Source organism: Panulirus ornatus, chromosome 29 (assembly GCF_036320965.1).
Source record: "Panulirus ornatus isolate Po-2019 chromosome 29, ASM3632096v1, whole genome shotgun sequence".
Classification (NCBI taxonomy): domain Eukaryota; kingdom Metazoa; phylum Arthropoda; class Malacostraca; order Decapoda; family Palinuridae; genus Panulirus; species Panulirus ornatus.
In genome coordinates this window covers 9,406,185-9,478,273 of record NC_092252.1, presented here as the reverse complement: position 1 = coordinate 9,478,273, position 72,089 = coordinate 9,406,185, and the positions used below count along the sequence as shown (strand labels likewise).

The 72,089-nt window shown below is 45.4% G+C and overlaps 1 protein-coding gene across 1 annotated transcript; it reads right to left on the bottom strand.

Moving 5' to 3' along the window:
* Positions 1-32,755: 32,755 nt before the first annotated feature.
* On the bottom strand, positions 32,756-50,843 carry Delta (neurogenic locus protein delta). Its single transcript, XM_071679145.1, is given in 9 exon segments — positions 32,756-35,286; positions 35,475-35,862; positions 35,865-36,991; positions 37,966-38,026; positions 38,733-38,990; positions 43,455-43,518; positions 44,792-45,088; positions 45,277-45,512; positions 50,820-50,843. Coding segments are annotated over 8 exon segments (2,442 nt in total). The 5' UTR covers positions 45,346-45,512; positions 50,820-50,843; the 3' UTR covers positions 32,756-35,108.
* Positions 50,844-72,089: the final 21,246 nt, after the last annotated feature.

The window sequence follows — 72,089 nt, the reverse complement described above, 5'->3', positions numbered from 1 at the left end:
CGCCTAATGCGCATATTATGTTAAGATCTCTCTCGTATTACGAGCTAACGACACACTATAGTCTGCTGAGCTGTCCTGATGATGGCTATGCATCTTGGAGTCGGTGTCTCTCGGGGGGAGGTGCTGTTTTGAGCCAATAGCACAGCATTGTCTCATGTGTGTCTGCCAGTGGGTTGTACGTCTTCACACCTGTGTTGTGTTTTGAGCTAATGGGTACATCATTCTTTGACGTGTTTCCTAATGGTTGTACTGTTCTGATCTTTGTGGTCTCTATATATTTTTTTTCGTAGGTCTTTGCCCGGTGTTTTGTACGTGTCCTGACCTTTGATGAGGCTTTTGTGTTCTGAAAGTACATATGATAGAAAGTGGTATGTTGGTATCGTTAAATACTGTTTTTTTTTAGTTTTTTTTTTTCCAGTGAGAGGGAGTACCTGCCCGACCATCAACCTTAGTCCGTTTCTTCCTCCACGAGATTATCCGAGGAGATTTTGCCAGAATGGCAGAGCAAGCGCGCATCGCTCAGCGCAGAGGGAGAGAGAGAGAGAGGAGAGAGAGAGAGAGAGAGAGAGAGAGAGAGAGAGAGAGAGAGAGAGAGAGAGAGAGGTGGGGGAGGGGGGTGGAGGATAACAGAAAACCGGATGGCACTGAAAACTTACCCCGGTTAGATATATTTCGAGATAAAATCCTATACGGGGTATAAGAAGGGTCATATATGGGTGAATCAGGGTGGGCCAGAGTGGAGATGGTATAGGGTGGAGGTGAGTGTGCGTCAGAGTGATTTAACAGATATGGACAGAATAGGTTCAGAAGAGAGAGGGTTGAAGGTGGTTAGAAGAGAAGGATTAGTGTGGGTGGGGCTTTGAGGCGAGGGATAGAGGAAAGATGGTGCGGGAGTCGAACTGGAACGGAAGAGGAGGAAGTAAGAGAGGAGTTCTTATTGAAGGTAGTCGTTGGTTCGTATTTTACCTGGGGAGAGAGAGAGAGAGAGAGAGAGAGAGAGAGAGAGAGAGAGAGAGAGAGAGAGAGAGAGAGAGAGAGAGAGAGAGCCTGGTTGTCCGTGACATGCGAGTGAGAGGCATTACATGTCTGATGGCACTGTCGTATTCATGGCCAGTCCGTCGACTCAATTCCATTCACTCATAGCCAGTCGATAAAACAGATTGAAGTCGTTCCTTCGGTCACGCACAGTCAGTAAAACAGTTCGTGGTTGGTCCTGCGATTGTCAGTCAGTTGAGTTAACTCGACAGTTAACCTTCGTCTTGAACCAGTGTGGGTGAGCCAGTCTGTGCTGCATCCCAAGCCAATGTGACAGTTGGTGGTCAAGGATAATTTCGTCACACAGTAATGGAGGACAACTTTATGTTAGATTACCATTTACCCTTCAATCAACCCCTTGAGCACGACGGTACGACCCTTGAGCACGACGGTACGACACCCTTGAGCACGACGGTACGACACCCTTGAGCAAGACTGTACCTCTCTTGGGCATAACGACTTAAAAGTCATTTTCATCCCCCCGACCGTCGTGTTCAAGGGGTAGAACTGACGTCAGTAAGGGTCGAACCATCGTCCTACACATCCTAAATCATAGGGGTCGATTCCCAACGGACCAGTACTCCTGTCTTCCGTCAAAACCAGTTAACCACGCATAGTCACTCTTGTCTTGTTAGGCCATGATCCACCTCGTTCCACCTCCTTCCCCCCCACGGTTGGGTGCAGGGGTGGGGGAGGGGGGGTGTCAGTGACAGTAGGGGCTTCAAAACAGTAACATAAGTCGCTACTTGCGAGACACTCTCACTCCTTCCATAATGAAGATACACGAACGGTAACCACGCCCTCTGTTGTGAAGTACAAGGATGGTTTCATACGTTGCCCCACGGCTGGCATTACTGGGCACAGGGGTATGTGATTTGCTCTGGGAGCGCGTGAATGGGAATGGACAAGGTGCATATACCTTTTTTTTTTTTTTTTTTGTAATGCTGTCCGGGGGAAGATGAAGTCGTCATTGTCACCATCACAGTTTGGCGGTAGATAACTTAAGGTAAACATGCTCTGTGAACACACACACACACACACACACACACACACACACACACACACACACACACACACACACACACAGACGTAAGCTTATTATTGACCGAGTTAACTTCGATTCCGTAGATAAGAATATACCATATTATCCCCAGTGTCTTAACAGTTTTCCATTAAACAGACTTACTTATCATCTTAGCCACACGGAACCAGATGGATGGGTTGTATCTCGACGATGGCTGACTCTTGTTGTCGTCTGTGGACTAAACCGGTCATATTGGGCTTTATTTCTGCGTGTGTGTGTGTGTGTGTGTGTGTGTGTGTGTAGAGGTGACAGTAAAGATTTCACAGAATAGGTATAATGGTCCTTCATTGTGCATTTTAAAAAAGTTCATTGTCTTCGAAACTGATCAGGAAAAGCAATTAAATCTTTGTTCCAGATAGAAAGAAGAAATGAATGGATTTGTTCTCTTGTTAAAGGCTTCGCACAGGAGTATGTTACCTCATCCCCCAAATAGGGAATTCTAACTCGTTTGTGATTATATTCAAAAAAGAAAAAAAAGACTGTGGTCTCGTGATTCCATGTCGAGTTCGACGGAGTTTGAATCAGGGCAGCGAAGTTGAGAGGAGGAGGAGGAGGAGGAGGTGGTAGAGAAGGCAAGGTCGGCTAGCAGGCCGACTGGGTGGCTGGATGTTGAGGGCAGTTTTTTTTTCTACCGAGCTCAGTAGCACCTGGGTCATGAAGCAACATTCTTGTCATTCGCACCACAGTAGACGATCTTCTTTGTTTACTAACGCGAGCCTCCAGGACGACTGGCTGTCCCTGGATGTTCTTCGGAAACTATAAACTGGTTGAGAACAGGAGAGTAGATAAGGGACTAGAATAACTAACAGTCGTGTTATTGTTGGAGCATTGAACTTTGGGTTTCAGTGTACTTGGGTTGGACGTTCAGTGTTCAACCTCCTTACGAACGTACTGCTTCTCCCTCCCACCTCGTAACACACATGTATATATTGCTATATGTTTGTAGAAGCTGTATCCCCCTCCCCCAGGGTTAGAAGTGTGGATTGTGGGGGGTATAATAAGTTGTGGTCAGTATCTACTGGATTTAGTGACGCTTCTGATGATAGTGGTAGTGGCGGTGATGTTAAAGATGCTACTACTACTACTACTACTACTTCTGCTGGTGGTTGTGGTGACGCAAAAGAGGATGTGTGGTGGTGGTGGTGGTGGTGGTGGTGGTAATACTACTGCTGCTGCACTGCCGGACGTAGGGTATCATGATGATACTCGTAACCTTGATCTTCTTCTGAGTTCACAAAAACTGAATTATGTTTTTTTTTCGCCTACTCTGGTACTTGCTGTTTGCCGAATAGGATTCAACTTCGTCCATATTGATGCAGGACCCATTAGCGTTCGTGATTTAGCGGTTAGCGTTACTGACATCGAGTCACCACGGTTCGTCCGAGGTCGGGCCCTCTTGAAGTCCGAATCCTGGGCGCGGCAGTCGGACCACACATCAACCCAGCTGTTCATCTCTTCCGGGGGGCTGGTTGATAAATAGTTACTTGGTTTAGGCTGGCGTGTGTGTGTGTGTGTGTGTGTGTGTGTGTGTGTGTGTGACATGGTATCTTAAGGTTAATGGTAAAAGACGGGGCAATACGAATGTAAAACTCTCTCCTCGTAACACACAATTAGTAATCACGCACACACACGCACACGAGATGGCGCCCCACGAGTGAAGAACTCCCTCCTCGTACTACACCCGTAATTAATCACAAAAAGTTCATTACGCGTGATGAAATTGTGAATGTTGACAAGGTACAGAACTTTAAAAACAATTAATATCAAAGAAAGTTCAAAAGATGGGGTCCCACCGGTATAGAACTTCCTCCCACGGGTGTGAAACTTCCTCCCACGGGTGTGGAACTTCCTCCCACGGGTGTGGAACTTCCTCCCACGGGTGTAGAACTCCCTCCTCGTCGTGTACAAGTACGTAATTAAACACACATGACGAAGAAGACCTCCCCCAAGACCTTCTGAGGTCACGAGACTGGAGCGTTGCATGTGAACGACTGATCTAAAACCACACGTAGTAGTAGTTACTGTTGCTCGTTTACCAAGTTGTGCAGAGGAGGAGGGAAATGATAAACATCGCTCTTTTCCCTCGGTAATAGACTTCAGGCGAGAGGAAATGTATAATTATTTTGGAAATAAAAGAATGATTGGAGAGTGTGACTCGGCCACTTGGGTATAATTTGCAGCATGGTAATGCATGCTCCGTGGACGAGGTGGATATGCTAAGATTCGAAGGAAAAGGACGATTATTTTCGGGTCGGATTGGTGCAAGGTCGGGGGCTGGTTCCGATTCTGTTTCGAGTACGTGAAAAAAAAACTTGTGTTGTATGTAGCCAGAAAATCTTGAGATGTACATACATTGGAGTAATAGAATCTGTACAATGAAGAACATTGTGAGATAGATACCTTACCTTCAGAGGGAAGGACGTATATGGAAGGACCTTAGAAAATGGGATGAAACTCGAAAATAGAATTTCCAGATTTTTTTTATTTTATAATTTTGATAAAGTATAAAGTCACAATGATCCTAATTTTATGATTAAAAACAAGAGTCACAAATATCGTAAACTATAATTCTCAGCTTCATGGGACTCGGAGCTCATTTCCACCAGCTGGATGCTAGTTATCAGTCGTTGGTTCTAGTAGACGAAGCCACAAGCTGTGTATGATCACTCCTCACGTACGGGTAGCGCAACAAGCTGTGTTGATCTCGCTGCTGCAGTCAGAGAAAAGGTATGTTCGCTCAGTACGCAAGATAAAGCTGACACTAATTTTGGCGGTGGACAAAATTCATTCTCACGGGGAAACGCTTTCTTCCGTTTGTAACCATCTAAGGAACGAAAATGAGGCACTTTTCGCTCATTAGATTACCAGGTGAAGCGCAGACCTTCGCTCAGACCCTGATCACTACCAGGTGGCGTTTGCCGATGAGCGCGGTTGAGCGAAAGGGTTGAAAAACTTAACGGAAGACAGAGAAACGGCGAGTGCGAGTTCCCTCCCCAGCCCCGATGCCCCGGAGCATCACCTCTGGTGACCCCTGGCAACTCAAGCCCCAGGCAAGCCCTCGGCGTTACACCAATCATCGGCCAAGTTTCCCAGTGTAATCACTCCCGAAAATATCGCTAGAAATGTTGTTTGGAGGGGCTTTGTACTGTTGTTCAGTCGGCTGACTGGTATTTTGGCAACGTCTTGACGTACGACGGGCGCGTTTTAAGGTGGAACAAACGACCGCACGAATATATATGATCGGATGCCTCGCTTTATGTAGCGGATACTGCTTACGTCCGCGGAAACCAATTGGTTGAGGTAGCAGCTTGTGGTGTCTGGTATTTTGCCATTAGCGTACACAATAATACAATGGAAGAAAAAAACGGAAAGCACTTGTATTCCCCTGTGGTCGTTGGGATTGTCCCCGAAGTCATTCGGTGTTCAGATAATGTTTACCTTAGAGTCAGTTCACCTCATCTTCACCCGAGTGTTAACTTGGTTAATGTTTACCTGGAGAGTTAGTTCACCTCATCTTCACCTGAGTGTCACCTGATCCTCTTTTTCTTTCACACACCTTTTGATCTTGTTCGTGTGGTTGTATAGATCTAAGTTACCTTTTTCATATATTATTCATCTCTGCTTTTTATCTGATGTTTAATCAATGTCTTCGTCGACTCTCTCTCTCTCTCTCTCTCTCTCTCTCTCTCTCTCTCTCTCTCTCTCTCTCTCTCTCTCTCTCTCTCTCTCTCTGTTAACAACATGTCTAGTGGAGTTTTTAGGTATTTTTCTTGCCGTTCTTACCCTTTCAGGATAACGAAGCATTTTGAGTGACGATGTTTCCTGAAAGGCAAGATGCAGCAGTTTGATTACATTTCATATAGTTTCTTTTATGTGTGTCTGTTTGTCCTGTGTGTTTTGTGTTGTTTTCATCCCGTACAATAATTGTTAACTGTGTTGTATAATTTCATAAAACAAACATGAATACCATCAGGACCAACCACTTTATTCTGTCTCTTACTGTTGATACATGATTTACAAACTGTCTCCAGTATGTGTTGTTAACGCCTCAGTATTTGAATGATTCATTAGAGTTACAACTTTGATTGCGCTTGATACGACGGTTTGGCATGAGCTAGTCACAAACCTGTATCCAGCAATACTTGTCCTACGGTGTTAAATCGGGTTCCCATGCACGATTCCGTCGAGGTTCATGTTCCTCCTCTCCTCCTCCTTCTTACGCTTCTCGCACACCTGTAGTGGTATATGACGGGCTTCACTGAGAAGTCCTGAGGTGATCACACAGATACTCCTCCGCCCGGAATCCAGTTTTATGCAAATTTATCTTAATCCTACCTGAGCCCTGGAAAGGATACACCGCGGAGATTCGACGATTAATGAGAGCTATGCATCCCACCCGGTTTACAGTTACGCCCAATCTGGAGTATCTCGTGGATTAATTAGGTGATTGGATTGTTATCTTCACCTGAGGGAGGGGGCGGGTCGCCTCTTGAGAACAGTCGAGGGGAAGAGGTTTGCCGTGGGCCTACGGCCTGGTGGGTCTTCGATCTGGGCCTTAAATCTGAGCCTTTGGGTCCGACCCTGAGGTCTGAGGTCTGTGGTGCAGACTAAGGATTCAGGTCTTGGATGAGGGACCTCAGGTCTTGGTTTGGGGTTAGAAACCTGGGATCTGGTTCTTGGGACTGGTTCTCAGAAAAACCTGAGACCAGCTTTTAGGGAGGGTCATGGTGCTCGAACTTGAATGGGGGCTGGGGGTATTGGAGCAGGGGTTTAGTCTGGGGTGTGTACCAAAGAACGCATCCCCAGAACGTGCCCTACATTTAGGGCCTAGGGCCTGGGTCTAGGCTCTTAGCAATATTAGCCTTGGCTATGATAGCCTGGCCGTGGGGTTAGGTCAAAGGCCAGGCCATTACAGAATCATTTACCTGAAGTGGTTGCTCAGATGTTTGAACCGTTGGAAGGAAACATCAAATGAAAAATGATCTTGTATTTCATGACGACCCAGCGTCATGTTCTGAATGTATAACTATAAAGGTTCTGGTGTGGAAATCATTCTTCACTTGACGCTTGACATACAGTATGGAGAGACTGTATGATCTTGGGTCCAACCCACACAGATGGTTGGGTAATTAACGATAATAGGTAGACAGATGGCTGAAGTGTTTCAATTTCGCCTTTTTTTTTTTTAGATTATTCTGTATCAAACTTTAACTTGTCTCCTTTTGTTTCAAGTGTTTATCATGTCTTGCAGTATTGACTTTTTCATTAACACACTTTTCCTTTCATCATTCTTGTATGCTTTAGTAGGTTATAGTATGTGTCTTAACTTGTGATTTCATTAGTTCATTCAGACTTAGTATAACCCTTGCTCATATCTATGTCTTCATTTTTGAGTGAACTGTTCTTTTTGATTTACATTTTTCCCTAATGGAAATGAGTTGATGGTAACCTGAAGTCATAAGACGTTGTTGGTTTGCTGATCTAGAGGAGTCTGGACGGTGGAGAACCTCAGTAGGGCTCCGTGGGTCTTCTTCCTGTAGGTGACGGTTGGTCCTGGAGGAGCCCCTCAAGAGGGAGGGAGGAGGGAGTGGGGGAAAAGAAAGGAGAGAAGCAGACAAGGGGAGAGGTAGAGAGATGAGCGTAAGGAGGTGGAGAAGGAGAGATATAAAGGGACCGAGAAAAGGAGTTTAGAGAGGAGAGAAGGGGAGAGAGGGAGATAGAAGGAAGAAAAGAAAGAAAGAGGAGGGTCTTAGGGAAGCCAGAAGGAGGAGAGGATGGAATGATGTCAGACGGTACCTTGGAATCACCAGAAGGGAGTGTCAAGTCAGGAGGGAAAATCTGCCAAGTCAGGGAAGTTGATGATGCTAGAAGGGAGGTCTAGGATTTAAGAGTCTGGATGCCATGAATTCAAGAGCTTTTCTAAAGTCGGTGGAGGAGGAGGTGAAGGTGAGGGGAGAGAGAGGGAGAATCTACAGGAGAGGCCTAAGGTGTGAGAGAGAGAGAGAGAGAGAGAGAGAGAGAGAGAGAGAGAGAGAGAGAGAGAGAGAGAGAGAGAGAGAGAGAGAGAGAGAGACTGACTGAGGGAGGTGGGTGTGGCAGACCTGAGGATAAGAACACTCCTCCGAGTGATGCGGTATTCCGGCTGAGGTAAGGTTCTCTCTGGTCGTCTGGAGATTTGAGGATGTGAACGCTACCATCCGAGAAGAGTGGGAACCACAAGCATCACCCCATCCACCAGTACAGTGTCAGTGTGATGACAGACACGTTTATATGATCATCCCGATGTATAAGCTGAGGTTGAACGTATTGAGGTTTCTGTGGCTGAAGGCTCGAAGAAATTCGTCTTGTGCCAGAGGGTGGAAAAGTTATTAACCTGTGCTGATATATATATATATATATATATATATTTAAAAAAAATTTCCCTCGCATTTTTCTTCTCTTAAGCGCAGTTCTAATATACATAATGTCATACATTTGGATTCGATGTGTGACCAGCGGGATCTAAATGTGAAGAGAATACACTAAGATGCAGACACATATGAATAGATACAAGACCCTCTCTATTCATTAACTCTGCAGCTGTGATCCGTAGCCTTAATGGCTGGTGATTTAAACTGGCTCGTAGAACGTTAGCCTGGTCTGGGAACGTGATGGAATGATCAGGTGTGAGGTGACACACCCTCCTGCACACGAATATGTAACCAGTGATGAAAGAATGCAAGCAGCAACAGACCACTAGGTCGCCTCGAGGCTGCTGGCGATATAGTGGAAGAGATGGGACGCATAGATGTCAGCAAAGCAAGAGTAACAAAAGCAGAGAGATGACTTAAGGAGAAATACTTACAGGCTTTATTTATAACTAAGTAAGGAGGAGGCGTGAATGAGGTCAGACGTGGATTTGAAACCTGGTATTTATCAAGCTTGTTCATGACCGTATATCTGCGGTCTTTATTGAAGTAGTTACGTGTTTGATGGCTACAGCATCGAGCTCACCTAGGAGATGGTAAGCCCCGATCCCCACAACTACCACTATAGCCACCTGGGGCTGGCTTGGATGGACAGACATCTTCGGAACTGCACCCGGCACCAGGAAAATCATTGGCCAGAGAAGCAGGAGTTGGGTCGGTGGCAGAAGGAGCGGCCTTGTGTTCTCGGACCTTGAGCTGAGGTAGGCTGAGTCAACAGTGAGCCGTCATAGCCACCACCCAACCCCACCCTACCCCTGCGAGAAGTGTGGTTCCTTCGGCAAACAACACGACACTCGCAGAACCCGCCAATTGTTTCTGTTACCGCTTTAACCCGACTGACCACGGCTGAGCACGACCTTTGCAACACGGTGACGGTTCGATCCTTGGGCACGGCGGCGGTACGACCTTTGGATATGATGGCATGACTGCTGAGTATGATGCACCGGACCAGTATCTCTAAATAGTTATACCGGCGTGCTCAAGGGTCGTGCCTCTGGGCCCAAGGGTTTTACCGTCGTGTTATGAAGGTCTTATCGCCGTGCTCAAGGGTCGTGCCGTCGTGCTCAAGGGCTTATTACGTAAGCGACAGCAAAGTTTGTGTTAGTTGATAACTCGTGCCTCTGGCTTTTATATAAATCATTTGGGATAGTATTGATGTATAGATGATATATGATTTATACATAATTTTTACCCCCTAGCACTGTCATATCACTTACCCTACTATACTTATTCCATACACGAACAGTCAAGTTGTTTGTCCAGAGTTGTGAAGGTTTCGACGTGACCGTTGCCAAGCTATGGTTATTACTTGCAAAACACCCTTAAAGAACGGGGAGGAAGTTTAGTGACCGACTCGACAGGGATAAAGAAGGGGGAGGTGAAGTTGAGAATGACAGGCTAGGAAGGGAAGGGTGGAATCGTGAAAGAGAATGACTCACCAGGGTGAAGGGGGAAGGGGGTATAGAATTACCAGGAAAAGGGAAGGGGGGGGGGGATTGGAGACTGACTTCAGATGGGTGCAAGAGAGCAGTTGGTATTATTAAGTACGAACTCTGGGATCGGGGAGTCAAAACGAAGTGATGCAAGTGTGTGTGTGTAGGTCATATAGAAAGGGAGGAGTACTAGAACGGATGATTTTCACTTACACACACACACACACACACACACACACACACACACACACACACACACACATACGTTTCGACGATGCAGATGAAATAGCCTCGATCCACACGGTCATTGAGGGCACCAGGACAAAGATTTCTAAAGGGGTTCCGGTCATTAGCCAGAATGTGCCCTTGCGTAGCACTGTTATCCCCTCCCCCCCTAGATTATCGTCCGCATTTGTAAGAAATAATGGCCGGCATTTACATGGGCAGCGAATCACTCGCTATGCTTCCCAGTCACAGGAGAGCATTAACAGTATTCCTATTCGTAGCAGCGACTGTGTGGGTAGACATACCTGAAGCAGATGCTGGTCGGACTCCAACATTGGCAATTAGCGACGGCATGTACATCTGCAGCAGATTCATTTTGCTCCTTACATTCTCGTCATATCGATGTCCACTTTAACTTCTGCGACCCGTCGACGTCAGGATCCTCTTGGTTCAAATGCATTCCCGGAAAAAGAGGAGCATAGTCGAATTGCAACGTCACTCCAGTAGACTTTGATGGAAAGTTCCCTCGTTGCAGAAATCTTAAAAATCACTTTAAGTCTTGTCGCATGGCTGATTCACGGAGCTTAGACCCTTATGAATTCTCAATCGGATTTTATTAGGAGAGTAGACTGTTCGGTTCAGGGTATTCACCAGGTTAGGGGTGTAAAGAGACCTTTGAAAGACAGCCCCAACATCGTTTTGTGGAGTGCTAGGCATTGAACAGCGAGTGAATTACGGGGTATATCAGAGCCCATGATAAGCTATCCTGTTCTAAGCTGGCGGGCGGGTGAACGTCTGGCCGTGGTGGTAACCCAGCCTCTGTCGTACGGCTTCGCGAGGAGGTAGGGGACAACAACACCCCCCTCAACCCTCCGCCTCCCAAACTTCCCACGCGTCCACCCGCAAGATGAACCCTGCAGGAGAGTACACTCATTTTTTTTTCCCATCTTATTTTTTTTTTCCTTATACCGTCTGTGCGAAGTCTGAAAAGTGAGGGGTGGCGAGAGAGGGAAGACATAATGAAGATGCTACGGAAAAAGATTGATATTTTGATAAGGGATGAGAGATATAACGAAGATATGGAAGGAATAGATTTGATTTCTAAACAAGGGAAAGAAGAAATAAGGAAGGTACTACAGGATCATGTTTGACTTGAGGGACATCTCATTCGCGTGGGGGAGCAGTGAGAAGTCGTCGGAAGATGGGGTTGGGTGTACTGTATTGCATGTCGTCTCTAGATCAGCGTCGGCCTACGAGAGAAGTAGCGCAGAATCGTCTTCGTGAAGGCCATTATTGACAGGTTCTTTTGGAGCTCTCGAATTGAGGGATAGGGATTGTAGGAGCTAAGGTTTTCTTTATTTGAGAGAGAGAGAGAGAGAGAGAGAGAGAGAGAGAGAGAGAGAGAGAGAGAGAGAGAGAGAGAGAGAGAGAGAGGATGGTAAGTAGGCCCCCCCTCTCCCCCCTCTTCAGTATCCCCAGTGTTACGCACGGATCCTGATGGTCGTCCATTGAACTCTATGTTTTCTCTCCTCCCACATGAGGCCTGAGCACCAGCAGGGTGGGTGCTGGTGCCCTTGATCGTTATCTTCTTGTAATGACAGAAGATTCAACGCTGTCTCTTTAGAGGTTGCCTAAGGCCCTCAACTTGTTGTGAACATACAAGCAAGCATTGATATATGCCATGACACACACACACACACACACACACACACACACACACACACACACACACACACACACACACACACATTACCCTCCCTTTGTCTTCATTCCCCCCCCTCCCTCCTGTATCCCCCCCTTATGATGACTCGTATCATCCACGCATCGAGATCAAGGGTGTGACCTTGTTTTCCAACTGACCCACTTGGCCAAACTCCTCGCCAGGTTGCCTCCTGCTTTTAAGCCGTTCTGTCGAGAGTCGGGGAGATTGTGTCCTAACCCGTTTATCACCTCGAAGCTTTATAGTAGACATTTAACTTCGAGGAAAATGGGCGCTCTGGTCTCCACACTTTGCCCTGTGACTCCGCACTACGTCTTCCCTCATTCAGGGAACTGTTGTCGTGGTGGTTTTGTGTGTGTGTTCGTTTACTACCTGTTGATTCCCACAGTGGGTGTACCCAGGGGAGGGCAGTTCCGTGGCTCTGCTGTGCACCTGCAGTGTAGCCTATGGGAACCCTAATTGAAAATGACCCCCAGGATAATAGGAGCCCTCACAGGTGGAAAAAATACGGGCGATAGAAAAAAAAAAAAACAAGTTTGACGGGTTGCAGTAATTACCACATGATAGGGAGAAGACCCGGGGCTCCCCTTCCCCCTTCGCACCCTCCCTGCTTACCCCCTGCTGTGGGCAGGGAGGTGACCAGAGACCCCAACCCCCCCTTCTGTCTACCTCCCACTATGAGTTGGGAGGTGACCAGAGCCCTCATCTACCCTCCTCCCCCAGCCCACCTGCGGCGGGTAGAGAGGTTAACAGAGCATCCAACCCCATCTGCCCGCCCCACGCCGTGGGCAAGGAGGTAGCTAAAACCCACATCCCTTTATAACTTCTTCCCATCCCTAGAGGCAAGTAGATGACCAGAACCTCAAACCCACGCCATCCCCTTCTATCCCCTTCCCGTCCGTTGGTTGGGATAGACCGACTTCCCTTCACCGTCCTGGCTATGTGGGTTACTTCGAACCAGACGTCCGCGGTCTGGCCGCCGCTTGGCACATCCAACGCCAGTTTTATGCGAGCGTCACAGCAGCCGTTAACGTTCCTTTACGACCACAGGTCGCGGCACATGAGGACAACCTTGCCATACCTTTATAGCGTTAACTGGTGCGATCACGATGCACGAAACTCGTATCTGATGCCGTGGGTGCTCGTGTCGACGATCAAGAGGAAGGTTAGTGGAGAATGGTAAAGGTAGGAACACATTATGAAGGATAAATGACAGAAGACCTGATGTTGGAGGTCGTGGTTGTCTGCTGGAGGACAATGCTATAAACTAAATCTTAATCTATGTAAATGGAGACAGCATAGTGAAGGAGTACGCTCCACCCCACCCTTCACTCCTTTACGGGAAGGAGGGAAGAAGAAGGAGGAGAAAGGAAGGAAGGAGGAAGGGCAAGAGGCCAGGGGATGAGTGGGCATTGTAAACAAATATTGGCGGCGGAGGGTCAGGTAGGCTAATCCTGTTCAGCAGTTTGTTGTTGACTTAATGGGCGTGGCCCTGGGACCAGGGAGACTGGAGGAGGCAGGTGAAGAAGGAGAGCGGGAGCGTAGATGGAATGAAAGGAGAGGAGGAGAAAGAGAAAGAGGAGAGGAAGAGAAGGAGAACGAAAGAAAGGAGAGTAGAACAAGAACCAGAGGATAACAGACGATCCGTTCATTATGTCGGAGTCTGATTATAGTGCGGTTGGTCTGGGTTAGCGTATTTGGTATGTTATAATTTTCTTGTTCTCATGGGTGAAGGAGGGATTATAGTGGGCTGACGGAAGGGTGAGGGAGGGCTGAGGAAGGGACCAGAGTGGTATGAGGGAGGGAACAGGGAGGGTCCGTGTTGGGTTGTGCTGAGAACCAAGGTTGCTTGAGAGAGTGGATTGAGGAAGGAACTAAGGCTACCTTAGGGTGGGTTGAGGGAGGAAGCAGGGTGGGTTGAGGGTAGGAGGAGGATGGGTTGAGGAAGGTAGGAGGATAGGTAAAGAGAGTGTGTAGGGTAGGTTAAGAGAGGGAGGAAAGTGTGTTGAGACGTGCGGGTTGAGGTCTCTTGAGGCGTTCCAGGGGTTGGCAGCAGGGCTGCAGGTTGCCGCCATGCCTGGCTGACCACCAACACTGCAGCGTCGGATCTGGCGAACACCAGGAGCAGGAGGACGGGAGCGAGAGGAGGAAAGGAAGGAAGGAAAGCAGATCAGGAGGGCAAGAGCAGGAGGAGGAGGAGGAGGAATGGAACAAATTAAGGGCAAGAAGCTCAGTAGGAGAGGATGAAAACTGAAAACGAAAATATAGGACTGAAGAGAAAATCAAATTGCTCAGCAAACGAATCAGTAATGGTAGAGTAGTGAACCATTTGAATAATGGTGACAAGTCTATTAACTTCGTCTCCTCTAATAGATGTCTTGATATCTCGATCCCATATACGGCAGCTACTGCACAAAAAATAAATCGACAGTGGGCAGACAGGCTCACAGCTCTGGAGATATGACAGGGTACAACCCTAATTGTGGCGCACACTTCAGAATTCCTTAAAAAAGATGTTCTTGGCTGAATGTAGTAGCATTGAGTTGCCAGTAATGTCTTAAGACTGTTATTAAAGAAAGGAGGTAACAGACCTTTCTCGAGCAAGCAGACGAATGCAAATAGTCCTCAGTTGATCGATAATGATCTTCACCGCAGTGAAATGCATCCGGTAAAACCTGTGTATGGAGAAAGTTCAATAGACTACAGCATGATGTTAGTGGTAAACTAGTGTTATGTTGTGGATGGTACTTGGTGACGCTCAAGCCTGTTTGGAGATGACGAATTTTTAAGCGGGTAATGCTACTGATCCCTAGGATAAAATAGATTAAAAATTTACGCCGGTCAGAGTGTAGATTGAAGGATAGATACGAGATGATAAAGATAAGGGGAAGAACAGCAGAGTGTTTAGGCCTAAATGGGGAGGATAGAGTAACTGATACGATAAACGGGAAGGAGAGAGAGAGAGAGAGAGAGAGAGAGAGAGAGAGAGAGAGAGAGAGAGAGAGAGAGAGAGAGAGAGAGAATCATATATATATATATATATATATATATATATATATATATATATATATATATATATATATATATATATATATATCCATTTATTCATTTATTTGTTTATTAATTTTTTTTAATCTTTTGAGTACTTAACCTTGAAACTATCTTTGGCTTTCGTTGAGCGCTGGGAGAAAAGTCATCTTTAGATGAAATGGAGAATAGTACATATGTGTTCAACAACAGTTTTACATTTCCAGAGGGTAAAGTGACTTGCTGTAGGAGGGGGAGGAGGAGGAGGGATAACAGAACACGGCGTGTAATACATGGCAGCTGGTTGGTTACTGTTGCATTTAACAGACGCTGTGAAACGAAAGAAAAGTGTTTAGCAAAAGCGACCGAAATTAAGGTTGGTTTTGGTTCCCGAGCTGTCGGTTCCCATTGTGTCATTCCACGCCAGTGTGTCATTCTCTAACAAGGCTGACGGGCTCAAGCAGAGGATATTTTGATTGGGTGAGCCTCGATGGATCAGCCAATACCGTGAGGGCTTACATAGTAACCACGGGTTGTTTACAGTCTCGTGCAGCCAATAGATTTTTATGCACAGTCACCAATTGCCTGTGCAGGATTCTTGTGCCTGGAGATGACACAACTTAATTTTGTATTGATGTGCGAGGTTCCTCAACACTTCAGAGGACGTGGATGACGTGCATGACGGCCGGAGTCGATCATATCGAATCGGTTTGGGCATGACGGTACTGGACCGTGACCGCAACCTCACTACCGCCGGGTATGATGGCCTGGCCTTGGACTCGACTCTCAGAACGGTCAGGTCTGGTCAAAAGGCCTTCCCATCCTACCCAAGGGTCGCATGTTCGTGAATAAGGGTCGCATCATCATTGCTAAGAGGTTTAGAGGCCACCTCCCACGGCATCGAAGGGAACGATTGAATTCGTTATGTACAATCGAACCTGTGTCGGATTCTTTTTTTTTTACCTATTGTTTTATCGACTTAGATTTGCTTGAATTCCACTCGATTGAAAGTCAGGTTAGTGGGCATTACTGTGAGCAAGGCCTCTGCGGAATCCCTTCACAGACCTCGGTGTCATTGACTTTCAGCGTCATCCCTTGCAATTATCGACTTCGATCCTCTCTTCCCTACCTTTCGTGTCCAAAATTATAATTACTTTTCGCACATTTTCATTCGTTTATCCTATTTTCTCTCTCTCTCTCTCTCTCTCTCTCTCTCTCTCTCTCTCTCTCTCTCTCTCTCTCTCTCTCTCTCTCTCTCTCTCTCTCTCTCTCTCTCTCTCTCTCTGCCTCGCTTTTATCATATTCCCCTCCATCCCCTTTTCCCACACTCCTCTACCCTTCCTCCCTTCTCGACACACTCCTCCTTAAGCCTGTCTATCTATATCTTTTCGACAAGATTGCCAGCCAAGATAATTCCCATCAGGTAGGAAATTAAAATGCAAGAGCGTGAGAGGCAGTTGGGGGTAGTGATCCGGGAGATAGGGAGGTGAAGCACGGTAAGGGCTCGGCCCGGGGAGTGGATCATGTGTCGATGGAGGAGGCGACGACGCCGGGTTTGAGGACCCTCAGGACACGCCCGCTGTTTTGTTGCATCGCTCGGTACGGTAGTTCTTGGTGAACTGTGGCAGATGATGCGTAAATGTAAGAGACGCAGGATGTTCACGATAGACGAGACTTTGCATACTTGGCGTGGAACGTAACAGGTAATATAAGGTGATTAAGAGGGACAATCCAGAGTACAATGATTGAGGCTGACAGGAATGATGTTTTCGGTGTGGTATGATACGCGAATTCGTCGGTGAACGTTTTGAGTAGTTGAGCGTCTTACTTTTAAGGCAAATTTGCTTTTTCTTCAACAGGGTTGGTGACGTATGGAATGATTTACCAGTTAGAATAACTGATAGCAACACTAAGACAGAAACTTATTTTCATGTCCATGGCTGAATTTAACTGCGCCTCCGGAGACTTTATATATAAAGCTTCCAATTATTTCTCCCCTGCGTCTGACTCTTCTACGACCACAAATGCCTGGAAAAGACTTAGTGGTCAATTGTTTGCATTCTCTTGTATTCCTTTGTATCCAGCACAGAGGACTGGATTATACCCCTCGTAATATGTGTCTGGGAAATTCTTTGAACTGGGAAGCCTCTGGTTACGGGAAGATATTGATTGCTTAAGATAGGACTAGGATCAGCAGAGTTTGTTGGTGGCGGAGTACACTGAATGAAGATGATTTGTTTATGTGAAGTGCGAGGTTCGTTGCTTCAAGAAACGTTGCAGTACGTGATTGGTCAACTTTTTTAATTGAATAGCTAATTTGTTACTGTATTATGGTATACCGTGTGTAGTGAAATAATGAAAAGACATCCAGTTCCAATCTTGTGTATATTTCGATGTACAAAAGTATACATTTTGCCTGTTATTTACAAATATGTATTTATTTTTCTTTTCACTTGATTTTTACCATTTGTCATCATGAATATAATCCAGACTCTAACATCATAGTAATATTTATGAAGTAGTATGTCTGAAGTAGAGGAGTTCTGTGATGTCGTCAGGTAGGTCCGAGTTCGCGACTAACCAGAGTCTACCATCTTTAGAATCGTGAAGTCATGTCTATTTCATGTTAGGTATTCTACAAGGAAAGTTTGGCGTCATTTACTGGTTCTTCATGATGCTGTGTGTCGTAGCTCTCCGACACCTGTGGTGTTGTGGTGCAAGTGGCATATGACGCAAATGTGGAGAGACTGATGAGGTCGAAGGCTTATTGTGCAGTTCAGTCACAGAGATGGCGAGAGAGGCCATTGTTGTGCCGAAGGACGGTCGAGGTCATGGAGCAGTTGAAGCAACTAGGTTGGCCTCTCTCTCTCTCTCTCTCTCTCTCTCTCTCTCTCTCTCTCTCTCTCTCTCTCTCTCTCTCTCTCTCTCTCTCTCTCAGCATTTCCTCGACGCAACCACCACACTGCCTTCACACACACCCTCCCCTCCCACCAACACCTCGGACGACGCCGACGACCCCGGCCAACTCCTCTCCCCATTATGCATCCACGTAATGACGCATCTGCTTCTACAATAGACGCTTTTGTCACCATTGTTACTCCTGTTTGTTTCGTCTCCTACAGCTTGCGAGTGGTATGCTTCCTCCTCCTTTGTGGCAGCATGCACTTATTTTTTGTGAGTATTGTCTGGTGCTCGTACGATTCTTCATTACATCTCCAGTCGCCACTCTACAGGCTGGTGAATACGCACTAATCACGGACGAAGGAGCTTGGAAGGAAGTAGATAGGTAACGTCACGCAAGCAGGCTTGAAAATCTCGAGGCAAAGACGTTCTACGTCGTGAGCAAAGGAGAGGCAGCAACCATTTCTTGCGACCTTATACGGTCAGTAGGAAAGACCACTTGTTGCCTCCTCTTCGTAAGACCTGTTAAACTTCTTCCTGGTGAATTCCATAGTATTGGTGCTTTTTATGGTTTATCCTGGTGACTGAGCAGCGAGAGTAGGTGTGTATGAATAGTCTCATATCTTCATCTTCACATCTTTGAAGGGAATCAATCGACAATATGTAGAATATGAAAAGTATTTCATAAGTGTAATATGGTGTAGGGCTACCAGAAAGTATGTTAGTAAGAACAGTATTTTGCACCTATAGAGAGAATCATTCTTATAGGATCATATCCTCGATAGAATATTTGATCTGAGAGATTTGTTGGTTATTCGGGCTTCAAGCCTATCGACTGCTAGGGATGCAACGTCAAGTTATCACCTTCAGTTGAAAAGAATCTAAAACATCTTCTTCAGTCAAAACACTCTCTTCCTGCACATGTGGCCCATCTTCTGAAGGAAGTGAAGAGCTAATTCACCTCAGATTATGATGAAGTCCTCCATATCCCGTATGAAATCGAATCGATTTAATTCCATTACAGTGTTTGAAAGCCAAAATATTAATCATTTGCCTGAATTGTAATTGATATACGTTTGTGTTGATCACTAACATGGCACAATATTGATGATTTTCCTAACATTTTCTATCACTTATTTACCTTATGCCACGGGGAGTCTGAAGTTCGGCGGTAAGGGAGTGAATTAAAAGATTACGTGGCAATCTGTGATCATGATAACCGTCTCGACTAGGCTGCTATGTCTTCGAGAGAGAGAGTTCCAATTTTTTGTGGAGGGTTTTGTCCATATTGGGGCTTCCCGAGAACCGAGGTCCTTTATATACATACTCAAGGTTGTCGAGTGCCTGTAATGCCCTATCCATGGCAGATGGGATGGTAAATGAAGTGATTAGGATGACTAACCTTTCGGTTTGTTTAAAAAGAATAATACCCTGTTAAAGGTCGTTATTGGAGGCGAAAATTGGAGGCAAGCAAGACTTTTTTGCCAAACAAAAAAGAGAAAAACCAGCGAGTTTATTGTGCACTCCTACCCATCCCGTGGGCGGTGGCGCTAAAGAGGATACAGAGCGCACGGAAGGCCCAGCAACAAGGCCACGACGATTGGAAATACGACAAGTTACATGTTTCAAGTGAACTGTTTATATGCGTAGTATGCAGAGCTAAGGGTACTTCGTAAGTCATTTACACAGCTTTAGATCATTTAGACAACTACTGAAATGTGTGATACACCTGTCTGAAATATCCAAGACAACGCCTGAAGTATCCAACACTCTGGTGTTTAGGCTGGCGGCGGAGGGAAGGTTGCTGGGCTGCCGAGGGTCGGAGGGACCAGCCGCCGCTGCCCGGGCCGTACAGTGGCGCCCGCCACTCTCACGGTGCCCCAGGCAAGCTCTTCTCACGTCAGTAGCTATATCTTTTCAGCTCCTGTAGGATATGGAAGTTCCTCTAGATTACACATTTCACTAGTTGAATATCCTTTAGTGTTAGACATACAATTGGAAATATTCGGAAAGTGTGATATTTCAGTAGATCGGTGTATACATAATTTTTGATGTAACTGAATACATTTCGGATGCCTTTTATCAATCTGCACACACAGATTTTGAAAAAGAATAACAGATAAACGAATGAAAGTTATTAGAATCTTGAAAAAATGATGAAGTTGCTCTTTCTCACGGGTTTTAAGTAAGGAGTCCAGAGCGTGATGTGGCAAGGCGCTGCTGTGTGATTGGCAGACCGGGCGTCACCACCGGGACTGATGAGATCATTAAGAAGTGGCTCTCACAGGCTGTTCTCAGGAGTTGCTGGCGTTTCCTTCTATTATTTTTATCACTCCTTATCTCTGCCTGTATTTATCTAATTTAGTTTACCCCCTGTGAACATGTGTGACATATGCACGATTTTGGCGTTATAAGATTCGTTCTGTTCTTCAGCGCTATTGGTGGATGGCGGTTGGGATAGAAGCAGGAAGATCTGTATCTTTTAGGAATGTAGGCACGCACGCATGCAGTGATGTATGTGGGTATTAACAGGTGCGTGTAGGTCTTAACTCATACTTACTTATACATGTTTATGAGAGTCAAAGACTTGGTTCTCATGATTATGGACCTTTTTTTATATATATACTTTTAAAGTGTTGTGCTTCTGGTTTATGAAGATCATAGTGTTTTGTTCTTAGAGCGGTATATATATATATATATATATATATATATATATATATATATATATATATATATATATATATATATATATATATATTCGCCATGTACCGCGTTAGCGAGGTAGCGCTAACAACAGAGGACTGAGCCTAAGAGGGAACTACACATATTCTTTTTCTCATTTAGTTGTTGGTCCTTCCTGTCGTGTTTGGCCATGCGCTATGCTCACCCCAGGGCCCGAATTGTCGTTACACGTATGCTTCGATGCCTCGAGGCGGGAAAATATCATTGAAAATATTAGATTCTCTCCCCAGAAGAAATAATTATTTATATATTGTTTTTTATATATATTCTGCTGTTTGGCGCTTCGATTCTCTGGTAATGACAACTGGAGTTATATTTTGAGCAAATGTTTTCGCACCTTTTATACTGGAATAATGAAATACTGATAATTTAATCCGACTTTAAAATCAGAAACTGTAAAATTTCCTGGAATTGGTCAGGGAATGACAAGTCGCTTCGGAACATATTTCTCATTTTACATGTCTGATTTTTTTCCTCATGATACTTAAAAAAATAAGACAAAAATTCAGTGAGAAATTTAAAGAATTCTTAAGTGAATTTAGACATCAGATGACCCTTGTCTTCTGGAGAATACGTTGGCAATAAACGTCCTCCTTAAACCCCTGAGCATGACGGTACGACGCTTGAGCATGAAGATGCGGCCTTTGTACGCGTTGGTAGTGCGGTCCTTGAGCACGACGGAACGGGACGATCTTGTGAGCACGACGGTACGACACTTGAGCATGGACGGTAGACTTCTGACCAGGATGGCTTGCAAGGTGTTTGATTTTACCCTCAAGGGTGAGTTCAAAGGCCAGGCCATCTTGCTCAAAGGTTTGTACCGTTGTGCGAAAGTTGAGCAATATTAAGGTGAACTTAGCAATTCATTTCTAAGTGTCTCATGTTTTTTTTTTTTTTTTTAGCATCTCTTGGAGCAGATTGTCCTAGAAACGTTTATGGTATTTACGTAGACGGTATTTGTGATTCATTTTTAATCCAGTGTTGAGATTTGTTCCCTAGTATCATTTCAAGGTTGTTAAATTAGTTTAATGCTCACTTGTTCTTACATATACCGTCTTATAAGTATAATGAACTGCACACTCTTTTTTTTTTTTTTTTAACACTTGTTTCAGCCTGCGATCCAAATCGGTCGTGTTAGAATCTGAATGCCGTTTTATATGCATTGATTTGTGTCATTAATATGTCATTGATGAAACCCAGGCTGGGGTGAATTGTGTCCAGAAGAGTATACGAATGTATTGCCCTAGTATTTATGCCTCGTTTTTCTTGAGGATGAGTTTCGCATGGATCGCTGCTGGTCATTTCAATCTTTGATGAGCGGGTGACGTTTCTCACTCTTGTTGGCTATGCAACTCTCTATATATGGACTATGTTTGTTATAGGGATCTACGCCTAAGGCCCGTAACGCCCCCTTTCGCGGATCGTGTGGTTGGTGTAGTACTGCCATGTCACCAGCTTATAAAAGTCACCCCTTTCACCCCCACCGCTCACACTTAACATTCCGGCAAACCCTACCCCACATACATTCTAGCCTTCATACCCCGGGAGCACCTTTCTTCTGCGGAGCCCCTTCAGGCGCTCAGGAAGCCAGCCACGTCCACTGGGCGGGACCATAGGTCATATATTGTGATGCTGTGTATATTTCTATGAGGACCGAGGGCAGGGGTAGTTGAGCAGTAATGCGTCCAATGGCTTCATTCTGGTAGTTGCATCGTGGGCATGTCTTGAGACGCACTGAATCGGTGTCTGTAGTGCTTTAACAGGGATACTTGATGTCCAGATCGTAGACAAGCAAGTGTAACCCGTATGTACGTAGGGAGTGTAGTTGCACATGGGTGTATGACAGGCGGGGTGGTTCAAGACTGAGTTGGGAGCGACTTTATATATATATATATATATATATATATATATATATATATATATATATATATATATATATATATTTTTTTTTTTTTTTTTCATACTATTCGCCATTTCCCGCGATAGCGAGGTAGCGTTAAGAACAGAGGACTGGGCCTTTTTTGGAATATCCTCACCTGGCCCCCTCTGTTCCTTCTTTTGGAAAATTAAAAAAAAAAAAAAAAAGAGAGAGGGGAGGATTTCCAGCCCCCCGCTCCCTCCCCTTTTAGTCGCCTTCTACGACACGCAGGGAATACGTGGGATGTATTCTTAATCCCCTATCCCCAGGGATAATATATATATATATATATATATATATATATATATATATATATATATATATATATATATATATATATATATATGGACTGAACCAGGGCATATGAAGTGCCCAGGGTAAACCATGGAAAGATCTGTGGGTTTCGGTTGTGGATAGGAAGCTGTGGTTTCGGTGCATTACACATGACGGCTTGATAATGGATGTGAGCGGATGCGGCCTTTCTTGTCTGTTCCTGGCGCTACCTTACGAACAGCGATCAAGTATGATATTTATATATATATATATATATATATATATATATATATATATATATATATATATATATATATATATATATATATATATATATATATATATATCCCAGCTAACCTTTACGTGGTAATAATACATTACAAGATCCACATGTTCGAACATATCTTGAGAAAAAAATGTTTAGGAACATAACCCGAGTTTTTCAGCATTTTCCAATGTTATTTCTCCAAAAGTGACATGTCAGGTTCCGATTAAACTAGAAGAAAATAGAGGCTGTGAAAAGTTTCGAATCCAACGTCCAGGTGGAATTGTTTCGTGAGCATTTGTTGTGGTGCCTGGCCGGCAGAAGTAACGGCTAACTTGATGAGGTGAATTTTCTTCCAAAATTCTCAGCCGCTCAGTCTTATGTAAAAGGAAAAAAAAGAAATGTTTCTTAGTTTTACTTGGATCCAGATGTAAGCGCCGACTCTTCGGCCACCTGGTGATAACCGTTATGAAACTCTCTTGATACACACAATGGCGTTATAACTCTCCCCCCTCTTTTGTTTTCCCCAGTGAGTGTCAACTTAGGCATTATGGCTTGACACTTAACCGGCATTTGCTTAAGCTGAATAACGCGTGCCTAAATTTCCGGAGTAACTTTCCAGATACAATGTGGGTGATAACTTTCCAGTCAGTCAGGCAGGGATAACTAGGACTGAATGACTTCCTACTAAGAATTACGTCATTCCCTTAATCTATTCTCCGCTTACACAATAGTCAGTCCTGATAACATCACACGTCTACGAGTATTATCTTTAAATGTGATCATGTCGCTTACTTCCACACTAATGAATTATTCTCTTCATCCGGCTCTTAGCTAAACGCACTGACTTGCTTCTCACCTTGTAATAATACTTTAGAATTATAACTCTTGGCAGACATTTATAACTGGATATGCCTCTGGTTATATAATCTGATGACACTGTATTTACGTACGCTTGCGTTCAGATGTACCGTCGTGTTTACAATCGCATCTTGATTTTAAGATCTACACTTTCGTCTTCAAGTACCAGGTCTACAGTACCCAGCAATCAACACACACTCACAAAACACACTCGCGTTGCCACTAGCACACACTTGAATATCTCACCTCGACGGAGACACACTTCCTCACCATTCCTGACACACTTCAGCCACTCATCTGTCCAAAAGAAGCACCAGTTTGTACCACACAGTTTAGAGCGTACGTACAACGTCACCGCGCCCCGGACAGACCTCTTCAACACACTAGTCTCGCCCCTTCATGCAAACAAACACCCCACTCACTCAGACCCTCCTCAATACTAGCTTCTCACTCACATGCAGAAAAGATATCAATCACTTAGAACTTTTCAGATGACTCGATATCAGAACGCGTATTGTATCCCCCTCTAGAATTCCGAGCGAAAAAGCGCTCCATTTTCATACGAAAACAAATGATTGGTTTTCCTGAACACAGAGGAGAAATTTGGTTCCCTTCCTCCCACCATCCTCCCAATTGATTTCAGGGACGCGAGCTTGTGGGAGATCACCCCGCCTTGGGGCAGGGGGACCTAGTTGATTTCTAAGTTGGTAATTACGAGGCTAGGAAGGAGGTTGCCAGAGAGGGGAGGGTACAGTGTAAAGGTTGAAGATGGTTATGGGACATGTACAAGTATGTTGTAGTTTCTACTCAGGTGTATGGTGGTGTGAGGGGGTTTGCTCTAGTCAGCCCAGGCCGCCTGCCCGTCCTTCCTCCTCTCCAGTCACAGAACACAGTGATGCAGGGATGTGAGGGGGTTACGATCACCCGAGCAGTGCACAGTCTCCGGGCCACGAGTGTGCTCGGCTCCGGATATCATCATCGTTACAGGTGTTATCTGCAGCCAAACATGTTTACTTCTACCATGCTAAAAATACCAATAGCTCTTTTTTTGCGTGGTTAGATCATATATATTTTTTTTGATAATGAATTGATACGAAATATTATCAGTAGTAAAATAGAAAGATAGATTGATTAATGATATTTTATATACATATATATAATAGTCTCCAAATGAGACCATGCTTACCTTACTGTTGTTCACTCACCTCTTCGTCTCCAGAAAGTACAACAAACTGGAAATATGCCTGTCTGATATCTTGAGAGCGGAGGAACCAGTTCAGGGCAGCAAGCTCACACGGGTGATTCACAGTACAGGGTCGTTCATTCAACGCTGATGCCCCCAAACCACGCCGTAATAGACGCTTTTAAAAAAGTGTGCTACAGTTTTGTGAATGAATGCAGAGCATCCAGGAGTCTGTTGGTTTTTTTATGTGCTTTGGGGTGGACTCTTGAGATCTGGTCTGCTTAAAGAATTTTATGTGTGCAGGTACTCGAGTCCATCTCTCTCTCTCTCTCTCTCTCTCTCTCTCTCTCTCTCTCTCTCTCTCTCTCTCTCTCTCTCTCTCTCTCTCTCTCTCTCTTACTCTCACTGTTTCTCTGATTTTATGGAAACCTGATACAAGAAGATTTATCAACTGTTAAGTTAGATACGAAGTCGACGTATGGAGTGAAGGATGAGGTGGAGGGTGATTGATATCATTCTATCTCAGTTGGAGGAGAGCATTTTGTTGTGCTAAGGAGGGAAGTGGCTTGTCTTGTGCAGCATGTATCACGAAGTGGACAGTAGTGTATATATGAATATATATATATATATATATATATATATATATATATATATATATATATATATATATATATATATATATATATATATATTCTGCAAATGTCGCTTCTCTTAACCATTCCTCTTAGTCCGTCTTTATGTTGCTGTTCCCATCTTATGCTACAGGTATTATTTCGGCCACAGCGAGGTATCTGCTGCGTGTGACCTAAGCACTAAGGCTTGGTTAGACCCCATGGCACACGCCTGGCTGGTGTATTCCCTAGATTTTTATGTGGAGACCAGCCACACGAGGATTGATCACTATGAAACCTTTCGCTAAGCAGTGAATTGTGGGATTCTCTCCCTTCTTTCTACTTTCCTTCTTCATACAAGTTTTTTTTTTTTTACCTATACGAGTTAGGTCAACAAACACCTAAAAAAAAACTATAATTAAACCCATTCTTTTTCTTGGACATCTCTGTGGTCACGAGTAGGGCATGTTTTTGTCCCTTACATGTTGGTTGCTTTATATACATGCGCAAAGATATGTTTAGGCCTACAGGTAGACGTAGAGAGATGAAGAATCTGTTGGTGCACATCTTTTACCTAAATCGTAAACACGTTTGCAAAACTCATGAATGGCAGAAGATAGGTCAGAGGTCAGGAGGTATGAGGTCAGTATAGGCTGTTTAGTTCGACGACAAGTCTTATAGCTGGTATGAGACGGCCAAGTAGAAGACAGTACAGAGGTCAGGAGGTATGAGGTCAGTATAGGCTGTTTAGTTCGATGACAAGTCTTATAGCTGGTATGAGACGGCCAAGTAGAAGACAGTACAGAGGTCAGGAGGTATGAGGTCAGTATAGGCTGTTTAGTTCAACGACAAGTCTTATAGCTGGTATGAGACGGCCTTGTTACTTGCTTTCCGCTCAGGAGCTTCAAAATGGAACTGAAATTATCATGGTAATTCTTCAGGAATGTTGATGCTGTGCAGGCATCCTGTCTGTCAGGGTCTGGGTTTCAAGAATCGTGTAAAACTGAACTGTTGGTGGAAGAAAAAAAAAAGGCTTGACAAGTCTACCACACCTGGTAATCGATGTACAACGCATAAAACTTTAGTCATAGAGTTGGAGGCCTTTCGCCAGACACCCTGGTGGCTTTATACCACACACTTGTCCTAACACACACACACACACACACACACACACACACACACACACACACACACACACACACTGCTCAGTCCGTACATTTTCATGTCAACAGCTCTCCAATTATCTTGCAGCACCATCGTCATCTTCGAGTCTCATTTTCGTATTATCTGGTGGGAGAGAAAAGTTTACTTCTTGAAGAAGAAGTTACGTGGCTCGTGGTGGGTGGGTGTCCGGGAGGGAGGGAGGGTGTGACCACGAGGAACAAAGAACCAGCCGTCTCTGTTGACCAAGAGTAAATGACTTGTATACGACTGATTTTGGTGTTGCTGCTCCGCCATCGTTAAGATACCTGGCTGGACGAATCTTTTCACCTCTTTTTTCATTATATAACTGAATGTATATCACCAGATGTCTCAGAACTGCAGAGGTAGAAGTGCCTCATACACACACTCCTCGGTGTCCCTCAAGATATAGCACAGAGTGTTCAACATAGGAAGTGAACACTGTATGTTAGCACAGAGTGTTCACTACAGGTAGTGAACACTGTATGCTACGGCTGTGGACCTGATGCTCCGTCTTGAAATGGTCCAGTCCGTTTATGAGACCTTGTGTGATCATTAGGCCCGTTAAGGTGCATCTTCAATCACTCTCCTTTGTCGGATGTATTGTGCTCGCTTTATATCCTCTCTGCTGTCCTCGTTGTAATATGTGTCCTTCAACCCCACTATCACCGAAACGCCTTTTCTGTGTATATATGAATACCTGAAGTCTTTGATATAATATAATTCATATAGCGTGGGTACTCGGAGAATGGACGAGTCGTATTAAATGGATTCCGAAGGTCGCCCTTTGTCCTGAGCGTGAGCGGCTGGATGGAGCCTCCTCCACCTTGTTAGGGCCGGCGAAGGAGGTGGAGGGGTTGGTGGGTGTAAGGATGGTTAAGGGGAAGAGGTGAGGTCCTGGAGGACGGGGAGGGAGGAGAGGCAGCAGATCACCGCCTCCCAAGACTGTGTCATTACGGGAGATTTTTAGGGTCGCCCTGAGTGTCAGTAACACGGCAAAAATAACACCTTCTTGGTCCTCTATGGTTAGCCTGATGTTGCCCCGCTGCCGTGTCCCCAGGCGCATCCAGCCCTCTGGGGACTCTAATGGTTATCCCTACGTGAGAAATATATATATGACTTAACCCAGTGAACACGACGGCACGACCCTTCGGTATGATTGTTCCGGCCGTGTGACCCGACCCTTAAAAGGGGGGGGGGGGGTGGTTGACGACGATGGCTGGATGGAGCATCTCCTGCTCTCGTGGATGTGTCACTCCTTTCGTTAGTGGCAGATCGGTGCGATCAGATGTAAATTGTTGAGAGGAACCATCTTCGGTTTTGGTGATGTGGGTTAGAGTCATCGTATCTCTTCATGCACGTACTGGGAGCGGCGAGATGTATGGCAGATCCCACGGAGGACAACTCCCCCCAAATTAAGGAACCCGACGATTCCCACACCCATCCTAGACCTTAAACCTACAACCATAGACCCACATGCAGTAATTCTGGACACTTTCCATGTCTCTCCTGAACGATTGGGAATCTATCATTACCACTGATATACCCATAAATCTTTGTCTTCTTTTCTCTGTGTATACTTGGTAGTTAACCCCTTCCATATATGAGCTGTGGTTTGTCTTACCCTGTGATGTGTTGCTACGATGTTGTCGACACGAATATTCTGCTGGGAGTTTGGCTGAACATCGCAGCATTTTACACTTCCGTATCTCAACGCCCTCCAAAGATGACGCACACACGAGTTATAGTGATGATTATTTTCCCTTGCTTGTCTAATATCTGGGACTATATCGTAGGTCACTTGAGGTATTAGCTGAAAAGCTTCAGTCAAGTTATTGTAGGTCCAAGTTAGAAGGCTTTTACTGCAATGATTCTTTCACAAATCTCTATGTTAGGGAATTAAATTTTTTGTCCCATCATCTACCTTTTTCTTTCACTAGATATTGAGGTTAGTCGTCCAGAGTAGAAAATACGAAAAGAAAATAGTATTAATCACCAATGACAAGAGAAGTAAATGATAACAGTAAGGGGTTGATGATAAACGAGGGCGATCACTGGAGAGGAAACCCCGCAGACTCTGATGAATAATTCGCCGTCCCACATACGTCACTACTATTAATTACTCACTCACTGCTGAGGAATGCTCTGCGTCTTCCCGTTGTACTCTTCTTGAAACACCTGTGTGTCGATATGCTCACTACTGTAACCCCGTTACATCTATCCGTACGGTAACTTCTACCCTTTCGTGTAGGATTTTTTGAATATTCATGTTTTCATCCTTAGATCCTATAAAGTTTGTAACCTCCCCTCTCGAATGATGCCATGATAGGTAACAAACCAGCGACCTCATTGATGAAGTGTGTAGGAATCGTGTAGCTTAAAGGTAGCGGCTCTGTTCCTCTTGTACCCTAGGTTGTTAAGCGAAAGAAGGTCGCGTTCTTTCCCACAGTGCTGAGTTTGGAGTCCTGACCTCGCCGGGCTGAACGCGCATTGGGAAGGGGTTGGGGGTTGGGGGTCGGAGGTCCTGTTGCCGCCCAGACGTGCTGTGTGGGCCTTGCTTGCACTGGGTCCAACCTCGGGTTCCTGGTTCCTCTGAGTTGAGTTTTTGGGATCTGTTCCCGTCAAGGTGATCATGGGGAAGGGTGGTCTTGCTCTTGCTAAAGTGATCTGAGGTTGCAAGTCCCACTGAGAGTTAGTCAGGTACGTTTAGCTGGGGGTGATTACTTGATATACCTAGCTAGGAGGATCGATTGGTCCTTCTGAGTTGGTTCAGAGAGGTTGGTCGCTCTGATTATAGCTTGAAGGCTTGGTGGTCCCTCTGAGCGCAAGGTTTTCATTCCTCTGAGTTCGGTAAGCTCACCCCGCTGGGTCTCAGAAGTTCCGCTGATCTAGTAAGAATAGTCACACTAGACTATAGTTGCTGCCATGTTAATCAAAGCTGGTATTCGCAGTCACCTCGCTGGGCTCAGGTTGGGGACCCAGAGGAATTGGTGTCGCTGGGGGTAGGATTGTTAGCCCTGCTGAGGTATGAATGATGTGGTTTTGTTGTGGTATAGGTGATGATGGCCTCTCCTGAGTTGAAAGGGCATGGTGATGGTCGTCACACCGAGGTAGGGTGGTGGTGGTGGTGGTTGCAACACTGATCTAAAGGTGCTGTTTCCAGTGAGGTAAGGGTATTGATCCCATTGAGGTAGGGTTACTGCTGTTCCCACTGAAGTAGGGCTGTTGGTGCCACTGGTCTAGGGGTGCTGTTCCTACTGTGCTAAGTGGCACACAGACACACACATTCATTCACTGGTGTGTGTGTGGGTGTGTGTGTGTGTGTGTGTGTGGGTGGGTGGATACTAATTTTGTCTTACGTGTAGAGTTTTTCATTTAGTTGCTTCCTCTCTTAACCTTGTATACTTATGGTTCGTTTATGTATACTCACACGCATCCTATCTACATGGTAATTATCCATTTTTGTTGCACGAGAAAAGAGTTCTACATCCGTAGAGCCCTGTAGTTGTAGTGTTTGTGTATTTGTGGTTATGTAAGTAAATTTGTATACTTGTTTGTGCATTTGTTAATGGGGGGACGTGCGGGCGCCCGTCTCCTGCTTCCCACGCTGCCAGCCTAAGATGTACCCTCAAGTCACCCGTGGAGGGGAGGAGGGTGATCGGCCGTAATTGTCTTGGGGTCAGTCAGTCAGTCTTTGATATTTCACACAAATTATGTAATTGAGTCAAACCTCTTTTGTTAGGGGAGGAGGACGGGTCCTGCGACTCAGGGGAGAGTATATATTTACCGTCCGGGGAAGGACAGTCACTCAATACAGTTTTGCTTTCTTTAGGGTTACATACGCCATGTTCTATGGTCGGTATTCCCGTGGTTTAAAAGGAAGTGTGGCATTGTCCCTCCAGGAAGAAAAGTCTGTTATTCCAAGTTTTTTTTCGGCTGTGTCGTTTGGTGTACTTAAGGTCTACGCTGAGTAGCTTCCCAGAGGCCTTGGGAGGATATACATCATCATTTTTCTCATTCTTTTTCTCTACAGTCGCGTGTGCTGGATATTAACCAATGTCACCATAGCCTCGAACAGTCATTAAAGTAAATTTTCATAACTCTTGTATATTGTCGAGTCGTATGTACTCTTATGTTACGTATTCAAACTTAAGTGATGTGAATGATTACGTGTGTTCATCTGTGAGCAGACATCTTTGTTTATGTCCTGTTTGTCTTTTAATAGATCGATCCTCTTATTCATTCTCAGTCTCGCCGTTCACTTCACATCATCCGTTATCATCATTCCAGCAGTCCATTTTTTGACCGTATTTCCTACTGCCCTTGTTACTCCTTCCCCCCCCCCCTAGTTTCCTCCCCCTTCCATCTTCCTCCTCCCCCCCCTCCCCCCACTCCTCCGGTCTCTCCCCTTCCTCTCTACCATGTACTCAGCCAGGTCAACTTCCTGTTGCACTCGCCATCATCGCTCGTCGCAACCAAATCATCTTTTCCATTATCATTTCCGTAAGCAGTTCTGTGGAATTACTTGTATTAGGAGGCTTTCATCTGGACGTCCGTTGAGCCTCACTGGTGTAGACAAGCAGTGAAATGCAATTGGCGAGTCCTGCGCCGGGAGGGTGTCCAAATTGGTCCCCTCGGAAAACCGTCTCATTTCGAGGAGAGTGAAAAAGATGAGAGAGAGAGAGAGGATCCGTCCATTCCAAATCTTTTCATTTCCTTTCGTACCTCGGAGTAGACGCGATATGGGCGTGTATCATGCGGTGTTTTGTGATCTTAATTAAGGTTGTCATGTAGGCATATTCCACTATATTCAAGGATAATGTTGAACGCCGCGCGCTGGCAGATAGGTAGGTAGGTTAGGTTAGGTAGGCAGGCAGGCAGGCAGGCAGGAAGTGTGGCGGTGACCGCGTCTCGAGCTGTGGCCTCACTACCCCCAACACCCCATCCCCGCCACAGACTACTCGACATAAAACATTGGGGACGGCATAGCCAGCTCCTCCGCGTGGCGTTAGGGAACGATTCCCCTATTTGCCATGATTGCATATTTACGACAGACTTAGAACATAAAGTTATGTAGTGTTGCATGCCACTCTCTCGGCTGTGAACGTGGTTTGAAGTGGGAACCGCGCCGTCATACCCCCGGGCCCAGTCACCCGCGGAGTCATTCATAAAAAACCCGGCTCGGCCCCGCAGCGAGCATAAGCCAGCTTACATACAATACGCACACTTATTTGCATCAGGTTGTCACGTGACCTGTTACGTCATTCCCCCAGCTTAATGCCGGCAATAACATCCCCCACTCTGGGCACAGGTTATAGCCTCCAAACCAGCGCCTTAGTTAAGCGTAAGGGGCTCATGCTTGGTGCTGGCCGGCACTGCAGTGTCTTGTGCCCTCTTCCTCGAGGCTGCCAGCACTAGTGAGCTGGGGAGGGGGGGGGGGACACTGGGAAGACTCTGGTCCTAAGTCTAGCGTCACTGCAGGTTTTCCCACACCAGGCGACCGTTCCTGGGGCTAGTGACCTCCTCAGCTGCGGTTGCCTGACTGGCTTACCAAACACGTACTCTCGTAGCGAAATGAAATTGCCGGGTATCTTCCGATTTTTCTTAACTACCAACAGGGTTGGGGGGAAGGGTAGTCTCCTATAACAGAGCTCGTTTATTTCAGACTCATTTCAGACCGTAATTCAGTGACTGTATAGGTCGTTAAAATGTATGGTTAACTGTGAATGACCGAGGCGGTTGGAAGGCTTTCATCCTACATGATGCAGGTTAACACAAAAATTTTTTGCCATTTATACCAAAAAAAGGAAATAAATAAAAACTCAGTATTGAAAAAATATGACTTGCTTTATTCCCTTCTGAGGACAATGTTTATATATACATCAAATTTACATCATATGTACAACTTTTTAAATACTCTCAAATCGTACAATGTACACTTAGTAAAAACCTGGACACAATGTACAAAACACAGTACATTCGAGACATATTCTCCTCGTGACTAAAGTGTTGTTGGACTGTACAAAACACTTACAGAAAAGCCAGTACAACAGTAGTAGTAGTAGTAGTAGTAGTAGTAGTACAAACAACAAACATCTCTTTACGTACTGACATCTTCTAATGCTACACAATGGTATCTGGTGAGGCTCCTACTTTACACTTACATCAAGACAAATTTTTTTTTTCAATTAAATGCATATTGGTCACCAGCACGGCCAACTAGGAAGAAACAAACTTTTTTTTTTATATATATATATTCGTAAAGAAAAAAAAAAAGGTACATAAATTTGCAGCTTAACAAAAAACGCAATTTTTTTAAGGATCAAAACTGAACCTAGGAACACTTCTTCACATAGGAGAAAATGAAATAAATGTGTATATGAAGGAGAGATGAAAACAATATGACTGGTGGGGTGAGGGGGGGAGAAGATATAGTGGGTGACAACACTTGACTAAGGGTTGGGCGCACAGCCGAAGATGAACCTCTCTCTCTCTTTTGGGGGCGCCAGGAACGTGTTGTTGTTCGTGAGGACAAAAGATCAATTCTTTTTTTTTTTTTACAAAGTTTTTTTCTTTTCTCCCCAAAAAATAACACTTGGTTTAACCAGACGATTATTATTACCGCCCCCCCCCCCCCCCTCACAGAACGACATTAAACCATCGAATGTCTACAATTCCGTACGTGCACGAGATGAGCTCAAGCTATCGCGTGTATTGGTTTGGCCACTCGTAACAAAATATTGCTACGAAGTGAGCTGTACAAATGTATATATATATATATATATATATATATATATATATATATATATATATATATATATTAGGGTTCATGACATGCTCGTACGGTGACCTACGGAATATATAATCGTGGTTAAAGAAAGTAGGGCAGGGAGTCTATAGTTTTGAGCGAACACTTATATAGGTGGGGGAGAGAGAGAGAGAGAGAGAGAGGGAGAAATTTGTCTCCCACATATAAAACACTGACGTTATTACAAAAACTTTAAAACTCCCTCCCATTTTATAGCTTCACAATTCCCTAATGCCCAGGTCAAGTCCGGATGATCTTGGGGGGCAGTTTCCTTCGATAGCAAGCGTCAAGAAATTTACAAATTATATACTTCTGATCAACTGAGACGTCACCATTTTTTTGAAAAAATATAAACCAACAACTGATAACACAAACTGGGCTTACGTTTTCTACTAACAATGTACTGCTAACGAAGAAACTGTCCCGTTCCGGAGAACATGGGAGGCAGGAGAATGCCGAGGGGTGGGTGTTCAAGCAGCAACACAACATTCTTGAGATCGAGCAGTAAGACATGCCACGGAGACCTCCACATCTCTCACATCACGACAACCTTAGCCATCTCCGTGACTTGCGCCTGTAGTTATTCCCAGCACAGTTCAATTCAGATTTCACAGCAGCCGCGCCATCACATCGCCGAACAAATGGAGAGAAAAAAAAATATTCCACACTCTTCTCTTTCTGCACTGTGTGTCGTATATCACTGTGTAAATCTCCGGCAACCAACGAGAGGGGGAGGGGGAGGAAAAAAAATAAGGTTCACCTTTCTCAAGTCAGTCAGGAGGAGCGGGGACAGATGCAGACATCCACCCGTGTCCACTTTTGACACGTGTGTGGGGGGGAGGGATTGTTCTCGAAATTAAACTGTTGACACCAGAGGTCACCACTTGGGCAGAGTTGCAGTGGCCAAACAACGCCTGACCCCACGCTTAGATCAGGCACCACGTGGCACTAGTGCCAGCTGGCTGCGTCACCCGCCACTGTGCTTGTTCTACCATCTGTTCATCACGCACACACTGTTCACATGGAAGGCACTACAAATAACACGACTTTGTACCACATACCACAACTTACAGCGTATAAAAAAAAAATCATTTATTTTAACAATAAATAAATAACACATTTGCAGGAAAATCTAAATTAAAACATCTTTGGATGCGTTCAGGACTAAGGAAGTGAAGGCATCACTTCTCCAGCGAGATGGGGGGAAAAACGTTCAGATGTAAGAAAAAGACAAGAAACTTATTTTTTTTCCTTAAACAGTCGAAGGCGAAAAAAAATAATACTATCAATTGTAATATATATAAGTCTTTTTGGCGTCACTAGCACAATTTTCATTTATTTAAAAAACGTTCCTCTAGGACACCTTGGCACTACTAGACTTCGGTGGCAATGTAGTTTTCGTCATCGTAATGTTCCTCTATGACGAAGATGCTGGAGGGCGTGGTGCAGGTGGAAGGAGTACACGTTGAGGTTAACGTGTTGGTGGAGGTGTGCATGTCACAGCTCCCTCCTCCACTCCCACTGACGCCGCTTAGCTTCACGTACACATCACTGCAAGTGCAAAAGAGAGTTACGATTAGTAATCAGTCCCAAAATACATACAATAATTTCGTTAGCAGGAAAGAGATGCAGATCAGAGCCCAGAAAACCTTTCATGATACTGATTCATTACTATGATGTAGACCCCAGTTAAAATCCCACAGAAGAAAACTACAGTTGTTATAGAAGACGACACTCACCTGTGACTATGAGTGCGGGGCAGATGTGGATCAGGTAACACCTTGCAAGGTGCGTTGAACTCTGATGTCGGCGTCCCGCGGCATGTGAGTGCGTCCAAATCCTTCTCCAATCGATCTGCGAGGGATAGCCTGGACACATCGGTGTTGAGCGTCTTGGTACTCCTGGTGGGGACGATACTGTAGGTGTTCTCGACAGCTTTCTTGTACTCGGGTTCCTGTTGCTGATGATTTGGGTGTTGTGGCCCTTGGTGGCCCTGGGGCTGTGTGTTCAGGGGCTTGGCAGGGTAGTCCAAGGAATTGAAGATCATGTGATCCTCAAGACATTTGTTGTTGACAACGTTGACAGCGTTGTGGACCATGTTCTGTTCATTCTGACGTCGAGCTTCTCATCCTGGCGTGCGCGGTCGCGACTACGCTTGCGTTTCATACACACGATAGCCAGCACAGATACCACCACTAGCACTGGCACGGCAGCACTGAAAACCACAATCAGCACGACCTGGGCTGGAGACATGGGTTCCGACACTCTGTCTGTGTGTGGCGAAGTCTTGGAAATGATGACGGAACAGCGCGGGCCACGCACCCCTTGCGGACAGGAGCACCTATAACCCATGGCAAGTTCCAGTGCCTCAGTACACCGGCCGCCGTTTTCACAGGGCGAAGAGGCACAGGGAGATGGTGGAACTGGCACTTTATCAGTACAGTGACGGCCGCCCCATCCTGGTTTGCACTGACAACGAAAATCGTTGACGGAATCGACGCAAGTCCCACCGTTGGCACAGGGCTGGGTGCTGCAGTCATCCACGTTTGTCTGACAGAGCTTCCCCAAGAAGCCTGGGACACAGCGACACTTGTAAGAGTCGACGCCGTCAATGCAGGTGCCTCCATTGAGACATGGACGATGTGCGCAGTCGTCTATGTCAGTCTCGCAGCGTTGGCCAGTGTAACCTACGGGACATACGCACTGGAACCCATCGTGTTCGTCCACACATGACCCACCGTTGAGACACGGGTCAGACTCACATTCGTTCACAGGCCGCTCACAGTTGGTCCCCTCATAACCTGCATGACACTCGCACCGATAGCCCGTGGCTGTGTCAATACAGGAGGCACCGTTCACACATGGTCGGTCGATGCATGACTGGCCGGATATCTCACAGTACTGGCCGGTGTAGCCAGAAGGGCACTGGCACACGAAGTTGTCATCCCCGGTATCGAGGCAAGTGCCACCATTACGACACGGCGTAGTGGCACAAGTGTCGTTGATGATCTCGCAGTTGGTGCCAGAGAAGCCCGGTGGACACTGGCACGAGTAAGAACCGGGAGCAGTGTTGAAGCATGTGGCTCCGTTCTTACAGGGTCGATGGTTGGTGCAGTAGTTGAGATCTTGGTTACAGAAGAGGCCGCCCCAGCCCTCGTCACAGGCGCACTGCCATGGCTTCTCGCAGGAGCCGTGGAGACAGCCAGGGTATTTCTCACACTGGTCGCAGTTAGGGCCCTTCCATCCGTTATGACACCTGTAAAAACAAAAATGAGAGCATGGTTAGCCTAGCACCGAAGTTTTAGAACGGCAGCTGGTGCCAGAGTGCCTAGTTTGCCCCACCCCCCTCCCCTACAGCGCCAGTAATGGTTACCAGGTGCAGGGTCACTAACCCCTACTCAATACTAACCCCGTCACCCGTCACAAGCTCTTATACAACGGTACATCTCATCAAGTGAACATTTTCTTGCAAGTTGTGGGTGGTTATGAGTATCCTTCGGGCAATATTGTACGAGGCTTGCAAGGGCTTCTTCCCAGGGAGTCCCCATCCGCGGTGCCCAACACTGAGGAAGTGACACCTGAGCCGCGCCTCCCCTTACACACCCTACCACACACGCTACCACAATGCCAAAAACCTTCGTCCAAGCACTACACGTTCCATACGGCCTCAAATGATAACCACAGAGAACAGGCCCTAACGCCCCAGGCTTCCCATAATCAAGTGGACAACCCTATCACTTTTCCCCTTAGATGACCTTAACCTAATGAGAAGTAGTGGTAATGGGATACAGTGGTGGAAGAGGAAGGGAGGCGGGGGATCTCAAGTCAAACAACAATAAAACACCAGGTTCTCCCCTCCTCTCAGGTGTAACACAACACCCCCCACCCCCTTAACTTCTCTTACTCAGCAATGCCTTTTGAACGATGAGATCAATAACCTTAATAATACTTGTCATATGATAATAGCAACTTCATTAATCTTAATGCACTTGCAAAAGTAATCAATTCTGTTATGCACTTACAACAGTATAATTAGTTTGTTTTAATATATTCAATTTACCAAGTATGCATCTTTACCGATGACAATATCAGTGAACCTATCATGCTACAACTCCCACTACAATTGATAACGCAAGATAACATGAAGGTACATTCAACAACAAGCAGCAGGTTCTGGCTAGCCCCACTAACATGAATAACAGAAAGGCAATGCAGGGTATCACTACTTACTTGCATTCGTTGGGTTGTTCACAGTGACCCGTGGTAGGATGGCACCCAGCTCTGCAGATTGCTGTAACAAAGAAAAGACCAAAGTTAAAATGATGTATTAAATTGAAAATAACCTAATTTTTTCCACCAAAGCAATGGACTTTTAACTGGTCCTAATAATCAAAAAGCCCTAATGACTACGGGAGGTCATCAAAGTAACTGGTTAACTATATGTAAGAACGCTATCTGTAGTGCATCAAAAAGCGACATCTGTCCTCTCTTCACACACACCACTGTTAGTCCGCTGGTGGGATCCCTGCCTCCGCGCCCGCCTTACACCACACCAAACCACAACACTCACACTGCCTCCCTCACCCATCACCTGCTCTTTACTTTCCACACAGAAAATCTACTATTCACGTTGCTTATACTATTTCACATTTCGCATCAACTTCAATTTCTTTTGGATCAGAATGGGAGAACACGAAAGTGAATGGAACTCAACGAGAGTTACTGAAAAGTCGCGTCTGTGGGCAGCAGCTGCTTACTTGTGACGTCATGCTGCCCCAGGCCATCTGGTGGCGGCGCCTATAAGCTCTGACGACAACTACCGCGTGTTGCTCGCGGCCTCGCACGCGCGTATGACAAACACACTATGCACACATGATCTAATCTACACTAAAAAAAACTACTTCAGATTTCCACAGCTGGTGACAAGCGCTACATAACCTATAACCACATGAATTATATACATTACAGGACCCCTTAGCGTGGGAAACAATACTTACGTGTAATACAGTAGTCTTCAATGCCCTGCCAACCCTCAAGGCACACTAGGTAGCCGGTGGCGTTACACACATAGTGTCCAAAGGAGTCGTTGCGAGGTTTACACCACTTGCGGCAGCCCTCGCCGTAATAGTGTTCCTGGCAGATGACACGGTACTCGTAGCTGAGGGAGGCGTGGGCTGTGCTGTGGTTATCGTCCGTCCACTCTTCACCCAAATCTAGCCATCGCTGGGTCATCAGACGGGTGATGAGCGCGGGACCTGTAACACAGCACAGAAACAAAACTTGAATACCCATTTTTTTTAAAAAAAGGTTCTCAAAATTGCAAACATCGACAGCACTGAATGTTTTGCCCACTCCATCATCATTTAGTATTCAGATGGCGACATGCTAAGTCAGTTACTGCATAATCACTAAAAAACTACACGCTCTTCCCATCATGGACAAACTAAATGCAAGGAGAGTTCATGAGTCGAGTCTGGGAGAGAGAAGAAAGGGTTGGAGTCGGGGAGGAGTGAGGTGTGCATGGTGCTGCCCGCATGACTGGGAGTGCATGGGAGCGTGGGAAAGTGTCTGCCGGGGTCTCCGGGCGGGGCTGGAGTGATGCCCTGCATACACAATGCCACCGCCTCCGTCAGGTAAAGCTACATCCGTTAACTGTTCTCTACCACTGTGTCTTCATTATTATAAAACAGAGGGCTAATGTATGAGTGAATGGTGCCTTACAAGGTTCACTTACGTTATGTATGTCTCAAACTTCTTACTTCTTAAAAGAAATAGAAAATAAATCATCGTATAGTGGCAACAGCCGGGAAAGGGGGGAGGGAGGTGAAGAGGAGAAGGGGGTTACCAGCTGGCTCGCAGCCCCTCCTCCTCCCACTGCCTGCCTGCCCGGAGCACGCTTGCAATTGCCACGTTCGAACTGTTACTCATCGTCACTACCCACCACACAGCACCTACACTCATGGGAACTTGCAGACTCATTATAAATGGAGTTTATAATCCTAATGTTAAAAGGCTGATACGCATAAAGCATGTTATCAACTGCAAACGTTGGCTGAAGTCGATATACCCTTAATTAGATGAGAACAAAAAAGTTTCTTAAAAACTTCCTGCCCTAAAGTCAGGTCATTTTCCTTTCGTGTGTAAGGCCCATTCCGGCCTGCCTGCGCTCCTTTCACCATAAATTGGTGGGTTTACTCGGCTTCTTAGCACAGGAAATGAATTTCTCAAACTCTGTCGGCTACAGCCAGCGCTGGGAGAAGTTGAAAATGTCATTACGGTGAAGGTAAAATGAGAAAACGATAACTTAGAACGTTAAAGAAGTGTGAAATGGGAAAGAGAGAAAGGATGGAAGAGGTCGATGTTGAAAGAGAAAGTAGGGAGTAAAGATGTGAAGATGGGAGAAATGAAAAAGATAAAGATGATGGATAAGGATGGAATGAGAAGCTAAAGTCGGTGGTTCATGGTAGAGATACGTTACAGTAAGAGACTGTATGAAGGGTGAAGAGAGAGGTTACAGGAGGCAGACGGTGGATAAAATATATAACAGGAGAAGAGTCAAGAGGGTCCTTATAGCAGGGTATAGATTAAAGAAAAACCACGAGCCACTTTGGCAATAATTTACGAGCCAGTGCAACCACGAAATAATGATGAAACGTGCCAGCCACACTGCCGATCCATGTGCATATGATCAAACAAAACTAAGGAAACTGTAAATAAAAAGGATGTGGACAAAAACTGGAACCACCTTCCTTGGGACGAAGTCGCCAGAACTACCTAACGCCTACCCCCACCAGACCCGTTAATGTGAAGTCTTCGTGTACGACCCTCAGCTAAGGAACTGTTAAGGCAGGACGTAACAGAAACTATCCACAACTGTTCAAGGCCCTGTCCAATATATGCTAACACCCTCTCATGGACATTGAGAAGAAGGTGGGGAGCTCCACAGCGGAGAGAGCTGGTTTGGGTGGACTTAGTGAGTGAGGTGAGAGAGGCGAGTGTGAGCGAGGTGTGGGTTAGAGCCCTCCTACCATGGGAAACTTGCGAACACAGCGTCCGGGAGTCGCCAGCCACCAGTTGTGCGAGGGCGAATGAACTGAGCAACCCTGACTTTTTTTTTCACAAGAGTTGATTAGCACTAATATGTCACTTATGAAAAGAACATTGTATTAGAGTGCTGGAACAGACAAGTCAATATTCATCATAATGTGCTCGTAGTTAGATGCCAAACTATGCACATGCGAACTGTACCCCAAGTGGAACATGGAGGGAAATAATTCGTGGCTCGAAGGTGCACTGGGGTGAATCGAAGCGCCAGAGTTAGAGAGCCGAGGTGAGGAGGTAGGAGGGAGGGAGGGAGAGAGACGTGCGTGTGCTGGTGAGCTGCTCTAATGAAGGACGGCTGTCTTCTTGTTCCTACCACGGTTGGCTACTGGACCCACACTTCCTCTGTTTCCCTAAATGTTCTTAGCTGTCCATATGTTACTACTGACCATCCATGCCTGGGTCCATCGTATAAAACTTGTCATCCTAAATAGCATGTTCTCAACAACAAACGTATTTTACCATTAGCTCATGCTAAACGCTTTCATTTTTCCTTAATCGTATCAGAAACGCATTTTGGATTCACGAGTGAGCTAGCAGGTCAAACAAAATGTTGTATAGTTGAGGTAGGTGGCGGCTTATGGCAACTGTGTGGTGTTCCTAGGGGCGGGTATCCTACAGCGCCTGGGGTCCCGAGCGCGTCCCGTGCAGCCCAGGGCGACCGCTAATATCCTGCCAGTCCCCACCCGGTTAATAGCTCTCAGTAAGCCCCTCTTGATATTTAATTTTAGTCCCTGCTGCTCATTCTTCTGATATATGTTCAAAGCCCAACAAAAATGTTAAAAATAATAATTACAAAAATCTTATCTTCCTCCAAATATATATTTATGTGTTCAGATTGTGGCCAATAACGACATGTATACAATTTACCTCGTGACAAGGATACAGCAGGGTGGCAGGCTGGTGTTTAGCCACGGTGGCCGCGCGCACTTCATGCTACAAACGTTGGAACCCTAACTTCCACTGTAGTGTATGCCGGACAAAATACTGATATGTCTAACACACTGAAGTACGTAGATCTTCAGTTTGGTAACACTTAAACTTGGGAAAACACTGCAACGCGCAGCGGTGAATTTTGAAACACCTACGAGTCAAAAGGAACCGGATACTGTGTTCCTCCCATGCGCTACCCTCCCTCCCTCCCTCTCCTGTCTCCCCTTCGTTTCTTCCCTCCCTCCCTCTTCACTCCATCTGTTCTGTATTTTTATTGCCCATTGTTATGTTCACATCTGCTTCGTGACTGCATTCTGATCATTTGCTCAAAAGTTTGCAGATTCTATAGTTTGGGGTTTATCTGACTACCATCCTTAAAAAAAAATGCACATGTACACTACGATTATAATTAAAGTAATGCAACAACTAACAAAATACAGTTGAAAACGAAGTACAGCCCTGGACGTTTTAAATAAATGAAATCGTAAAATATCTTGTCTGCTTTCAAAAAATTACTGGATTTTGGGCTTCTCATTATATAAAAAAATTCGTATCTATGATATACTAACCGACTCTTGGAACCGTGGAAACTTATAAGACAGCGTGTTGGGTGGGATGCAAACTAAAACTTAAGACCTAGGGCAAGGTTCTCAACGTGATTATAAAAGATGCTTGTGTACACATTGAACATCCCTAATCTTGCGATTATGGGTTTTCATAATTTCTACAGCAGAGATGTTTACCTTTAGTGTAACTTGACTAAACACATTACCATACCTTGGAAAACGTATAGGAAGTAAACTGATAATTACAAAACATGTGCTAACTCACAGTAAACTTTTCTCGTGCTAAATGACACCAGAATAAAAACATCCAAAGTTAACAAGCTACTGGTAATAATAGAAGTACTTAAAGAGCATATACAACCCCATTTTTATGTGAGGTAACTGGTCGTAGTTGACATAACCCAAGTTGTTAAACGGGGTAGGCTACCTGACGAGCACTGGTTTTCATTTTCATCATTGAGAAGTACTATAGATTTTTATTAAGTAACACACGCGAACACAACCTATTTTACTCATATGCAATATTGATCATACATTAACCTATCAGTTCAGATTGAGAATACCATAACGTTCAGTATGTACGAATCTTCGAAAGAATGTACGTAACGAATCACTTGCTTTGGCACACACTACACCATCTAGACGAGAAAATGCCAGACTACGTTGTCACTGAAAACATGCAAATGAAACACCCACCTGAAATGGCCAATTCCCCCTAATCCCAAATTATTCTCTTTTAAACGGAATATAAAACATTTCATCCAAACTCTTCCTTTGCATTTGTTTTCGCTGCAAGTAAACTGTCAGGCTAGTACAGAGATTCGCCAAAAATGCAAACTTAAGTTCTTGCTGTTCAAATCACGGTAAAAACAATTACAGGTTACTTATGTACTCTGAGGCTGGTAAAACAGCTTTCTCCAGAACACAGCAGTTAAAAAGTTATCAGATGGTTCAAACACGATTGGAAGTAAACGTAACTGATAAGCTATCATAAAGATTTCAATAGGAATAATATATGATAGACTACTACATAAAGTTTGTCCATAAACTCTGTTTTTATCATATCCTGGCATCGCAACAGAACTAAAGATAATGCAACAAATAAGGAATTCAACTTACCAGCATATGAAGCTGTGCCGTTGGGTTCTTCATGCCATGCTTCAATGATGAGAGAAAATGTTCCCTGTTAAAGAAAAATTTCACTTTTAGCTTTCCTCCTAGTATACCTCTACTAGGGAATATATTTCACGTCATTTTTGTCACAGATATCAGCATGAATTTCCAAGTGCGATTAGCGTGTGGAATATTTTTCATCACGAATCCCAAAGCGCTTCGATATAATGAATTGTGGAAATACTTTTCCAAATATGAGCTACGCTTTCCAAGGGGCCAGCCTAATACAGGTCCATGGCCATTTTACTAGTTTAATACTGGTAAATGACAAGATCCAGTCATTTATGGTTTTACAACCTCTCAACACTGCTCGGCACCATTTTCGAGACCGAACCACAGATGCCATAAACACATCATATTTTTCTTTAGAGATTACTCGCCACTGTATCACAGTACAATATTATATCACTTAATATCACACTTAGGCCACTGAACACTTACATCGCTCTTGGGTATTTTTTCTTTTAATTACAATGATGCTTTCTCGATTAATAATTGCACACTTCATAAAACTTCACTATACTGTAACATTATATCTAGACCTGGGCTAATAGGATAATCGCGGCAAATACAGTGTACTACAGTTTCTATACACTGATTTGATCATATATGATCTCTAATACCACTTCTCACCGTTAAAGTTGTTGGTCCCTATATTTTCACACTTAGTAAACACTAGATGAAACTTTATCAATGCAGTCTTTTCTAAAATTTTCACTTAGAACAAGTAATTCCACACCAGACTGCAGACCGTGGGAACTGAGGCTCCAGGTTAGCTTTTACAGCACACACGTTACGATTAAAAGGATTCTTGTTCAGGCACTCGATAAAAACTTGCCCGACCACTCCTGATGCTGGACCGGGCTCTCTGGTTAATTCTCTCTTGCACATACTCGGCGTCTCGCATCTTCGCGTTGGTCCCAGAAAAAAAACATACTTTTGTCACTAATATATATATATATATATATATATATATATATATATATATATATATATATATATATATATATTGCACTTCCAAGGTGCATCTGATCTTACTTCTGGGACCAGAAATCTTTATCAGTTCACTATATACACTCGAGAGTAAACTTTTCTCTAACATCACTTAAGCACTGAGATTATCAACAAACCACAGTTTCTGAAAGTACATACACTAGATCACTTCACGTAGCTTCGTATGTTGTTTCCACACTTTCCGCTTTACTAATCAAAGCACTTTGGGATCTGTGATTTCACTTATATTCCAATTCGCACACTTTTTAAACACTACACTTCTTTCTTACCTGCCACGAAGCCAACTGAAACCGCACAGGATTCACAAATCCAGCCAAGTCAGCTTTTGTGAAATCCACTTCATTCTCCCCCAAGATAGGCGTCTCTGCCTCTCCAAAAGTACAAGGGGATTTTGGGTCGATATCCAACTGATACACTTTAAGACACACGCGGAACTTGGTTCTGCAAGTACCACTGCACTGTCCCTGCGAATTCCTGAAGCCACTACAGCAATGTCCCTCGGTATCCCGTCCATATTGGTTTACGAACTTTTTTAGTCTCAGTTCAAAAACTGCGTTGGCACTGGTCTGTGGAAGAAGTGACATTTCATTATTAATTACTGTTAACGTGAAATAGCATGGAATAATATTATTCAACTGGCTGGAAACTAAATCATTACTTCAAGTCCGACTTACTTTACTTCAGTGGGATCTCAAAAGGTAAGTCCCCAGAAAATCAACTTAACCAGTAAAAGTGACAATTCTGCGTGTCTTACCTCTGATATACAAGTGGAGATGGTGACCATGGCCAGTGCGATGACCACGGGTTGTGTTAGCCACCGCATGGCTGGGTGATGAGTGTGACAAGGAGCGTGTTAATGCAGCGGAGGACGGCGCGCAGCACACCCTCTACGTGCTAGAGATCGTGACAGACTGACGAGGCAGGGAAACGTTCAGCCCCACCGCCCGCCGGCCTCAAGCTCCGCCCACCACCAGCAGCCTGTACTCCGACCTGCACACAATACTCTCGTGTTAATTCATCATCTTGTCTCTTTCATGCTCCTGAATTTAGCTTAATCTGTAACAAGGACCTGCTGAATATAGGGATATAACAAGATAGTTACATCTCACTACAGGACACGTGCAATGTTTGTTTACTACTGGGAGTTTCGAACAGTAGCGGGACGATAAGCGTCTCGGACTAATAGTTGCGGATCCACCGCTAGATGGCAGTAAAAGACAGTGTAGAACATGAAATTCATATACGGTAACCAAATATAATAATTATGAAATACAGACACTTCATGGAATGCATATTTATACATGTTGCATACAAATAGGGTATGAAGACTATTGTATAATGAATAAAACCGATAATGTGATATATAGAATAATGTAGTCAGGCTGTCAGTATCAAAATATTTTTTACATTATTACATACAGTATTAAAATTGTAATGAATAATAACTTAAAATCATGTATATATATATATATATATATATATATATATATATATATATATATATATATATATATATATATATTGTTAATTCTTGATTCTTAACTAGTTTTGTAATTTTCATCTAGGAGTGAAGGAAGATTTACGTGTTTGTTCATTGATAATGATGCACTAGTTTTAACTCGGAACATTTACAAGTAATTACATACTAATCAAAAATTCAAAACTATCAACTTTGCATTACTCATCTGTTAATGAGACATGTGACTTAGAAATGAATCAAAATACTGGCGAAGGGCCGTAAGTCAAGACGTAGCGGCCAGGGTTGTGTATAGTGGCTGTAGTAGCTACGAGGAGCTTGCCACTGCATCCATAAGCGCGTTCATTTTCAGCGGCATATGCTCGGTGATTCATCCATCACGAAGCAATGTGCTGATGTAGTGGACGTGGGCAAAGTCTTAATTGACATAGATTATATGACGCTTTATCCTGAAGAAACTCGGTAAAAGGAGAATCTTCACCTATACACAGATCACCTAGAAAATGGGGGAAGCGTCGCTTAGTGCCATCTCCATTTTCAGTAGGTTAACTTCTGTAAGATATGTATAGTAACAGTGCTTAGGATCATACGGATATTCAATAGCACTGCGATACCAAGTTCTTCAAAGGGCTATAAATATTCCTGCTTGCATGGATATTACAATTTATTAACTCAAGGGAAATTATTTTGGTGACTAATGGCAACTCAACCTGTTTGGGGGGGATGAACAGCTGCGAGTGGCCACCTGCGCTCCCCCCCTACCATCTCCCCCCGCGCGTGAGTGAGGATTCTTAACACAGGCGTATCCCTCCGATGGGCTACTCTACAGGAGGAGGGAAGGACTTAGCGGTGACGTGGGAAAACTTGGGAGATGGAGCTTGTAACTGTGGGATCTGCTTTCCTGGACCTACCTAGCGACGTATCTTGGTTAAAGTGGAAGAAATGTTTGGCCAAAAAATACACAACTGCTTACAGGAACATAATACATTTCGTCTCAACAATTGCCCCATAACTGTCAAGGACTGTAGCTGTAGATTACATATTTTACTCATGTTAATTACCCAACTTATAACAAGTATATAAAACTTACTAGACCTAGAGAAAAACTTGACAAACTGCTCCTTACAAACGCTGTAATTCCATTTAATTAAATGGAACATTAATGTGCCATACGAACAGACGTCTTAGGCTGTAACATATATAACCTCGGAATGCCTGAAACCGTAAGAGTTGCCGAAGTTGCCTTATTTTGTTAAACTACGTCACTACTCTACGCATTGCAAAGTGAAAAGCTCTAGATATGGCATACTGCGATGTATGCAAATTAGCATATGGTTTATATGTAATTGAAAAAAACATATGTAACTGTGTTAGCATTCTCAATTTTTATAGCCTTCCCTTATTACCTCTGTTTTTATAAGTGATTTTCATCTTTACGTGCATGTAATTCAATAAACCCTTATTTTTATTATAATAATAATAATTATTATTATTATTATTATCATTATTATTATTATTAGTAGTAGTAGTGTTTTGATTAAATTGAGCTCCACATATGTAAAAAATTTTCTTTTTTGTATGATAATATATATATATATATATATATATATATATATATATATATATTGGAAGTTAAAGACTTCTAAAAAGCTAATATAGTTGTTCGAGTTGTTTACCCCGGGAGTGCCCGGGGAGGGTGTGAGGGGATGTGCCCTTGTGGCCCGGGGGCGGTGGACGCGTGCCCGCCACCGCCCCGCTGGCTTCAAGACGAACACTTTCCCGCCAACACACGCTGCCCCACACTAGTTCCCTAGTTACTCACACTTCACCACCAACAATTACATCCACACACACACACGATTCAAGGGGGAGCATAAGCATGTGAAATTAAGGTTTATAAGGTAATGTAAAGAGTAATTGTATACCTAAGAATTATTTACGAGTTCGACCTTTTGCCTGAATGAATCATGACCCAATTGTTCGATTAGTGATTCAGTGCTCCGGTTCGCAAGTGACTTTTACATATACTGGTTCCGCCTTCAAGGCATACAGCCATCAAAATGTATTATGTGGTACAGTGTTGATCCTAATGATAACTTAGGGCCATAAGATTAAGACGAAACTCGTCTGAGCTAGTTGTATTTTCACCATTAAGAATTAGAAAATATATCTTACACATAATTCTTGCAGAGAAAGATTTTCATTTAAAACGAAAAGGCTAAGCAATGATCTGTTTCGTCTCCTGATGCGCCTTCAAACTTAATACTGGAATCGTCTGATGAAAATTTATCTTGCTTTCCTGCGGATAAACAGGGATGTTGCTATGACCATCTTACCACCATCCCAAGCCTAGTACTTCCCATCATAGCGAAGATAATGGCGTCCGGTCAGGGAAACACATAAGAGGAAGGAAATGCGCAGCTGGTGGGCGCGACATCCCACCAGGGGTCCTCACCACACGTGTCCCCTAAGACACTGAGGCCATTGGTCAAAGCCAGGTGGTCCGAACGAAGCCAGGGACCCCGGACCGACCACAGCCAGGGATTTTGGCTTGACCAAAGCCAGGAACCCGAGCCAGACCATAGCCAGGGACATCGACCTGACCAAAACCAGGGGACCCAGACCAGACCTGAGACTGAAGACAAGAGTATACTGCCACACAGCAAACATCCAGAGCTATGAGAACGGGATTACAGTCATCGTCCAGAGACACTGGACAACGCCAATGAGAACCCTGACCCACATTACCTGGATATTGAATTTACTTGGCCTGTAAATATTCCGACTCGCTAAGGATGAATCGCGAAACAGAATGGAGTCAAATTGTTATATTCCCGAAGCTGATAACTGAAGGATATTAGAACAGTTCTACACATTAATGAGAATATTCACCAACAGAATCACGGGGTCTCTTATGAGCAGTATCCATCATCAAAATTAAGTTGTGTCTCAAAAGCTAAATCAGTTATTCTTGTCCTCTCACTGGTTGAGGAGACTGAGCAGCACAGAAGACAATAGGGTATCGAGGCCTGCTACATAATAGGTTATAATGACGGGCGAAAACTCCACTGGTGTTTCGACACTTTGAAACAGAACAGAACTGGGGAAAGTGGCAGGGTATCAGAGTACAAGCCAGGGTTCATTCGGGGCGTTGCTCACTGGGTGGGTGAGCTCGGGTAAAACATAGTGCTTGTTCTCCCTCGGTGGTAGAGCGAGGATGACCGCATCGCTGATTAGCTCGCTCACTGCTGGTACTACCTCGACTGGAGTGCTACAGGCTGATGCTCCGGACGTGGCAAAGCTTCAAACAAGAGCTCACACAGGTGACACTGCTAAAGACGTTCGTTTCGAAGTTCATTCGACAATCGTTTCAAAATACATTTAACACTGAAACGTTTCGAAGTTCATCTCGGGAAAGCTGTTGAGTGGACAGGCGATGTAAAACTAGCTGTGACGTAGGCAAAGCAGACGGGCGCTTTAATAATACCTTGCGGTACTAACCACTGAGGCAGAAACGATGTAATCCCGACCTACGTTTTCTTAAGATTATGTGAAATATGTCAAACTCTCCTCAAGTCTAAGGGATTTCAATGAGAACATTTGCCTCCTTCAGCGCCTTTGCCAATGCGCCTCCCTATAGCGGAGTGATGAACAGTATTTCAAGCAGCCTGCCATACGTGTCTACACACTCCCTAAGCACATACGGGGAGAACACATCAGGGACCATGATACTTATATGGGTCAAGGCCTTTTAAGGTCAGGTGACCTCCGCATCTCTGGGAACAGGCCATGTACTTGCGGATATGGCAGGCAAGGCCATGCAAGATTAAGACCACCCCTATGGCCGGAGACCGGAGTAGACCTTTGCCCTTGGAAGGTAGCCAACTAAGGGCCTTTACGGTCTGAGGACGGGAGAAACCCCCATCACCGCGAGGGACTTAAAAGGTAAACTGTTTTGTTCAGACGGTCACGCTAACTTCACAAGATGCGACCTAAGATATTTGGGTCACCCGAGGTCAATCCTAGCTATCTATAATCGCTTTAATGGCTTCCTTCTGTAGACGAGAGAAAAAAAAAAGTTTCAAAAGAAGCACTTGTGTTTTAAGTTTAGTGTGTGTGTTTACGATACCTTTTTGTGTGTTACGGGAAGGAATTCAACCGCAGTACAACCAAATCATTTCTAGAGTTTGAAAGTGTAAACTGGTCGTGGTTTGCTCAGGGCAAGCGAATTATATCAAGGTTTGACATAATTCTAAACTACCCCCCTTCTCTCTCTCTCTCTCTCTCTCTCTCTCTCTCTCTCTCTCTCTCTCTCTCTCTCTCTCACACACACACACACACACACACACACACACACACACAACATAGAACGTTCCCGGTTACCATGTCAAAGGTTCCAGGTTCGAGTCCTTGCTGTTGGATGGTATTATGTTATATATATATATATATATATATATATATATATATATATATATATATATATATATATATATATATATATATATATGTATATATATATATATATATATATATATATATATATATATATATATATATATATATATATATATATATATATATATATATGTATATATATATATATATATATATATATATATATATATATATATATATATATATATATATATATATATATATATATATATATATAGATAGACAGATAGATAGGGATGAAAGGGTGCATGTGATAGAGCGAAGTGGAGCCATGTGGTATACAGAGGGTGACGTGCTGATAGTGGGCTGAACCACGATATATAATGGTACAACATACCCTATCAAGACACTGTGAAAGGACTCACCAGTTATCTATCCAAACGATGTTCTTGCAGTGCTGTTAAGTTTCTGGAGGCAACCATGCAGAAGCAACAGAAGTCCGTGTGCACGACCCATCGGCTTCTATGTGTAATCAAACGGGATCTTTCTCAAACCACATTGCACTCTCAGTGAATTATGACGTCACACAAAACTACACAGTAGCTCCTGGTTAAGAGAGAGAGAGAGAGAGAGAGAGAGAGAGAGAGAGAGAGACTCTATGGCCTGGGGGGGGTGGCGAAAAATGAGCGTTAGTTCAGTATATTTTGTATAGGTATTTTTTTTTTTTCTCTCTCTCTCTCTATTATTCATCGCTTGGCCACGACGCTATGGATGCTGCTTGCTTGGTAGGCGGGTTGAGTGAAGCGTCGGTACAGCAGCAGGAGGAGGAGGAGGAGGAGGTTCCTGAGCCTAGTGTAGGTGGGGGTAGTACACGCTTCAGCTACTTCGATTCTTCCAGCCGTTAGTCGTTGGTGGCTTGACCGGCGGGAAGAAGTTATTGCTCTCTCTCTCTCTCCCTCTCCACCTGTGCTCTCACCAGCTAGCTGGTTTTTCACCACCTGAGCAACAGTTGGTTGTTTATGTACCATCTGGCGATGATCCGCTCATACGGAACTGTTCAACAGCTGGTTTTATATGGGCATCACTAGGGGTGGAGTCTCTTCTACGGGCATCCAACAGCTGGTTGTCTGTACGCACCACCTGTTGGAGATTCAACCCTACAGGTATCCAACAGTTGGGTTTCTGTACGCACCATCTGGCGGAGATCCAGATCTACAGGCGTCAAACAGCTGGTCGTCTGTGTGGACCACCTGGCGAAGATCAGGCAGGGTGCGAGACTGACCTTATCTCGTGGCTCCATTATCGGGGCCTTTGTGTCTGTAATCACCAGGGCACGTGCGCCGATAACAGAACCGTGGCACCGACCGATGGTCCGTCTGTCCGTACTTACGTACGTGCGTCGGAGGGGGGATTGTTTACGTGCACTGCGGTATTGTACGGAGGAGTGCGGCCGCTCCATGGACGTCACCCGTGTCGTAGCGAGACCAGAACAAGACGGGCTTGAGCATCCTGCCGGGCGTTGAGAACAAGAGGAGGATACTTGCTTCCCTCAGCCCTTTGAACGAGACGGTACGATCCTTGAGCAAGAACGGTGCGACTTTGAACATTACGGTACGATCTTGAACGCGAAGGTACGATCAGTGGCTAGTCAATCATAACAGAGAGACGTACCTTCGTCCTCAAGGATTGTACCGTCGTGATCAGGAAATTAAACACACACACATACACACACACACACACACACACACACACACACACACACACACATATATATATATATATATATATATATATATATATATATATATATATATATATATATATATATATATATATATATATATATATATATATATATCACAGTGCGACCACCGTGGAATCAACAAACCTCCACGGTCAAGGTGGAAACTCTGTGGCACATTTCATATCAACACGACGTCATAAAAAAGTGAAAAAAGAAAAAAAAAATGGATAGTGGTGTGACCTGGCACTGGGGGGGAAAGGCGGGGGGGCGGGAAGGCACTGGAGCCGGCTGGCCGTAGCTCTGTTGGTTTGGGGTTGGAGGCTGAGTGCCACTGTAAACACCATCCACTCCCCACTGTATGTTCAAGGAGGGATACCCCGCCCCGTAGCTACACCTTCACGACCTTTTTTCCTCTTCTCTTTTTTTTTCTTATATGATTATTATCGATGTTTCAAGCGTGTCTCTTGAGACTTGGCTGAAATTACCTCCTCTTTTTTTTTTTTTTTTGATACTGGTCTCATAATGCGAGATACACGAGTGAGGTTATTTCTTCATAAAAGTGGCTTGATGATATGACATATACGTGACGTTATTTCCTTACGGAACTGGTTTGGTAATGTGAGATATACGCGTGACGTTATTTCTGTGTGAAATTGGGTTAATACTATGATACCCGTGCCGGACACGATTCTGTCATAAAAGAGGTTTAATTGATAGATATACGTGTTGTCATTTATATAAATGGGTCAATACTATCATACATTTGTATGACGTGATTTTATTATAAATCTGGTTTATTAAATGTTATTCCTTAATAAATCTGGGTTTTAAAATTTACAGTATATAATTTTTTTTTTTGTTCAAACTCACCCGAGGATGACAAGGAAACAGATATTTATATTTTTATACGGTACGGTTTTCCCCAGGGTGGCACGGGGGTAACAGAAAAGTCACATTGCCCCCTTTTTTTTTATTTACAGCACAGCGCGACATTCAGAACAGAGAGATCAGGGAAAACGGTATTGGCAGGAGAGAGAAAGCAGGGGTATAAAAAGTAGATGGAATATATACTGCGGCGGATGGGGCAGCAACAAAAGCCCCAGGAACCAAGGCAGTAGCAGTAACAACAGTACGGAAAGAGAAGGGACCACAAGCAGCAGCAGCAACGGATAACAGATAAGGGAGGAAATAGGAGTGACAGAAGGAGAAGAGGAAGTGTTAAAACAGCAACGACAGCTGATAAAAAGAACGACCAGCAGCAGTTGGGCCAGCAGAATAGGGTGAGGCGGAGGAGGAGGAGGAAGCAGCAGCAGCAGCAGCCTACAGCAAAAGAGGAAACGGCAGCAGCAGCAGGAGAGGGGACAGTAGTAGCAGCAGCAGGTGGCAAGCGACCGCCCCCTCCTATCCTCCCCCCACACACACCCCCTTCAAGCGTCCCAACCTAGGAAAACTGAACCATCCACTGTACCCCGCACAACACTCCTCATCATCCTAATGTGTGCACCGTACTCTCTGTACGTACACTTCTTGAGTGATACTCAAGACTGAAGACAGACCCAAGAATGCGACTTTCAGGAAATGCTGCCCAGTACGAAATGCAATTTTCGCTCGACGTGTTTCTCACTCACTCGTAGGAACTTAAACCCTTGAGGTTAACTGGGACGCCACGAGCGGACGGAAGGACGCACAGGCATTGAAATGCTCTGTAAAGATGACCTTCTTCTCTGCGGGTTGACGTATAATGCTTCCCACGATACACAGTGTTTCACAGCTAAGACGGGGTCACATACTGATCCAATGGTGATGAGGAGCTCATGTGCAGGACGGTGTGACCTTTAGGTGTGATGGCCAGGCCTTATTTAGGTATATGGATCCTTGTATCGTACACGTACTCCGTTATCAGTGATTCATTTCAACTCCAGAATCAGAAGAGAAGTTGAATGGCTGTGATGATAAAATCCTCATCTGCAGTGCTACGGTAGTCTGATTAGTTTTTTAACTGCTGGTGTTTGTTTCGTAGTGTTCCATTATTTTCTCAAGTTTTGAGACTATGGTTGTGTTATGTCAAGTTGTAAGCATCACGTCTGAGCTAAATTGACTCCTCTTCTTAAGATCCTCTCTGTTGTTGTTCGTACAGTGATCATCGTCAGTAACAGGTTCCTTTTTTTTGGGGTCACTGTGTTTGTGATCTTTGCTGATGGTATGAGTTGGCTGGGTCTGTTGATGTGCGTGAGCCTGGTGGCTTGGATGCTGGGGCCATCAGAGTAACCAGAATGACGTCTGTGAGTGTATGGTGCCTCATCCCAGACGTACGTATACAATTAATCCTTTTCAGGACATACTCTCCTCATGCATCGGCAACTTGATGGAAAAGTTGCATTTTTGGTCGTCTCCCTCAAAGTCTGAACCACGGTATTCATTCTATTCGTACTCAGCTGTTCATATGACAATAGTGATTATAGTATTGATATGATATATATGTAATTCCTCTATCTTATCATCCTGTTGATTATCTTATCCTTAGAAACATACCTTCTGTTCCACCCTAGCTTGCCCTTCATCCTAAAGTTTTGGTTTACCAGAGGGATGACACCGTTCTTACCCTCATACTTAGTCCATAGACACAACCTCAACGTAATAGCTTTCACACTTTCCCAGGCTTATCCCAGTCACTCCGCCCCTTACACCAGCGTCACTCTTAGGGCCTCTCTGGTTCCTCCTTCCTGTCTGGACACCTCCAGGCGTCTTGCGTCTCCCACAAAGACGCCCCAGCCCCACTGTTGAGATCTGTGTCTTCAAGGTGTGTACGAACTTCCTTCCCCTTACACTTAGAACGGTGGAGGTGAGCGTGAGAGACAAGGCGCGTATGGTGGTGGGCGATAATGGAGTGGGATGATTGGTTCAGCTCCATCACCATACGTGAACAGCAGCAGGAGCAGCATCACCTGGACGGCTGTGGCGGCGCGGCCTCCCGTCACCGGACGCAGCACAACAGGCGTCGCTCCGGTCAGCAGATGGCCATCGGTCGGGGTCGGAAGGAAAGGCGGGTGACGGACGCTACCTCCCTCTGCCCCTTCCCTCTAATACACACATCATAATTATTCACCGTCCCTCCCGAAAACCTCGCAATCTATGTATTACTGGAAGATATTTCCGATCGTGTGGAAAGCGAAGAAATAACTGGTAATACAATGGTGCAGGGACCTCACCGTATTATTGGACGGGGTCCCGCAACTCTTACGATTAAGATTTTCCGAAACTGAAATTGAATTGATGTATCACAGGCCGGGACGTGAAGCATATGGCAGCCCAACCCCCTCAAGACCTGAGGAGATCTGAACCTCAACTGACCTGTGGTTCAGTGACTCCTGGCCACGTTAATACCCCAACTCTCAAGGTGTAATCCCTCTTCCTGACCTCTTAGCTGCCCCCTGCCCCTGTCGCCATCCTCCCAAGGTGCTCTAGCAGCTGGGAGTAGCATGTGGGAGTCGAACCAGGTGTCGAAAAGCTCAGCCACATGTTGCACGCGTTAGGACCTTTATGAGTCCTGTTCCTCCCCGCTATTTAGCAGTGGTCGCCGGGAAGCGTCAGGCAGGGGTGAGAGGTCGCTTTCTTCATCGTCCTGTGTGTGTGTGTGTGTGTGTGTGTGTGTGTGTGTGTGTGTGTTAGTACGTACATGAACCTTTTACGCCTTAAGGAAACTGGCTTTTATGGAATCGTTTTGTATATGTGTCTGTCTGTATCGGAGCTCAGTCACGCTCCGAGTTAAGAGATTATATCGATGTCGCTACTAAAATATTGACTGCAGTGCAAACATCCGGTGTTGTCTACCTGCTCTGGTTCATGTACTTTGCTCTGTGAAAGGTAAAGGTAATTTTCAGGCGTCCATTCTATGGAAATATTACTAATGTTTTTGTGGTCTTATTTTATGAAGGGATACCAGGTATAGAGTAAGCACAGAAGATTTGCCTTGTCCTCAGTCCAGATACCTTGCCAAGAACAATGAAAAATGAGATAATCGAACAAACTAAGTTAGTTTCAGGAAGCACGGGTGAGACCCGGCTGTAAGCTGGTGGCTTTGGGGGGTACGAATCGCATCGCACTATCCGGATACAGGGTTCGATGTCTAACAGTTGTAGGAAAATGTGTCAGTTGTGCATTATAGACTGCAGCAAGATGATCACCCGCTCTGCAGACGGTACTCTTACGTGACTGCAGAGAGCTGAGGAATGTATTCAAAACTCATGCTGAGTAATGTGGACATTGTGGAGATAAATGTAATTCTATATACGGTCCTTCTTCCTCGGGTAAAGAGGAGCGCTTATATTTGCTATTCCCTTCATCAGTACTTTGTTGTTGCATAAAGGTTTTAATTACTTTGGCAAAATCCACCGTCTTTAGTGATGAAGTCTTCTCCGACACGGGGTATGTAGAACGGAGTTAGTGACTGATGCGAAAAAGATTAGATTTGGACTAGCATCACACGGCGTTAGGTCAGAGGTGTGTCTACATGTATTTTGTGGCTACCATCGACTATGCATATCACTCTGTCAATCATAATCATACAGGGTTCGAGTATGTGCCCTCAAAGCCATGGTGACGAGGGAGAAACTGTTTTGACTATCATATTGTGATATGTATATATATATATATATATATATATATATATATATATATATATATATATATATATATATATATATATATACTTAACCGGTGAATGAAGGAATGTCACTTACCAGTGAAAGGCTTGATGTAATGATGTCAGGAATGAAAAACGTTACATCAGGTATAGTAATTAATAGGACATCAGGGCAAAGTGAATGGCACGTGACCTTGTTTCCTCCCCCCCCACCACCCCCACAGGTCACGACCTCATATCCCCCCCTCTCTCCTTCCTCTCCTCTCCTCTCCTTCCCCGCCAACCTTTACCCCGGATCAAGGCGCTGCAGAAATTAACCAGGAATTCGTCATGAAAAGCTAGTCAGTATTCTGACATATTTTCCAACAGGTCGGCGGAACAACGGGATGTGTTAAACGCACGATGGATAAACGTGGTGGTAATGTTTACTTATATGACTTTCGATATTAAACAGCTTTGTATCAAACACGAGCATACGTTAGCATTATAACGCGTGAAGATATTAAAACCATGACGTACTTCTTTTTCTGTTATGGTATCATTGGGGAGGATGTGTTTTACAGTTGGTGTGAAGAAGAGTTGATCGGAGGGCGAGTTGGCACTGAGATGTGTTCACCATAGAGCGAGTTAGGATTAAGGCGAACGTAATATGAGAACTGGTGCCAAGACGAGTTAATCACAAGTCATAAATCTAAGTTCTGGGGCGAGCTGAGGGTAAATTGTAATGATGATCACTCTTATGTAGTCGTGCACTTACTGATGACAACTACACATCTACTACATTGCAATATTGATGACACTTCTGGTACACTGGAGTATTGATGGCATTATGAATGCACACGGCAGTATTGACGACACTGCTTATACGTTACAGTATTGATGGCATAAATGAATGCAGCGTACCGGTGATTTCTGGAAGTGGAATAACAGTGGGTAGAGATATCAATAGCATCTGTGCGAAATTCCATCACCAAAAATGTAATTTTCGTCAAGTTGTGAGCCAGGCAAGTTCCAGGGGCATAACTCAGGCTATATCCAGACACGAGTTATGGGTCGCATACCATTCAAATCTTTAGATTCTGCAGTGCAACGCAAGCGACCCTGAAAAACGACGAGACGTTCGCATATAGATATAAAGGAAAACGATAACTTATTGGCTATACCTGGTGTCCGTATTGGGTTGGGTAAGTTGTGGGTTTTAAGGGGAAGGAGGTTCGGCATGATCAACAGCAGTCAATACCGACAAGTTAAATGTCCCCCTGATGGTGATGTACTGCGGCACGGATGCTCCCGTCACGCAAACCGGGTCGTGTTACTCCCGTGGCTGCACGGTGGGTGATCACGGAGCGGCGGTGGGCACGTGTCACGCACCAGGTGTGACGCAGACGCAGGTGAGGCGAAGGAGGAGCGGCGATGGTCGGTCCCAGGGGGAAGGATGAGGAAGCAGATGATGGGGTATTCCGTGTCGCGGTGCGTGGGACTTTAATGCGTCTGGCGCTGGAGGGCCCTGGATCACGTTATCGCTCGGACCACCACGCTCTCGGCTCACCTTAAGGACGTTAGCGAAGAGAGGCGTCGTAAGACGGAAGGATCAGGTGTTGTTCCGTATCCTGGATGGTAAAATTTGGGATCGAGGAAGTAGATCATGTGAAGACCAGACTGTCACCTCAGACGAACGGCAACAGCAGCAGCAGCGAACCTGGTAGGGTGAATATAGGCCTAAGGACCTCGTATGACACGTTTACCTACCTGGAACAAAGATGTAGGCCTAGCCAATTAGCAAGCTCAGGTGACGTTGTCATGATCTACACGAAGGACATAAGCCTAGCTACCTTAATACGTCGAGATGACAGACTGGTAACTTCTGACAGAGGCGTAAGGGCTCGTGTGAGACTCGAGTGTTCCCCCTCAAAGATCGTTCTCAACAAGTTACTCATTTATGAGAAAGACACCCAGTAACATGAGAAGCCCGATGCGGTAAGATATCAGGTACCTTGCCATATATACTGTAGATAGGAGACACACAAAGACCAGGGGCAACACGGGTGTAAAACTCTCTCCCTGCAACACACAAGTAATACCCGCAGAGAGTAATAGTATTCCCACGCAAGCACACACACACTCACACACACTCTCTCTCTCTCTCTCTCTCTCTCTCTCTCTCTCTCTCTCTCTCTCTCTCTCTCTCTCTCTCTCTCTCTCTCTCTCTCTCTCTCTCTCTCTCCACCCCCCCCCCCCCGCCGTGCGTTTTTTTTTGTAATCTTATAATAAGTGGCCGTAAAGAGAGACCGACATCCTCTCAAAGTCTGGGACCGAGGAAGAGATACGGAGAGCATCTTGGTCCTGAAAGTATAAGGGTACCAAATCGTTAAGACCCGTCGCCATATGGTTCACATAGACGAAAATGTTGGCTGTGGGATCCATGTCTGGTAAGTCTGGATAACAGATGAAGCACCGAGATCCAATATATACACATACATACATATATAATGATGAAAATGGGGTAAGGTACAAAATACGTACGGTGATTCGGAAGGAGAGTGAATGACAGAGAGAGAATTAAAAGGGAGGATAGGGAGTGGGTGAGAAGACTCTGTGTGTTGAATAAGAAGAACAAAAGACGAGGATGAGCGAACGTGTCTAGGAATGCGGGGTGTGGAGACGATGGCTGCTGGCAGCCGCGTGCTGTGCCTGGACAGCAGGCAGGAGACGAGTCTCGTGAGCGATGATAGCCCCCAGGACAGTCTCATGAAGGATAGGAACTAGTCATTCACAGTCCCAGGACAACCGTCCAGGGACTGTCTCATGAAGGATAGGAACTAGTCATTCAAAATCCGAGGACAACCGTCCCGGGACAGGATTATGAAGGATAAGAACTAGTCATTTACAGTCGAAGTACGCCCGTCCTTGGACAGTCTCGTGAAGGATACAAACCCAGTAAGTCACCGTCCCAGGACGTTCGTCCCTGGGCCGTCTTTTGAATGATGATAGCCAGTCATTCACAACACCAGGACACCCGTCCCTGGACTCCAGCTGGCTCCCTCTATCTAGGACTGCCGCACATTCCTTACACCAATCGACCACTACGATAATATCCTTAGGACAGTGTACCACGAATCTTTCCTGACGACAACGTTCGAGATTAACGTCATCGTCGGAGTATGTGGCGATGGTGACGACGAGGGAGACAGGAGCGCGAGAGGAGGAGGAAGGGTCAGGATGTCTGGCCCTTCGACGGGCGATGGAAGAGCGACCGTGCAGGCCAAATGGTGCAACCGTCGCCGGCGACCCTTGCGCCACCACTGCCCGCCCCATCTGCTGCCCCGGGGTGGAGGAAGCGCCCCTGGCCACGCCACCCGCGTGCAACACGGCCCGCCGCCCACCAGGGGCACGGAGGGAGGAAGTCCAGGATACGAAGTAATGAGCGTCCGCAGGAGTCCGGTGTGTGGCGTATGTCCCGCTCACCTCTCATGGGACCCAGTGTGAGAGAGTGTGTGTGTGTGTGTGTGTGTGTGTGCACGCGAGCTGGCTCACGTGTGCATATGTTTGTCTATGTGCACTTCAGAACGTATGAATGTGCTTGGATGCTTGAGTAATAATATAGACTGTGATGTCCTCTCGTTTACATTTATATGACTTTCTTATTTAAGAAAGGGTTGTAACTGATTAACTTAAAAACATCCTTGTTTATTCCCTTTTTGGAATGGCTGGCAATTTTGTCTAAAGGAAAAGAAATTTCCTTTCTTGGTATAGTGTGTCAGGTCCCGACCTGTGACCTTACACTAGGGTGTCTTGCCATCTGGCTTGTGCTGATGACCCCCGGCCAACACCCGTGCTCTCACAACCCACAGCCATCACCATCACTGATCATCGAAACTACCACGATCATCACTATCATCACCGTCTTGCTACCACTACCAACACTACGTCAGTTGGTCTGCCGGTACCATTATGTTGGTTATAACTTCCGGCAGATTCACCGCCACCGCTGAATGCTACCACTACCTCAACCACAAAAGTCACAGTCGCCACTGCTTCAGCCAAAACCATCAGTATCATCAATGACTCGACCGCAGTCACCACCAAACCACCACTGCAAGCGCTACCCATCACAGTCACTAGCTGTAGTAGCGCCACACATCACCACGACCCACCACCACCCCCGCTACCACTACCGCGCCCACTCCCAGCTGGGGTATTTGGTGAATGGTCATCATCTGGAGGTACTCCCCACCACCCCCGTGCCACCACCCCGTCATGATCATACCCTCCTCCCCTGCCCCACGTGCTCCGCCCCGCCCCGCCCCCATTATACCCCCTGCCTGCCCTATGCCCCACGCCAGCAATATCCCGTGCCGTGGGCACATCCGACAAACGACCGGTAGCCGCTAACCACGGCTACCACGCCCCAGGACTTCGTTCAAAACCTCACATCGTCATCTCAGAATATTACTCCCGTCTGGAGGATCATCAGATATCTCACCGTGATGTTAACTAGGGCGTCTCTTTGTTTACAACGAGTACAACAGATGCGCGAGCCGTGGTATAGAGGAACAAGAGAGCATCTGGGAGCGGGAATGGCGCTATAATTTGCAGAGTCGGCCGGATGGAAGAACTTGCAGTTTTTGTGGCGGTAAATGACCATCGAAGCCAGTGGGTCTCTTGAGGGTGAGGAGCCAGCGGGCGGGCGGGCGGGCAGGCGCGCGCGCACTGCATCTGTCTCACCGTCTGACTGAAGAACTGCTTGTTGTGTCTCCTGCTGTCCTCCCCCCTCTCCCCGTGCGACATAACTCTCGCACTCCACCACTCTCTCCGTCCAGGCACGGGCAGACGTCCTCATCAAGACCAGGCGGGGGAAGTTATTCACTTTTAGTCACCATCCCACATGGTTAAGGTGAGGGCAAAACATAACAAAAACTTGAAAATAAAGATGATAAAGAGTAATCTTAAGATTTAGTCGTGAAGTAAAAAAAGAAAAGAAAAACGCTTTTTGAATAAGAATGTCACGAAAAAGAGGAGGAGGAAGATAGGAGATGTGAACGAGACTGATGGATTTATAGTGCATGTTGGGGAGGCGCAATGAGACGAAAAAAAGAAAGAAAAGACCTGACATGAAGAATGTAAGATTGGTTACCACTGACATGTCAGAGTTGACGACGAAATTATGTGACGTATGAGAAATGATAGACATAAGATGACATGAGAGATGATGTGACACAGGTGCCATTATGGTGGTGTGGTACAACAGCGAAGTTTTAACTCTCAGAAAAAGACAAGTTCAGGAAAAAGCAACCGCTCCACGGAACGCTGATCAGGACCCAAAGGGACAAAGATCTACCGAGGCTTTGGTATATATTTTTGCAGTGGCCAGCGAGAGGAAACACGTCTTCCTATGTCTCCCTCTGAATATTTATCCCCCGGCTGTATTTGTATTTTCTAATTACCTGTGACCATTGTCATTATCATTGAACTGAATCCCTAGAGCACGACGGTACGACCCTAGAACACGACGGGTGAGACAGTCGTCCTCTTAGAGGGTTTAAGTGATATCATTTTGCAATCGGCTGTTGGTTCTTATGAACAACCATGACGACACGTTTTTACAGCAGCAACCATCCGCATCCACGCGTGGACTCAGCCCCAACCATTCACATCCACACATGTACCAACCCCAACCATCCACACCCACAAGTGGATCCAGCCCCAGCCATCCACACCCACACAGATTAAAACAATCACCTTACACGTGCATCTGTTTGTTTATATTTCTCATGTCCAGGTAGTCCAGGTAATCCAGGTTTGGTGAAAAGATCGGAACGAACCAAACTTCTGTAAACAGTATGCAGTTGTAGAGCTTCTCGACCAGATGAAAGCAAGTAAACTCGTGAAAAATATACTTTTTTCTTCAAATTTCTTTCGCCAAAGTATCAGTTCATATTGATGTCACGCTCTTACTCAGTGACTGGACGAGGAGAGACAGAGGCGACTGTAATCTTGTGTTCTGGAAGCTCCCTGCTTGCATGTTGCAAACCTACTACCATAATGAGGTTTATCAGTTCCGAAGGATTCTCTTGTAAGTTTTCATTCACCCTGTGCCAAGCAGCCAGAAGATTATACCTCCACGTCAAGCAACCAGACGAGTGCGTACATCAAGGAACCAGACGAGTGCGCTCATCAAGCAACCAGACAACAGATACCACTGCAAGGAACCAGAAGACGGCCCTCACCTCAAGCATCCAGGCGAGGAACCCCGATAACTGTTCCACCTCCACCCCATAACAACACGAATCATTAAGATCCCGGTCGCCGGTTCTCGAGGGAGCGGAGGGGACGAGAGATAGAGAGGGAGGGAGAGGCCGCGAGGAGAGAGAGAGAGAGAGAGAGAGAGAGAGAGAGAGAGAGAGAGAGAGAGAGAGAGAGAGAGAGAGAGAGAGAGAGAGCAGCTGCAGGACGAAGATAATGAAGAAACAAATAAGGAATTCTGCCAAGGTGTTGGGGGAAGCGTGAAGAGCGAGTCCGTGGATGGAGATATAGGATTCTTTCTCCTGCAGAGGTCTTATGAGGCGACGTATCGCTGAGGCTAGAGAGACTGACGATTCAAGTCTGGGAGAGTGGACTCATGGACCCATGCCACCCACCTTCACGACTCTGGGAATGCACACCACTACACCAGGAACTCCCTCCCACAGCAGCATCTTCAGGAGCCGACGCCCACAACACCATCCAGGTGGACCCATATCAACATCCCATGGACCCACCACTACCATCCCAGGGACCCCACACTACCAACCCACGAACCCACACTACCATCCCACGGACCCACTCTATCATTACAAGGGACCCCACACTATCACCCTAGGGACCCCATTGCTATCATCCCAGGGACCAACATCACCATTCCAAGAACCAACCCCCTACACCCCCTCCGTCCTGCAGACCCACTCCACGATCCCGGGGACCCACACCCACGCCCCTCAACAAGAGCCACGGGGGAGAGACAATGACGCCCATCTTGGCGGGTATCAAGGGTAGCATCTGGACGCTGCCATGTTTGTTCACCGCCACAAAACATCACAAAAGAGGCACAAAACTACGGCAGCCGTCGGGTTTCTGGAAGATCCGCCCTTAGAACGCCCATCCCTAGGGCCGGTAGTGGCGTATATTACCAGGAGGATTCACCCTCTAAAGCCCTCTTCAGGTTAGCACCATCATGGCGCTCGAAGAATGGCAAGCTCAAAGAAAACGCGATGGGAGGGGGAGAGGGAGGACCGGGGCGCCGCACTATGGGAGGATGTGCAGGCGTGATCATCCCAGCGCACAAACACGCTACTTGAGGCGTGAGGGGGGGCAAGGTAGAGCACGGGTGGCGAGACAGAATAGGGAGGGAGGGAGGGAGAGAATGGGACGGAGGGTAAAGACACGGGGGAGGGAATGGTGCGATGAGGAGGAGGAATGGGAATGGTTAGTCTATGATGGATGACGGGGGAGGAATGAATGGTTGGGATGGAGAGTGTGTTGGAGGAGTAGGGGGAGAGGGTGTTGACACAAGCACGGAGGTCCTCCAGAACTGTAGCGTCGCGACGAGAGGCGTTGGGACCTCGTAGATGTGTCGTTATCACCTCTTTGTACCGGACGGGGAGGGAGTTCTAGGATCGTGGGGTCTCGTCTCGTGATCATTCTCTACCATCGTACACCGTAAATTTATTGTATGCTCTTGCATGTGTGTGGGTGTATGTGTGTGTGATTACCATTTGTGTTTTACGTGAGAGAGAGAGAGAGAGAGAGAGAGAGAGAGAGAGAGAGAGAGAGTTTTTTTACACTCGTCTCTGGTAAACCATCTTCATCCCAAGACGTGGTGGCGAGTGCCATGTGTGACTTGGTAAACAACGTGGGTCTCTTGCGCGTAAGGGAATGCAGAGTTCTGCCTGGCACACCACCATCACCATGTGGCACATGTGGCCTTGTAACTGTAAGTAAGGTCACGTCAGGTCAGGAGTTCATGATTCAAAAGCGAAGGATGTGTGGCCTGAAGCCAGCGAGTCTTGGACTTTACTCAAGCTTATTATGTATCATACTGTATATCCTTTTACTACAATATATATATATATATATATATATATATATATATATATATATATATATATATATATATATATATATATATATACTCATAAAACGATAAGGAGCTTACTGTTATAAACACGAACCCTAGAATATGTGCATCTGCACATTGCAGAATTTCATTGTTACTGACACCTAAGTCATTACCAGCCACAAGGTTTGGGACAGTGTTGAGGCTGTGATATCTGATCATATGGGGTCGAGAGAGGTCAAGCTGTGACCATGTAGGGTTCACTTCCGGCCCTGACCTCCCGCTCTCACATACATACGTACAAGCACAACAGTCATCTGCATGCAGAGACTCATCATGTTCAAGCGCTCTCGCGTCTGTACACACACACACACACACACACACACACACACAGACACACACACACGCTCGTCTGTCATTACCCTTCCTGTTAAATTTCGTATGGCCAGTCACCGCCCCTGAGCCAAAACTTAGGAACAGTATGAAAGTTCTTCTTAATGAGTAATTCTGTTTCTGAATAAGATATGTAAAAGTGTTATTGGTACTTGGGGTGAAATTCCATAGTGTTGTACATATGCCTTCGTGTTGCTGTTCCTTGGCAGAGGCACCTTCCGGACAAGACGTAGGAGGAAGTCTGATATTGGAGAACGTACTCACTAAATAACATACAAAAGCCGAACACTTGTCGCCTTTTTATATAAAAGACAAATGTAATCACAATGTTTCACCAGAAATTATACATCACAGAACACAAGTAAAGGCACTTACAACACCATCTTATGACGCACTTCAGGGCAACTGATCCACTCGTATCGTCACGTCATCAGAAGAAGCGCTCACAATTAAGTGCTTACTCTATACTTGTGAGATTATTACATTCGGAATATTCCTCGCTAAGACGAGAGCAGCGATACTGTGTAAACAATAAAGATTATAATGTCGTTCCTCAAGGAAAAACTCATATCCCGGACGGGAGTGTGTAGGTACAGTGTGTTGGCGTAGTATCTGTGTGTCTCAGAACCTGAGAGAGAGAGAGAGAGAGAGAGAGAGAGAGAGAGAGAGAGAGAGAGAGAGAGAGAGAGAGAACGAGTGTGTCTCCAGCTCATCCAGCTAAGGCCATTTAGCGTGTGACCGCTGTAGCCTAGCCTCACACACCGCGCGACACTTGAGTGTGTTAATGTCTCTATCGTTTAACCCTTTCATCACGACGGTTACGACTCTCGGGTATGATGGCGAGACCTGTGATCAGGTCGATGTCAGGTCATCATGCCTGAGGTCATACCGTCGTGGGGTTACAGTCAAGATGCTTATAGGCTAGCTTGACTGGCGCTTCTCGTGGCTGATGGTCTTCCTCCACCGTGGCCAAGTAAGCGCCTACAAGCATCAGTGAAGAACGTCCACATCGCTGACCATGGATATTTCTTCGTAGGCTCTAAGGTCGAGCAGGTTGCAGGGAGAGGTTATCATGGGGGAAAACTGCACAGGAGTTCAACCAAGACTAACAAACACGGCGACAACTCCCTAAAAAAAGTGAAAATGATTTAAGAATGATATTCATTGCAGTTGAATTGTATCTTTTTTTGCATTCATTGCAGTTGCTTTGTATTTTTTTTTGCCGTTTTTGTTCTCAATAAACGTGTTTCAGTTGGAGGAAAAGAGAGTGAAGAGAGAGAGGGAGGATCTGGTTGCATAGGGACGTGAGAAGGAGTTGCAAAAACAAAGAAAAAAAAAATAGATAAAAGGAGGCGAATGGAATGGCCATGGAGGTGTGTGGGAGGGTGTAAATCGTGACACTGTGGAGACAAAGCTTTAGACAAATTTGGCTAACAATACTTGAAGAGCGTCATGAAGTGTGTCAAGCGGGTCGTTGGTCCAACCATCGCTGGCACGGAGAAGGAGGCCAGTAGTGTGGTGTTCCATAGTGCTAGAACTCCCCCTTCCCCCCACAGAGCCAGGTGGCCTCCCTGTAGTGCCAGAAAGCCTCCGTCAGTGTCAGTTGGTCTTTCCATAGTACCAGGAGGCCTATCCCTATAGTGCCAGAAACCTTCCCATACTAACTAGAGGCCTATCTCATAATGACAGTTGGTCCTTCCCACAGTATGAGGAAGCCTCCTCCTCCTCCTCCTCCTCCTGGCGTTGTTACTGTACGTCTTCCTCCCAACTCAACCCAGTGCCTCGGATACTCGCATCAAACAGCGGGATTTGATCGTCTTTTTGGGTCTGATTCATCCCAGCTGTCTCCCTTTCTTTCAAAATTATGACTGTCTTGAAAAAAAAAGAATTTCTCCCCGGATGTATTAGGAAAAATTATATTTTCATTTGTTATTTCTTCATTACCACGACAGTGAATAAACATTTCTTCGGGCTTCACACACACACACACACACACACACACACACACACACACACACACACACACACACACAGAGTAAAGAAGTGAAACGCTAAAATGTTAGATAGATAACAAAAAAGAATAATTTCGTACGAACGCTATGAATACTTGTCGTTTATTCATATCTTGCTTGTAATTTATCGTGCATATAATTATTTTTAGTCTTTAGAAAGGCACCGATCACGGTACCCATTTATCGACCAACCAGAATGGGGAAGATGAATATATGATGTTTGGCTGTGCGTAGACTGCCCGGTTCAGGGCTCGAACACGGGTCTGCTGATTCTGTATGAGTGAGGCATATCACTGAACTCCTGACCTGCGCCTGATTCATCACACCCCTTCCATCTTGTTCGATAACACCGTCTCCGTAACCCAAGCTATAACGTTGTACCTCTGTCCACTTTTCCTTCATGGAAAGTCCATTGAATATGTACTTCTAAATCCCATAGTGACCTGATTAGTCAGGTATCAGAACTCATGTACTCCCATTTATACACTTTTTTTCCAAAATTTCCTCATTTCCCTCGTATTTACCAATTTACGCCACACTCACCAATGGACTTATATCCCCATTGCGTTCTCACTGGTCCTGTATCTTCCCTACTGACTCCGCTGCCGACTGTGGGAGGTCCACGGTAGGGTCATGCTCCCCAACCCACTCTCCTCCGCCCTAGCAAACCACAAACAAATGTGTCGGGTCGGTGTGACGGTGGCAGCCGGGGCGCACGTGGTCAACCCGGGGGCCGAAGGAGGCCAATCAGGGTCATGCTGCACTGATTACACTGACCTTCGACCCCTGCAGGCGGTGCTATAATGATTACAGTATGTGCGTGTCGAGTGAGGAGTGAGGACGTGGAGGTGGAGTGGGGAGGGGAGGAAGAGGATTTCAGATTTGAAAAGTTCATTCTCAAGAGAAAGGCGACCCACATCCATCAATAGGAGTTTGCATTACAGCAATACTAGTTACAGGTGGCAGTCCATGTATCTTTAGATTGCCTCATGAGAGTTGCTAATACTTATATTGATCATATGTAGAGAAGGAGGAAGAAAAGCACAAGGAAGGAGGGAGTGAACCAGCCTACCTACCTCGACCCTTCTATGAAATGTGCTAAGAGCTTGGACCTCTGGCTCCTCTACTAATCACTGCAGATGTGTCGGTGTCTTCAGCTGCTGTGCTGATGACGTCACCGACCAGTTAGGTAGTCCATGGGAAAATTGATAGACACGTGAGAGAAACAGAGCGACGCGTATATTGTTACGTCGAGGGCCGGTGAGTTTGGTGTAATGGTCTCTCGCCCTCATCTCAATCCTGCATCGATGAAAAGGAAAGGTCGGTCATTCCTGTTAAGTGTAGTCGAGGACCGTGTAGGCCGTTTTCTTTCGACTAGAAGGTCGCTAGTTACATTTTCTGATGTCTGTATAGTCTTTATGACTTGGTCAAGAGTTGGTTTCTTACTGCTCAACACAACATCCTTAATGACCTCGAATTCGACGGTCTAACAATTACCTGTATTAAAAGACTACATTATCAAGTAATCGGGTGTTGTATCACTTTGTAAGGCACCTTTTGTCAACAATGATTCACGATTCTCAACAAATGTATCGAATATATAGAGAAAATTGTATAACCTGCAACTTCATAATGTATCTTCACTTCTTCAACTTGTTAAAGTGATTTCCGCACAGGATTGTGGAGGTGTATGGCTTTGTGTGAGTCCCTCGTGAAGCGAAATCAGATATCGCCTCTGGTAACACTAAGGTTTGTCTCAGTATTACACTAATTAACATCGACACAGTAAGTGCCTGGCTTGGACTTGTCAATTACCACCTCGACTGTGACTCGTTCTCTCCTGTGCCATGTGTGGACCCCTCATCTCTGACCTGCTTCGGGTAGCGATTTTAGAACGGTATTGTGGTTCCTCATTATGATCGTCAGGAAACAGAAATCTGATCGTAAATTACTAGATATTTAGTGAAATGTTTGATGAGCTGCTGTCCTAAACTGAACGAATCTTCACTTCGAAAAAGGTTTGCTATTTTTTTCTGTGTTTCACTTCAGGTGGTGTGTTGTACCATCTTCGGCTACAGGTGTTTAAGTTCCCCGTACTGCTACGCTACTACACCTGCAGACCGGCATCCTTGCACTGAAAGGCGTTCCAAACTGTTGTGTTAGACGACACGTGCTGAATTCAATGTTGAGTGTTGCTGTAGGCAACACACGACTGACTGGCTGTTTGTACTGGGCCACATGCACGAATGAGTTGCTGTGTTGAGCAACACGTGGAGACTTAAAAATGTTTTTTTTTCAGTTTTTTTGCTGAGCTAAATGCTCTGAGGTACCATTTCAGCCACCCACAAGTGTTGTGATGTTGGGCTGGACTGTGCCGACATGATAGGCTCCTGGAACTAGCTTCTGACTGGAAGACAGTGGAGGAGACCTGGAAAACGGACCAGCCCCCAACGTCACGTACATTCATGACTTGCAGATGATCAGGTGGCCTTATTCCACTTACGTTCACACCTCCAGAAAAGTAAGAGGATTCTTAGATCACTGCGTCGCAGCTAACAAGATTTCGGCGGGAGTTATACAGGTGGTATTTACCAGACATCCATCTCATTCCACCTAAGCTGGAGGCACAGCAGGTGGATAATCTGCCTGTATGTATGGTTGTCTATCAACCACCTATTTATCTATGTATTCACTAGCTCGGTGTGATGATACACAGAAGAACTGAAAAAGTTCTACGGAGGTGTGAGGAGTTACTGAGCCGTACTGAGCTGCAGTCGGTAGACAATGAGGCGGAATGAGGTTCCATCGAGGCGAAATGGGTCCTAATGAGACCCAATGTGTTAGGTTAGGACCTACCGGGGTTAAATGAGGTGTAGTGAGTTACATCAGCTGTGAGGTGAGAGCAGAGAGGGGCTAATTCGTGCTAAGATGACCTGAGCATGTCATTAGGAAGGATGAGAGGCGAGGAGGGCGACTGGTCAATCTTCGCACAGGGCTGCGGAGGTGGGAGTCAGGGGAGGGGAGGAAAGCTGTGGGAAAAAGGGTTGTAGCGGAGGGAAGGGGAGCAGCGAGGGAGGGGATGATAGAAATAAGGGTAAACACTTGGGAGGGAAGGCGGTGGAAGGGGGCCGTAGTGGTCAAGGGTCATTGGAGGAAAAGGGGAACAATTAAGGGAAGGGGAGGAGGGAAAGTGGGAGCTGGAATGTGGGTGTAGTGCAGTGTACATTGTGGTGAAGTACACCGTGCATCAAGGTGTAGTACACGAGTGAAGCACACGGTACATCATGAAGTGCGTCATACGCTGGTAGAGGGTCTCATATTGCCTGGTATATCCATTCGTTTATGTGTTGCTGCTTCTCTTACTGGAAACGTTTTCATGAATTTCATATTGCATATATACTTGTATCTTCCCAAATCAATGCTTTGGTTACACTGTACAGAAGTGACATGTTGAATGCGTATTCACAGTTTGCTATTTAGGTTCAGTGAGGGTTCACAAATGAGGCAAAGAGCTCTATGTCGACTCTTAAAACTGAGCTACACGTTGGCGTTTAAAATTAAACAATGCATCAGCTCTCAAACGTAAATGATACGTCAGTTCTCAAACGTAAATAATACAACAGTTCTTAAACGTAATAATACACCAGTTGTTTAAAGCACATTCTGACATGACTCTTCTGTATGAAAATCTTGCATGGATAGAAAACGTTAAAAGACCATTTTTCGTGCCTCTCTCTCTCTCTCTCTCTCTCTCTCTCTCTCTCTCTCTCTCTCTCTCTCTCTCTCTCTCTCTCTCTCTCTCTCTCTCGCCATCCTCACCCTCTCACCATCTGCCACCCTCTGCCCGCGCCTAAACACTTCTATTGGGCTTGAGGCCCTCATTACCAGCGAGAGTGTAAGCTCGTTATGGGGCAGGAGTGGGACAGGGCTGGTCATTACCCGGGCTGGCTGGCCACACCGTGCCCGCTGCTCTTACTGCAGCAGCTCCTCCTCCTCCTCCCCCTCGGCCACCACATGCACCACCCTTGCCACAACAACCGCGACAAATCTACCATCACCACAACCATTACCATCGCTACCATCATCATGGCTACCATGAAATCCATTATTACCCGAGCAAATCTACCATCACCACAACCATTACCATCGCTACCATCATCATGACTACCATGACATCCATTATTACCCCATCACCACAACTACCACCACCATCACCACAATTACCACCACCATCACCACAACTACCACTACCATCACCACAACTACCACCACCCACAATCTACCCTCTCCCCCTTCCTTGACTCTCATTAAGGGGCTCATTTTTCTCTCTTCCCCTTGGTCTTCAAGGCGCTCTTTTTCCCCAGTCTCTTTTCCTCGACCCTCATTATGGAGCTCTTTTTGCCCGGGCTCTTTTCCTGGAACCCACATTACGCGGGGCTCGCCCGTCGCTCGTGAGGGTAGAGGGGGGTTCCAGAGGGGTGGGATGGGGTAGAGAGAGAGAGAGAGAGAGAGAGAGAGAGAGAGAGAGAGAGAGAGAGAGAGAGAGAGGTAGTTTTAACGCGGTGTTTGCAGCCGGAGAGACACTGATAGGAGACCATTATTGTCAAACGATTCATTATTGAACGTAACAGAAAACGGTTTCCGGGGGAACGCGGCTGACAAACCTACATACTCATGTAAGTCAACACAACACACACACGTACACACATACACGCATGCATGAAAACAAAAGCTTACGTGCATACACTGAAGGAGACCATGATTATAACCATCAGGTTATGCCATTGGGTCCGGTGTTATATCTGGGTCAGG